Source organism: Cupressus sempervirens, chromosome 9 (assembly GCF_028749045.1).
Source record: "Cupressus sempervirens isolate cs-2001-9-10 chromosome 9, ASM2874904v1, whole genome shotgun sequence".
Classification (NCBI taxonomy): Eukaryota; Viridiplantae; Streptophyta; class Pinopsida; order Cupressales; family Cupressaceae; genus Cupressus; species Cupressus sempervirens.
Window position 1 is genome coordinate 343,993,249 of NC_143126.1, and position 72,089 is coordinate 344,065,337.

Sequence of the window (72,089 nt, forward strand, 5' to 3'; positions counted from 1 at the left end):
TTGTGCCCTCTTACCAAACAATACTCACCAAACCAACAAAATCTCTCCTTGCTCAAGTTCATTGACCCAGCCTTCAACTTCATTCACAACAACAATTCTCCTATCACCAACCTTATGTGAAAACTCAAAAGATCTATGACCTTCTTCACATATTTGTAGAGAGTACCCTTAAATTCACCTCTACCTATTCTCTTCCTATGTTCAATAGGTTTTGGTTCACCTTTTGCTCTCAATTTATCCTTTGCTAAGTGATCTTGCTTCTCTTTCCCACAGGAACTACCTTGATTTATTCTCTTTAACATATCTTCAACCTTTAGAGCATACTAATAAACATCTTCAATAGAAGCATTATTCATCATACTAATCTCATCCTAAATATTGAATCTCAAACCATTAATGTAATGAGCCACCTTTTCCTTAGATAGTTCTCTATGCTCGGACCAAATAATCAACTTGTAGAATTCCTTGGTATAATCCTTCATAGACAAATCCTTTTGCTTCAAATTCTACAACTTCTTAAATAATTCAAATTCACAATCAATAAGGTATGAACTTAGCCTTCAATTTTGTCACCATCAACCTCCAACAAGTGATCTTCATCTCACCTTCTTCTTCTCTAGCTCTATGTAACTCTTTCCACCAAAGAGTAGCATGTCCTTTCAACTTAGTTTGTGTCAACCTTACTTTGAGAGGATCTCCAATAACCTCTAAGTAAAAGTAGTCTTCCAATTCACCAATCCAATCAATCAAGTCTCCAAGATTTAAAGTACCTAAGAAATTAGAAACATCCATCTTGTGCTTCAGCTTTAATCGAGTGTCAAATCTATCTGACTGACCAACTTCATCTTCAATAGATCTCTCCACACGATTGGTTCTATCTTCACCACTTGATCCAACAACTTCAAAGTCTTTTGAAAACTTTCTCATAACCATCTTCAAGACTCACATGCCGAAGTACAACAACTAAAGCTCTCATGATCCAATTCTTCATCAACTTTATCTTAGATCTGAAATATATTTTGACCTTCTCTGAGATCCTCGCTTCCATAACATCACAAAGATCTTCAATTGCCCTAGGGTCTAATCATCTTGGAGGCATCTTCCAAGATCTTCACAAACCCTCTACACTAAATCCACAAGATCAATGAGATCCAACCTCGCTTTAGTAATGTTCACCCTAGGTTTGAGTGAAAATTGCCTCAACTTTGATGATTTGTCTACACACTTAGGAAAACTTTCTTTGATATCACCTAATGTAGTGCAAGGTAGGAGAATCCAAAAAGGAGACATCCCAACCCCCAACAAACAATCACACAGTGGAATATAAAAATTAAGACAAAGACTTAGATCCAGAATAACACCAATTCACATAATATAATCGTAATTTTTTCATCCAACATGTTGTAAGGCCTTTTGGGTTATGACCAAATACATAAGAAATTACAAAGTAATTCTACAAGATCTCACAAGATCCAACTCCTAGCTTGTCCAGATCCATAATCTGATTGAAAGCCCCAAGAAGAATCTAAACTTGTGCTCAAAAGCCACCAAACAACCTTCTTATTTTCCCAAGCCTAGAATTAGCTACTAGCTCTGCTCAAACTTTTCTCCTCTTAGTTACTCCTTCTTCTCCATGTTGAATGAAAAATGAATCAAGACTCTATAAGACCCTCTAATTATACCCAACTAAGCCACATGTCGACCTATCAAGTTACAAATTAAATAAACCCTTATATTAAATACATAATTAAGCCACAAGTCAGTCTACAATATACTTTAAATACCAAATATCTTTGAAGCCTTACAAAACCTATTAAATAAACCTAAGACAAATAAACAATACCTAAATAGGTCTACACAATCTCTCATGAGCACCCCACATCACAATCACATACCTCGCGCATTAAATGCACCAAGACGATTGATCAAATCTACAAGAACTTTGTTTGGCAAGTCCAAACTACCAAGCACCAACAACCACCAACCAAGCATGACCGAGTTCCCTCAATCATCATTGACCTCCTTCAGTTGTCAAGCAACAACATACGCCAAGCAATAGTATATGTTGAGCAACAATGTAGATGTCAAGCAAGCCTTCAACGATCTAGCTCCTCAACCAATACAACACCTAAGAATTGCCAATAATGATCGAGTACCAGTCCTTTTACGACCGAGTCCTCCAACTCCAAGATCCAAACACTTCACCACATAGGATTTCCAACTACCCTAGGATGCTCTTGCATCATGATGAAATCGAGTTGAACAATATGTTATATGATAGATCTGATAAGGCTAAATAATACACTATTTTGCAATGCGATAAAGAAAGTTTCTAAGCTAAAAAATGGAAAACCTTAGAAATAGAAGTAAAAAAGAGACTAGTTTTGAATACTCACTAGTGTAGCATAATCTCGAGGCCTACTATACATTCTACTCAGCTCAAAATGATGATCTCGCATTGGTAATTGCATTTTTTGAAATGGACAAATGATTTGAAAATGACCCTTTTGTGCCCCTTATAGAACAATTTTGACCTAACTTTTAATAGTCTCATATTTCAGCAAAAAATGCACCCTAACCTAATTTGTATGCCCTAGATTTATTTTTAGGATCACAATTGAAATTTGAATTCATCTTGCTACTCAATAAGAATTTTAAATTTTCCTTCTTGTTGGCACAATCGCCTAACCTTCTAAGGCTAATCTTTCATATCTTTTGAGGCAAACACCATTGACATTTCCTTATCATTCCAACTTCTTCATCATCATTTCCATCTCATTTCTCTACTTGATCTAATTTCAATGCCTCATCTATATTCAATAAAACTAGGGCACATTCTCATCGCTTGATGGTAAAACTCGGTTCTTTGCTTTTTGAATCGATAACCAATCATCTCAAACTTTTTTATTTTAATTTGATCAATCTATCTTATTTTTGCATCTCCATTATAACATTTTGATTTCAATTGTGAGGGGGAAAGAATAATCTATCATTTTTCTTTCCTAGATGCAAATTGATTATGTTATGCTATCATCGCTAGGGGCACTTTAGCTACATCACTTCACATCAAGTTGGGATTCTTCAAAACTTTATGAACTTGGAGCATATGATCGTGGAAAAATTAGTTCACATTACACCACATTAGTTCTAGTATTGCCTTATCAACCTCCTCCTTATATTTTGTTTTATCTCTTCACGTCAAATTGTACATGTAAGATTATCTCTCCGCTTCTAGTCCAATCAAGTCTAGAATCAATCTTGTTAATCTTCATTCGATCATATTCAAAGTTAGTTATCCCACCGTACATTTTTCGATCAAGTTCAAAGATAGAACTCTTATTTTCTACTCAACATCATCATTCTTTGACTCAATGTGTGCACTTGCACACTGACTTAAAGAGGTGCACTTTTAATCACCCAATTTTGGTCTAGTAAACTATAAGCCCACCTTCTAAGTATTTAAACCCATATTCTAGACCACATTATGTGCTTAACCAATTTTGCATAATTAGTTTAACCAAAAATCCTTGATCAAATCATCAACTAATCATTTAATTGATTCTATCCTATGGTTTGACCACTTTATCCTAAGTCTATTTAGTTAGAAGAATTTGCACCCTTTTAATTAAATAAACATCCCATTTATTCTATGTGCCCATGAAAAATAAATTTCTAATTTAAAAATAAAATAAAAAATAAATTATCTACATCTTGAAAGTGCAATTTCCAAGGTGTGTGGAATCTTTTTTCTCTTTCAAAAAGGTTTTTGCCTCTTTATCTCCACTACTCATTGTTTTGTCTCTTAATCTCATCCACTCCTTTTGCCTCTTCAAGACATGAGCACATGGATCAACCAATATTTTACCTCCACCATTGGTCATGCTTTTGCCTCTTCATCTTAATCATTCAAATCTCTTTAAAAAGAGGCTCTCTCTCCACTCTTTAGGAATCTCTAGAGTTTGTGTTATTGTTATGTTGTCATTTTGATTCTTGAGCACTTGAGCAATTTCACACTCCTGCATCTCATATATCTTAGTGTTCAATTTGTTGTATTCTAGCTCATTATATCTAGTTTAGCTTATCATGGAGTGGATTTGTTATCTTGTTTAGCTTAGCTTATTTTCTTGTGGTGTATCTCATTTTAAATTAATCTTGCACATCATCTTAGACTACTCCTGCATTTCATGTAGATTAGTTTACATTTGCATTTACTCGAAGATCTTGGATACTTGCACTTGCATTGCTTGTTATCTTTGAATCTCTCATTTTGTGGTGTACTTTGATTTTGGTATAAAGGTGGTGGAGGTGCTTTCATCCCCTCGCCCCATGAGCACCATCAACATCAAAATATTACATCACATGATAGGCATTTCATATGCCCAATACAATCTAATATCTCTTAATAGACCTCAATTTTCTCCACTAAGATATCACATTTTCCCTTGTAGGTAGGTCATGATCCTTGTGCCCACCAGCTCCTGCATCTCTAGAAACTCACATCTAAAAAACAAAATATCAACATATATTGAGCATATCAAAATCTTGCAACCCTTGAGGGCTTTATGGTGCCCTTTCAAGGACCAAGCTACCTTGGAAGGACTATGACACTATTCAAGGACTTTGGAACCCCAAAAGGACTTGGTTGCCTATAAGGGACCATGGAACCTTTGTAGGGAACCCTCAAGGGACTACAATGCTTTATAGGGACTGATGCCCAAGATATAACACACATTTGACCTAGCGTGGTATACAACAAATAATCAAAACAACAAAATATGAAAAGTGAAATAAATAATGGAAACTCCTACCTCATCCAATATTGCTCCATCCTCAACAACCTATTTCGATTTTGTTCTCCTTTTAAGCATGATTGATCATCTTCTCAACATCTTCTTAGACCTCTACCTTGAAAGAAATGATAAATGGTGGTTTTGTCACTATTTAAGAGGTAGGTTTTCTAAACACTACTCTTTATTCAACTTTTTTAATCATTCATATCTTGAGCTAACAAGCTCCAATTTTCACACCATTTGTTATTTTGAAATCATGATTCAATTTATTATCTTTCCAAATGTTTTATTAGTTATTTTGGGATTGATCTTAAAACTCACTGATGGAATTTGTCTATAAAGTTGCATTTACAATTTGATGCAGCAAACATGATACTTTTTTTCACATTCTTAATTAGCAAGCCAAAATAGGGGGCATACAACTACTCTTGAATTTTATCACTCAGTAAGATCTAGATGGTTTATGATTTTCCCCTGATAAAGTGGTTGTGTAGGATGTAATCTCTAACTTTTTATTGTAGGTATCACCGTGCTAGGGGCTTTATTTGATGACAAAATATCATTTTTATGCACTTCTCCTATATTTAAGCTTGGATATACGTGTAGGGTAATATACTACTAAAGTAAGGGGTAAATGTAGCATCATAAATTGTAAGCACGTCATTGCTATATACAAATCAATGCTTGTTTAATACTCATCGTAGTGTATTTCATTTTAGCATACATTTTAGGACTTCAAATGATAGAAAATAAACACCTAATTTAAAATAGAAGTCCTCACTTAATTCAGTTTCATCAAAAACCCATGTGGCCCCTTATTTCTAGGTGATCCCTTTAATTATTTCATTTTGTTGAATATATAGGTCCTATGCTTGACTTATCCCAACCTAGTTTGATTTATTCCATTTTCCTTAATCACACAATGAATAACTTAGTATTATTTAATAACTTAAATACTATGTTAGATCTTATGATAAACATCAAAAACCAACTCCGCTTACATTACCAAAAATAGAATCTAACTCTGTTGGTGCTCATACCTTATTACAATTAGTAAATTTAGAAGAAAGTCTATAAATCTACTCAAGAAAAAGGTGTTGCACTCTTTATACCCATTAGCACAAGAAATTGCTTCTCCTAATGCCTCCAAAATTCCCTAAACCCACTTGTTAGCCTACAAAACTTTCATAAATAGGCTTACAATCTCTTTATGCTAGATTAACTTAAGAAAGAGACATCACATATAATTACAATATTAGACTTAGTAATCATTTATAACTATTTATATTAAGTTAAATAAGCAACTTTCTCTTCAACCATTTTACTAGTTTGAAATTGCACATCTTATGATTCTTAACTTAAGAAAGAGACATCACATATAACTACAATATTAGACTTAGTAATCATTTATAACTATTTATATTAAATTAAATAAGCAACTTTCTCTTCAACCATTTTACTAGTTTGAAATTGCACATCTTATGATTCTTAACTTAAGAAAGAGACATCACATATAATTACAATATTAGACTTAGTAATCATTTATAACTATTTATATTAAATTAAATAAGCAACTTTCTCTTCAACCATTTTACTAGTTTGAAATTGCACATCTTATGATTCTTGGTCTATAAATTTTACATGTTTTACAAACATACAATAGTATTTTTAATTAATTGTTTAAAACATTTTCATTTTAGAAAAATAAAAATAAAATCTTGATTCAACTCAAGTTGCTTTAAATTATATTTTATAGACATATTTTTCATCAATTTTATAAAATATTAGTAGACCAATACTATCGACTATTTAATTATATTCGTAATTTCAATTAAGAGTAACTTTGCACCTTTCGGCACTTATTACTAAGCTCACTCCATGGAAGTAACATAGGACGGAACGCAAAAAATGAAGTATGCGGCGAGCAAAAATTGATGATTTTGGCGTGGGTGGACAAGGCTCCACCTCTCGTTGGTGGTTTTATTTTGAGGAGGCGAGGGAAAGGGAGAGACAGAATGGCATCAATTCTGAACACGGGGATCGCTCACAGAGGAAGCTGCATTGGTGAGAGGGGACAATGGAAGGCAGGGAATCCAGCAGGGAAGAAGAAGAAGAAGACGATGATGATGACGGTGAAATGCGGTGGGGAGATGGAGATAGTGGGGCAGCTGCAGCAGAGATGGGCAGAGATAGCGGAAGAGCAACGGTGGGTGGTGGCAGGGAGCTTGTGTGTCGGGTGGCTCTACGGCACTGCTCGACCCGGCGTGATCATGGGAGCTGTGGACGCTTACGTCTTCGCTCCCTTGCAATTACTCTTTGATACTCTTTTACAGCGTCGCAATTTGAAGAGGACAGATTTCGCCCTTGGGGAGCGACTGGGCGAAGGCTCCTTCGGAATTGTGTTCGCAGGCGCCATGCTCCCTTCCGATGTCAAGGAGGACCAGCAACTGGGCTCTCGCTCCAAGCGCATTAACGAGTACCAGGGCTTTCAAAACTTCAACAAGGTCATTTTGAAGAAGGTACCCACTACCCCCTTCTCACTACGCGAAGGTGCAAAGTAAATTGGCAAGTGAGAAATTTAAAACTCATTGCATAGTGGATTGAGCTATACTCGGACCAATTTATCTCATATGCGGAAGAATTAGAAATCTAAGCTAATAAACGCATGCCAAGATAGCTGTTCCCTGGAGCACCATTCCCATGCATAGCGCACCGACTAATTAAGCTCCACCGGTCTTTAATATGTTTATCTTCTATTGCTTCTCTATTGAAATGCTCAGCGAGTCCTTCAACCACCCAACATTAGTCCTTATTGATTCTCGTAGGCACATAAAAATAAAGATAGATAGATAGATAGATAAAATTTTAACGTCCACGAGGCTAAAAATAGCCTATGGGACAGCAAGACAGCTCAAGCAGACTTAAGTAACAATGTTCGTTGCTTGTGTAGGATGATGATGAGTCCACCCAATTGCTCAATGTACTTTTCGTTGAATAGGTTATGCCAAGAACTGTCACATATAGTGTCCGCAAATTTATCTCTACTACTCTTGTAGGCTTCACATTCTAAAATAAAGTACTGTTCAGTTTCCACTTTCCCAGAATTGCAGAATCTGCAAATTCTTTCTTCCTAAGCCTCCTTTGGCCTCTTCCAACGTCCGGTCTCACAACGAAGTTGGTGAGAGTTGGTTCTTAGCTGAGCAATAAGAATTTTAGCCCTCCAAAAAATGTTGGCTCCTATGTATGCTTTTTGGAGTTGATCACAAGCGGGGTTGAACTCATTTATATAATATAATTTCTTCCTTCCGATCTCGCTTTTCCAATTTCTCTTGTAGAATTTCTCCATGACAAAGACCTTTATTTCTTTATTATTTGTGGGGCACATATTGAATTGAATATTCCATTTACTCATCCATTTGATGTTTTGTTGCATCCATGTCCTTTTTCGCTGACATAGTGTGTCACCAAAGACCACTTTAGGCCATCTATCCTTTTTCATTTTTTCGATTCTTTTTAGATAACTTAGAAGGCGAACCATAGCAAGTGCCTCAATAGGAGCAGCCCCCATTTCACTTAGCATGATATCATATGGAACAGTGCTTTTGATTTTAAACTTGCTTGTGATCAAGCGCTTTTGGATTCCTTCGATTTGTTTCCATTGTGCTATAGTAGTGTTGCTGGCCCATAATTCACACCCGTAAAGAACAACTGGCAGCACAAGAAGACCGAACAAGGTTTGAATAGTTTTTCAATCCTACAACTCTACTTCACGGCACCTATTCTGAAGAGCATAAAAAGCCTTCCACCCACCTAATATCCTTTTATACCTGCAGCTAGACCAGCTTAGTTTTTTGTTGAAATCAATGCCAAGGTATTTATACTCTGCAACTTCTTCAAGAACACTTCCATTGTAATAAAATTCATGTTGGTGTTGTTTTTTATTATTAGAGAAAATCATAACCTTAGTCTTGCTGATATTGACCTGCATCCCCACCATTTCGCAAAAGCGCTCAAGAGAAGATAGATGATCTTGCAAACCATAGGCAGATTTGGCAATTAAAATGAGATCGTCCGCATATAGGAGCAGCTTTATAACAAATTCACCTAGTTGAATGCCTTCACCCTTTTGCATGTTTAACCACTTTTCCAGTTTGTCAATATATAAACCAAACAAAGTAGGAGATAAAGGGCAGCCCTGTTTGACCCCGATATCGCTCCTAAAACATTCTGAAATGCCATCTGAAGTTCTGATTTTAACTTTCACCTCTTCGTACATCCTATGAACAGCAGCTCTGAGATGCATAGGAATTCCCAATTCTTCCCTCCTAAACCAAAGCTTGTCTCTCGGGACGGTGTCAAAAGCCTTTTTAAAGTCGACAAAGCAACAAAATAAATTGAACAAATTATCCATGAAATGCAAGACATTGATATCGTTCATCCTAGTCAAAGAACATTTTCTTCTCTTTTGGGCGTTGATTCTCAAGAAGGATGACGTTGGTGCTTTTGTTTGGATAACAAACGACTCAATAAGCTCTCCATCAAAGATAAGTTTCTTGATGGCTGTGAGAGGAGTTAATCCTTTACCAAACTAGAATCAGGATATCCGATATAACCAAACTAGAATTAACGATGAGAATATTTTAAAATTGCCTTTTGAAAACACGAGTGCAATGATTTATTTCTATTGACGATGTCTGGTATCACAAATTCGCTTTGTACATTTTAGAGATTGACGAACTACATATCGGAACCATTTTGTTTGGGCTTGTATTAATATAATTTGATGACATTTACATTAAAAAATTGAGGAACATCTTCTCCATGTGGATCAAGTTGTATAACTATAGAACCAACGAATGGAAAACGTTCAAAGTGTTATTTTGGACTTTAGGAATTGGATTGCATTTGTCACATTGTCTCGCATGAAAGCATATGAAGGTTGCTCCCAACAAGATCAAGGCAATGATAGATTGATAGATTCTTAACATTCTCAAGAACCTGAGGATTGTTAGTACTTATAGGATACTCTCGCAGATTCTTAAAGAACTATGGCAACATAGAAGTTCCACTAGCAACACTACCAAATATGGATGCATTGCTGTGGAATGAAGAAGAAAAAAGAGCCTTTGTGTGGCTTAAAGAGGTTAAGTGCACTACTATAGTTTTAGCTATTATAGATTTCTGAAAACATTCATTGGTGAATGTGTCGCTTTGGACCATGGCTATGGTGCAATTCTAGGGTAAGATTGCAAAACTCAAGTTTCAAAAATTGTCAAGCTCAAACTTAAGAAGCTTCCCAAGACCTTATGAGAAGCTTTTATTTGAAATTCTGATTGTGGTCAAGCAATGGCACCATGTGAAAGTAGATTATGATGGTCTGAAATACTTCTTGGAGCAAAGGCTATGACTAGAGAAGCAATAAAAGTGTTTTTCAAAGAGTGGGGGATATAGTTTCTTTTTAAGATTTCTATTTGGGCCTTCTCCCTTAAAATATATGGCAGTACTTTAAAAAGAAATGTTAATAGAAATAACATTTTTTGAGATAACAACAATGAAAAACCAGCTAACAAACTATAGCTATCATCACCTACACTTTTTAATATGTCCCCTAGTGAGACATTCCACTCACAATCACATCCTGTCCATCCCACTCCTATAAGATGACTTCCCCCATACCCTATTGAGCTTAACCCACCATTGAACCAGAACAGGAATCCCCCAATTCTTTAAATTTGACTCCACGAAAGACCTCGTGTTGAAACTTACTGAAAGATAGAAAAAGAAGTGTAAAGTTAAATAATTGCAAAGAATAGAATAATTTGACTTATATACTTCCAAGTGTTCAATTATGCATGCAAATCACAAATAACTACACATTCAATGCAAACTAGCCTTATGCTGACTTATATCAATCAAACAGAAGGGAAATTGGAGCATGTATCATAAAATTGGAAATTCTTATGGTAATGGAAAATCAATGTTTGCACCTGGAAATTGTTGGATGTAAATGCAGAAATTGATTGGAAATGACTCTAATTGCCTACCACAGAAATCAAGAAACTCTTTGATAAGTTTAATAGAAAAAGTAGTAGGCCTGCAGCATTGAAGGACCAGAATTTTTCATAGGGGTGAGTGTCTTGATATCTGACGATTCTGAAATTCGCAAGAAGCTCTATCTTCAATCGAAAACTATGTTCCATTCTGCAACTGGTCTTTGTTTATTTCAAATTAATGCAACAAGCTGTGTTGTACGGGAGACTACCTTGGTTAGTTCCCTAGTATCTTAGTAAGTATATTCCAATTTTGACCCACAAAATCGCTGTAAAAATTTGTAAAGCATGTTCACCTATGTGAGGGAGAATAGAATTGGAGACTACCTTGGTTAGTTCCCTAGTAAGTATATTCCAATTTTGGTCCATAAAATTGCTATGAAAAATTGGAAAGCATGTTCACCCATGTGAGGGTCAATAGTATGGGAGACTACCTTGGTTAGTTCCCTAGTAAGTATATTCCAATTTTGATCCATAAAAGCGCTATAAAAAATTGGAAAGCATGTTCACCTATTTGAGGGTGAACAAAATGGTTCAATCACGCTATTTTGAACTGTTGAAAATAAAATTAGATTTTGAATGCTTTTATATTATCCATTTAGATCAAATACTTTAAAAAAAGATTACAACATCTCTTGTCTATTTCCAAGCAAAATAGGACAATTCCACCTGGACAACATTACTGCTTCTGATGTGTGCTGAGGTGTATGCAAGAATACACCTTAGGGGGAATTTAAAACAATGTGATATTTGTTTTAGAGTAAGGAAAAACAGGTTTTGAAGGGACCCAAAACCCTTTAACAAAAGAAAAAGATCAGCATTAAGAACTACCAAGTTTTATAAGGACTTGAAACTTAGAGTAAAGCAAAAAGAACAAAAAACAAGGTTTTAAAAGGACTTGAAACCACAAGTTTAAACCAAACACATCTAGGTTTTACAAGGACTTGAAACCTATAGTTTTAAACAAAAGCTAGAAAATAAAAAATAGAACTAGCAATACCACTCAGACTAGCAACCAGCACACCAACAACCACGATCGACACCTACAACAGCGCCTTGATGATCTTCTCCACCTCCTTGCCTGCTTTTGTAGCACTCTGGATAATATCCACCGTGGTAGAAAGAAGAACCTCAGGAGCATCAACGATCTTTTTCCTCATACTTTGCTTCGTTCACTTGCTAGGCTCTCCTAGACTCCTCACCCCAATAGTGTTTGGAGACATGATCTCCTCGTTGCTTTTCTTGCCCAAATTGGCCACTGTGGTGCACAAACTGGAAGTAACCTACTCCATTCTTTGCTCACTATCCTTAATAAGTTGATAGAGTTCTAGCTCATAATCGTTTAGTTTGTCAGGGATGTCGCTAACTTGTTTCTCTAGGTGAGCTCTCATAGCGCATTCATGGTCCAACTCTTTCTAAATGGCTCCAACTCTTTTCTTGAGCACCATGCTTTCATTGTATCGCGACGAGTCCGCTTGCAGGGATGCCTCTGCTTTTAGCTTGGTAGTATGAAGAAAAGAAAGCTTCGCATTGTGATGCTCATCCTTGCTACCTTCTTCAATCCTAATCGCAGTGTCAATGGTAGTGTTATTGACTTGGATGTCAGTGTTAGCATCCTGCTTCTTCTTGAACTCCTCTTCCTTCTCCTTACTCGGACTATGCTCTTTCATGACAAGGACATTACCCTCATTGTTCTTTTCTGTGCCAACGTCCATTTTCTCCTCACTGGATTTGGTATTAGGAGGAGAACAGTGAACACTTTGTTTCCCCTCATCATCCTTTAAAGCTTCAGATCCTACATTTGATTTAGTTTTTCTATCTTACTTTCCTCCACATGGTCCTTACCAGTTGACATGCCCTTGCTCCCAGAATAACCTTCCAAGTTCGAGCTAAGGTCTGCCATTTTGGTTTAAAATGATCAATAATGATGACAACAAATGTGGCAACACAAGAGAAGGGAAAAACTAGGAGGAAGAAGGATCTAAGGGGATCACTCAATGAAAGACAAAGATGGATGGGTGTAATAGGTCAATAGAGGAAACCACATTTTAGTAGAGGCTGATAAGATAGGTTAGGATATTGCTCATGATGGTAACTAGTATGAGATTGTCACCCACATGATAAGGCCAAACTAGGGCAAAAAATGATCAATAATGATAACAGTTATGTCACAAGTTGGTTACCATCAATGAAGGCTAGACTAGGCCAAAGGTAAAGTTAGTAAATACTAAAAAGCGACCATTCCACCCGAAAAAAAGTTAAAATGGGGGACACCATTTAAAAAGGAAAAAATCTTGATGTTAGAGGATATGGGGCTAAGTCACAAGGTTCGAATTTGAATTCGAGTTCGGCAACTATAAAATTCGAATGAAGTTTGGGAAGAGTAAAAATTCAGGGAAAAGTTAGAATAAAATCCGCCTTACACAATTTTAATTATTTTCTAGATGTATGTAATATATCTTATCAATTATCAAAATAGTAAAAATTGCTAAATAGATCTCACAACTTATAAGCTTGACGAGACATTTATTAAGTACAAAACATAAAAAACATGTGAAATCACAATAACAAAGATATGTTTTTATTGCAAAGGTACAATCAAAAGTCAAGACTTCATAGCTTCAAGAGAGCTCAAAGTCATCAAGAGCACTTGGCTCAGATGATGTAGCATCATCATCAGTATCACTACCCAACTCTTCCTCAAAAAAGTCAAGCTCATTTGCATCTAGTACTACTATGTCTTCTAAAGTCTGTTGTTGTGAAGATGACTCATTTGTCGATTTGTTCATAAGCAATTTTAAATTGCTGCGAACATAGACAAGATCTCCCAACTTTCCAAACAACAACTTGTTCCTCTTTTTGGAATGGATGTGGTCAAAGCAACTTCAATTTCTCTCACAAGCTGATGAACTTGCTTCTTGATTCAAAAATCGAATGGAAAATCACTGAAGTTCAGGAGTTTCTGCCCCATAGTTCATCCACCATCTATAACCAGGTACCTCATCTCGTGTCATATCATATTTGGCTGCTCCTATTCTAAACATCCTTTCCACTTTTCTGTATTTCCAACATTGTTCTTTAATTAGAGATGTAATTGTTGGATCTGGTTCAAATCTACTAATGGCTTCATAAAACTCTGCCATAATTTCAGCATCACCTTGTCTATCAATGTGAAATAGTTTAGGCTCCAAATAGCAAGCTGCTGCATGTAAAGGAGTGTGCATCATTTTCCATCTTGAATCAACAGTCTCCCATATCTCTATGTACTCTGATTCCACATTATTAAGTGCTCTTTGGATAGCTTCCTTGCAACGGTCCATGCTTTCATAAAGCATTCCAAGGCAAGGAGTGTCACCATCAACCATGCGGAGCACGTCGACAATTGGACTGCATATATTTAGGACCTTTGCCCCACTTTCCCAAAAGCTACTATTTAAAACAATTTTCTCTATGATCTTACCCTTACCACTTTTTGAGAGAGTTGAATTTTCCCACTCATTGGAACAAATTATAGATCTTAAAGCTTCTTTCTCTTCAACCACTCTTCTCAAAGTGATATAAAACGAAGCAAATCTTGCATCACAAGGCCTCAACAACTCTCTAGATGCATGTTGTCTGTAAAGGCTCAATGTGAGACGATGATTTCGTATGAAATTCGCAACTTCTCTTCCTCTATGAATTACTTCATGTATCCAAGGGAATTTTGCCAAATCATGAAGCAACAAATCCAAACAATGAGCTGCACATGGACTCCAATAAATTTCTAGGTACTTCTCTACAATCAGCTTGCCAGCTCCCACACAATTTGCTGGACTATTAGTAACCACTTGAACCACATTTGCAACCCCTAATTCAAGAATTGCTTCCTCTAATATCTGAAATATATATTCCAATTTATTTTTATGATTCATAGTGTCAATAACCTTCAAGAATGCAACACCTTTAGGACAAGCCACTAAAACATTAATCAATGGTCTTTGACATATATCCAACCATCCATCACTCAATATAGTGCACCTTGTTGCCTTCCAAGAGGCTTTGACCACAGCTAATTTACGAGTCACTCTATCTTTTGACTTCTCTAAGAGAGTTGTTCTCAAAGCCTCAAAAGAAGGAGGTATGCACCGTGTGCCAAACTCTCCAGCCTTTTGAAATACAACACGATAAAGTGGATGTCTAGCTACATTGAATGGAATTGCACTAGCATAGAATAAATCAGCTAGTAAATCATCAACTTGTTGTTTCTCACTTGGTTTCCAAAAGCTATTCAGAGTTCCACTCTCTTTTGTTGCCTTTACAACCTAAGGTAGACATGAAGATGAAGGTATAGTGGATGTGAATCTAGAGACATCTTCAATTCTTTGTTTCTTTTGTGTCTTCTTCATCTTTTCAGCAATAGAAGATGAATGCTCTTTCTCTAAAATCGCTCTAAGCTCTTGGGTCACACTTGGACATGCAGTAACACCACCACTTTTACCCACCATAATACCAAGCAAGTGATCCATGACCCTAGTTAAATTTCTAGTAATAAGTTTTGGACACAAGTTACACTGAGCTTTATTAGCACCATTTCGAGTCACATGTTTCCATGCCTTAGAAGTTGATTTGTTGGGAGCCATATTACAATTTGTAGAATTAAAAACAAAATAATATATTATTATTTCAAACTTTAAAACAAAATAATTCAATAAATAATTTAAAAATGTAAATTTAAAATTAAACATGTTAAAGTTCAACTTTTTACACTAATAATTATATTATTTAAAAATTGAAATATACATGTATTAAACATAATATAATATATCTATTTATTTATTAAATTATAATAAAAATTATAAAATTATAAAGAAAAATAAAGTAAACATATCAATATATATCTAATTGACTCTAAACTTTAATATTTTAAAAATTTAAGAACTATGTTAATTAAAAATTAATATATGTAATGGACACCTAGGAATGCCCAAAAGCTGAACCAAAAATTATATTAATGCTGCGAATGCTGCAATCAATTATAAGAGATGTATTCCAAAGGCCAAACCCTAAGGGAATGACGTCTAGAATGTTACAACAGAGAATGAACGTCCTCTATTGCCAAAAAAATGAGTGTGATTCACATATCCAAGCTCTTATCAAATGCAAATCATAACCATCCCATAATCAGCAATGAAACTTTCAGCCCTATTTATCCTTTTCTTCATCCTTTTGGAAGGAACTAAAACATTAATTAATTGCAAGAGCTAGAAGCTTCCTCCCAATAATTAATGCATTCTCTAGAAATTCCTCCCTGGCAATAATTAATTAAATCACGAGAGGCTTCTGTCCTTCCAATAATTAATACATACCTTAGAAGCTACTCCCTTGTAATTAATAATTAAATTAATTAAATACAAAGTCACCTTTTAATTTTTAATTGAATGACTTTATAAGAAATTAATTTAATTTCTTCTTATCCTCCACTTAGACTTTGGAGAACATGAAGGCCAAAAGATGGGATCATTACAAATCCACCCTCCTTGAAATTGCTTGTCCTCAAGCAATTAAGTAACATAATGGACTCCAACCTCCACTTGGATCCCAATATGTGATATTCATATGGAAGTTAAACCAACTGCAAACCCGCATCATCAGGACCAACCCCTGTAGCCTAACATTCAAAACTTGTGCTGATGAAGTCAGAATGTCACCATAAGGCAACTCCATAGAAGATTTATGAAATGTCTTCTTCCCTGTATCCATCCACATAATATATATTGGACTAGAATGCATATTATCACCATCATGCATTGAAAAAGATGTAGCTGCAGGTGAACCATATGTACTCATGCTAACTGTATCAACAATAGGTGTTGCTGCATCGAAATATATGGACATAGGAACAACATTAACTGCAACAACAGAAAACTGAACCGAATTTGTAGTTGATGAAAACTCATAATCATCAACATGTGTGGCTTCATTAGAAAATACATCAACCACTGCATTTATACCATTAAACTCTTCATTGGATGGTTCACCTGACACAGAAGTGGCTGCTGATATGATAGTATCCTCATGTTCTCCTAATCCCACTATTACTGCAGCACCATCTCCCGACAAAGCTTCATATGTTGTCTCCTGACTTTGCACACATATTTCTACTGATTCCACTAAAACACCCATATCACCAACATCATAGATGGGTGGCTCTATACGTGTCTCGATCTCACCTGAGGAAGCAACTACCTCCTGCACTGGAGCAACATACAAATCTTCAATATTGATGCCCACCTGTCTAGCCATAAGTTGCAACATCATATCCATTCGCATATTTATTCGCCTATTATGTTCCTGTTGCATCCGCTGCCCCTCCTCTAATCAACTCAGTAACCTAAACATTGCATTTTCTTGATCTGGACCGGTACTCCTATCATCTCGGTCACCCATATTGTTGTCTTGTTCAAAGAATGTCTCCTCTGTGTCTGTATGACTAGATTGTATGTCCCTTTGCATGGATGAACTATCTCGTTCGTTATGTGAGTCCGAACTCCTACTTTGCCTTGCTTTGGTATTGCAAAAAATTATAAAGCCTTTGTCGCATGCTTAAACATAGATGTTGAAGATCTCCACAGGATGGCAGGACTTATAGCTCTGATACCACTCTAATGGACACCCAGGAATGCCCAAAAGCTGAACCAAGGCTGAAATTATATTAATGTTGCGAATGCTGCAATCAATTACAAAGAGATGTATTCCAAAGGCCAAACCCTAAGGGAATGACGTCTAGAATGTTACAACAGAGAATGAATGTCCTCTATTGCCAAAAAAAAGGAGTGTGATTCACACATCCAAGCTCTTATTAAATGCAAGTCATAACCATCCCATAATTAGCAATGAAACTTTCAGCCCTATTTATCCTTTTCTTCATCCTTCTGGAAGGAACTAAAACATTAATTAATTGCAAGAGCTAGAAGCTTCCTCCTTCCAATAATTAATGCATTCTCTAGAAATTCCTCCCTGACAATAATTAATTAAATCACGAGAGGCTTCCGTCCTTCCAATAATTGATACATACCCTAGAAGCTACTCTCTTGTAATTAATAATTAAATTAATTAAATACAAAGTCACCTTTTAATTTTTAATTGAATGACTTTATAAGAAATTAATTTAATTTCTTCTTATCCTCCACTTAGACTTTGGAGAACGTGATGGCCAAAAGATGGGATCGTTACAATATATCACTATTTTAAATCAATCTTAAAAAATAAATTAAATATTAAATTAACTATTACAAAATAGATTACAAAGAATCAAAAGGAATTAAATTGATTACAAAAACTATATGAAATGAAATAATTTTTTTATACAAATTATATAAAAAAGTAAAAAAACTATATAAAAAGCAAAATAAAATATAAAATTAATAACTATATCAAAATTCTATACAAACTATACAAATAAAAAAAACTCCTCACACAGGTGTGCACGAAAAAGAGTTGAGAGAGGGGAAACAGTCGAGGAAGGGAAAATGACTGAGGAAGACGCTCAACATGAGAGAGGATGAATTGCAAATTTCTTAGAAAAATTGCTGGCTCAAACTTTGCTGATTCGCATTTGACTCTTTGAGGGGTTCCAATGACATTTTATAGATTTTTCTGCTCGAGAGAACCCTACAAACCCCTGTATATGGCAATTTCTAAATTTCTTTGACTCTGAATAGGAAGTCCGTTTTTGGCGACCGAATCAACAGCGGATTTTTTTGGCAAGTTTCACATTCAACAATATCTAAATATCAAGCTTGATATTTGCCGAACCTTGTGACACAGATATGGGGTAGCCATCTAGTCTAGATAAAATGGGCTAGGCTAGGCCCAAAATAAATTGACAATTTTGTTATGGCAATAGCTTAATGTTTGGTACCTTCTTTGGATAAAAGGGGCTAAGCTAGGCCCAAAATGAGGTAAATAATGATGTCTAAGGCTATAAGGCAGTCAATCAACTTGGGAAGGGGGTTAAGCAAAGCCCAAATGCTAATGATGGTGTATATGATGTACAAGATATTCCCCTCAAATTGATTGACTCAAGAACAAAGCCAATTGGTTAAAGGTAGATGACAAGGGGATAATAGAGGAAATAGGTGTTGAACAAGTCGGATAATTGAGAAGGGCGGCAGGGGGTAGTGGGATGAATTAGTTATTCTACACCTATTAAAACTTTTCCTACTGCAGGTAAGAACTTAACATACATCCACTGCTACTTAAGAACTTTTGGTTAAAGCACATAAATACACCATCAAAAGATAAGCATTAAAGACTAGGTACACAGGCACAATGAACACCATATTTTACGTGGAAAATCAAACTTGGGAAAAACCATTGAGAAGCTAATTTTCATGAAATGATAACACCACTAGTTGAGGTGTCGCCGATTATGTGATTTAGTACAATGCTAATTGCCTGAACTAGGGGTAGTGCCAGGAGGCTAACTGCTTGAGTAGCTACACCTTGAATACATAAAGGTTCACTGTCGATTCAAAGGCCCACTTTCAACAGAATGAGAAGTGTGAATAAAATAGAGTATAGTGGCAGGCCTCTGCAATTTCAGTTAAGAACTGACTACACCTACCCGATCAACTATTTGAGTTGTTTGCACATTCATTACACAAAAGGATAATTGACATGAGAAGTTGAAGTCACAATTTAATGGGCCGTACAAGGTGTTGAGGAAGATTGGTGAGGTACCTTATGAGCTGGAGCTTCCAGCTAATAGAAGAATTCATAATATATTCCATGTTTGGTGTCTCAAGGAGGCCCTTGGACAGAAGATCACCCCTTCCCCAGATTTACCACCACTTGATGATGAAGACAGATTGATCCAAGAACTTGAAACCATTTTGGATATGAGAGAAAAAGGATTGAGAAACAAAGTCATTCCTTATCATTTGGTGAAATGGGATGTTATTCCCCTTGAAAATGCAATGTGGGAGGAGGTTGAGATTTTTGCAAGGTTATTTGGAGATGGGGAGACTTGGAAACTTCTGGAACTGGTACGGCTATTTGTAAAACTACGAGACAGTAGTTTTTAGATGGCAATTTGTTTCTAATATAATTTAATGATTTCTATGAAATACCATAGATTCGTAATTGTAAGAAATTGGTATAGCTTTGATACCATGTAAGAATTTGCCTAAGGCAAGAATGAAATGCCAAGATGTAGAAGCTTAAGAGATAGCACAAGAGAGACAAGATATGATCAAATGAGAATGGATTAATCAGATACTTGGATGAATACATTATAGAAGTGCCTTATATATAAAGGCAACTGATATGACTAGGAGTCAATAAAGAGATAATCATACAACTAAGCACATGTCCACCAAGAGTGGATTATCTTCCATTGTGCATGAATATACGTTCAACAATGAGAGGATAAGAATACAAAGGTGTATCTCATAAAGAGATGTAGTAGACAACATGTGCTCAATTGGAGTGCAAACTACTGTGTTGTCAACATGACAACTCATATGAATCTACAAACTCCTAGGTGTCTACATGACATCTAATATGCTAATGCATTAACCTAAATAAACTTAAGTAAAGTGCAATTAGTAAATACTTAATTACACCAACAGTAACATAGTACTTTGAAAACAAGAACAATAGAAATTTATAAGTATGAACATTGAACATTAAAAGTTTAATGAGTCAGACTAATATTAAATAGTAATGTCATATTAAGATAAGAGTCAAAAAGTTTAAAACTCATATTGCGTATCTCAGTCATATCTGATTTTTGAATATTGCATATGATCATCATCATATCAGATTAATAATCGCTGAGATTGTTATTACATATTTAAATTTGAAATTCAAAAATATATAGTTTGATGCTAAATCGCTGATATGCAAACCAAAAACTCAGAACTGTAAACAAAAATTAGAAATCTATCTAGCATCATCTACTCCACAAGGGCGTAATCATTAAAATGAGGGTCAAAATCATAAAATGACTTAATGTTGTATCTTAAATTTGTTTTTTAATCAGGAGACGGGTGAGATACTTTCTTTTTTTGGAACTGAAGACTTGGAATCTTCATGAAACTTCCCCATGAAGTTGCCGGCCTTTTTTTGTAGATTCTAGAGATGCGTCTAGAGGAGGGGGATGGGTCTCCGGGTAACACTGGATTTTTGAATATCGTAATTTGAAATTGCTTGAAAGGAAGCAATTATGTGATGGGAGTACTCTGATGAACCTGATTTAGGGGTTGATCAGCCGGTCTAACACTTGGGCGGTGCTAGATAACACCCAGTTGATTTGCTAATATTATTTAATATAAATAAAAGTTATAAATTAATAATAATTAAGTATAATCTTAATATAAACTAGTCTTTCTGCTGACCTAGTTACCAATTATAATTATTTAATAATTTTGAATAATTACTTTGTGTCTGAGCTCCCTTTTGCATTCATTTAATGTGCGAAATTAACTAGTGTAAGACATTTGGCTTAATGCGTCCAACATACAAATCTGAATTTTTTTGGTGTAATATATTAAATAACTGCCTTGATATTGTGGGCACTTTGCTCAATCTTGCTGTTGCTCTACATGACTATTTGTTTCTAAAGGGTTTCCATCTCTAAGCAATCAAGCTGGTGAGCTTGAAGGTCTTTGTCTCCAAGTACCAAAACTACTATAGGCAGCATCACTAACCCAGGAAAGGAACTGAGTTTTTGGTTGCTAATTAGCAAAAGCTTCTTTTTTAATCTAGTGTTGCTTGTATTCCATATTTTACGTGAGCCTAAATTATAGGCGATCACACCTTAATCAGTGGCAGCCAACTAGATTGTTCATCCCAATCAATGGTGTTAATAGAAAGATGCTGAAAGACTTTGACATATATTGAAAGACAACTATTGCCTAATTGAAAGCTACAAGACTCAGCCACATTATTTCATAAAGAAACATGAACTAAATGGAATTATAACATTGCCTATCTTGTTGCTACTCCTATGCTGCTAGCATGCTCACTCAGCTAGCCACCCTATTCCACTTTTTATTTAAAAATGCTTATAGTCCTATCACTGTTAAAAGTAAATTCTACAGATTAGAAAGTGGACATTATACTTTCCAATGTTTCCCAACCTTGTCCAACCTCCTAGCTATTACACAGGTAATTTGGTAAAATATTGGATAATTATTAACAAAGAACGAATTGTTCTTATAGAGTTTACAATTGAGATGTTTCTAAAAATAAACATACAAATGATAGACAGATTCCATTATACAGGATATTTACAATATCTAGAAATAAAATAGAAATAGAATAACATAGGACAATCTTTACCCTCTATTATATGTGTTCGCAATAATGGAGGATTGAACAATATTTTAATATTAAAGAGGAGAAGGGGGGCATGCAGACTTGATTCCCTCCTCTTCTGATTGGTTTTTAGTGGATGAATTGGATTGTGGCATAAAGAATTACCAGCAAAAAATTCTCTGAATCTTTCAAGAATGTTGAAGCCACTTTTTTACTGATTGATAAGAAACACATGCTCTTTTCCACCATGTTGCTTGTTGAATGGGGGTTTCCAGATTTGCATTCTAATACAGCATGACCCACTCTAGAACATCTTCTGCAATAAAATGAAATATCCTCATAATCCAGCATTTGCTTCCATATTCTCTCCACTTTTAGTCAAATTTTGACAAGTAAACTCTTTGATGTATCTAGCTGCACTTGCATTGTTAATGAAGTTGAATGAATGAACCTATCCATTTCCAGATTCAAAGCTAGAAGTTTGCCTACTGTATTCCTAATTCCTTTTAGGTATGCATGCATCTAGAACTGCAATGGCAGATATGCAAGCCTTATCTAGATTGGCATTACGGAAAATGACTGTGTTATCAGACAAAAACCAGGTGACTGCAGGTAATTGTGGCTTGACCAATAAAAATTTCTTATCCCAATACCTCTCAAATAATTTTTTTTTTCCTAACGTGACAGAGAAGTACAAAACAACCTTGGCTAATAGGATATATCTCAATAAAAGCTTTCATTTTTGAGAGCTCCAAGATTTAAAAATCCATGCGTGTGAACCTGCAAGACTAGGCTGTAGATTACTACACTTGCAGATTAAATATTTTCTTGAGAATTTATTCTCCCCATTTAGCACGTTCTTGTTAACTCCAAGTAATTAGATGGGATGTTCACCTATAGAATGGATGATTCCTGTATCCTGCATCAAACAGGTCTGCCTTCACTTTCCCAGCACATTCAGGGCTAATCAAATCTTCCAATAATTGTTTTACCTTTGAGTGCTAATGACCAACCTATACAATCTTCCTGACATCTTCATGGATACTCCCCCCGAATCTGTTGCCAAGGTGTAACTGGGGCCACTGGTGCCTTAAACCCAGATACTGAGGGGACCAGATCTGACTCATCTTTTGCCAACCCTCTCAATGCCACGTTTCACACCACCACCTGCAAACCTGATACCTCCAGGCATGTACCTACCATGGGGCAAACGCATTGAGATTCACTACATTAGAGTTTGCAGAAGAGAGGGTGAGAAACATTTTGAATTGTAGCCACTATTCTATTGGCGGGATAGGGGGGGGTGAGAAAGGAGGGACTCGTTATTATATTACTAAACTTTATACCCCAGTAGTATCTTCTTTGACTTATTTGATGTTCTCAAGTTGTTATTTTTTAATTTTTTTTATTGGGTGGAACGAAAAATATAGCCAATACAGGAATATCATCTGTTAAAATTTCTTCCTGACGCTTAGTTCTGTGCCTATGGTTTGCAGGTCAAAGTTGGCGTTGCAGGAGCTGAAGAATGTGGAGACATGGAGGAATGGTTTAATTATAGGCTTTCCAGAGCAGCGCCTGATGTCTGTGCTAAATTTCTGGGAAGTTTTATATCTGATACAACTCGTGGGCAATTTATAGAAGGTGGCAAGTGGTTGGTGTGGACGTTTGAGGTTGGTCCAATTCCGGACATATCTGATATTCACAAATACAAATTACTAGCTCTCAGGAAAGTTGTTAAGGATGAAAGGATATTTTGATGTATTTGACTTTTCTGTTATAATTGTTTTTCTAAACCAAACTTAGAATACCTAAAATGAAGTTTGATGCTTTTAATCTATGTAGGGAGACTCGACTCTGGCAGACTTTATGAAAGATCGTAACTTCCCTGTGAATTTAGAGCAGATAATGTTCAGGCGAAGCTTGAAAGGCTTAGATCCCCTTGGAAGAAATTCTCTTATCATTAAGCAAATTATGCGACAGATCATTACATCATTGAAGAAAATTCATGACACGGGTATTGTACATCGTGATATCAAACCTGCCAACTTGGTTGTGACAAAGAAAGGGAAAGTGAAGCTGATAGATTTTGGTGCTGCAACTGATCTCCGTGTTGGGAAGAACTACATACCTGATCGTGGAATGCTTGACCCTGATTATTGCCCCCCCGAGCTTTATGTTCTTCCAGAGGAGACCCCTAAGCCCCCACCTGAACCCATTGCTGCCATTCTCTCACCATTCTTATGGCAGGTAGGGATTCCCAAATTGCTCTTGTAATGTTAATGAGTAGGCAGGCCCACACTTGAATATATTTGGATTGAATATAGTATGTGTTTTTTGCATTGGTTGCAGCTTAACAGTCCAGATCTATTTGACATGTACTCTGCTGGAGTGATATTCCTGCAAATGGCTTGTTCAAACCTGAGAACTCCCTCAGCCATACGGACGTTTAAATCAGAAATAAAAAATGCCCAATATGACTTGAGAAAGTGGAGACAAATTACTAGGTTAAGGCCTGATTTGGCCATACTTGACAGTGATGGTGGTAAAGGTTGGGACTTAGCTACAAAACTCATTTCTGAGAGAGGCTTCTTGAGACGTGGCCGATTATCAGCAGCAGCAGCTCTCAGACATCCTTATTTTTTATTAGCTGGGGATCAAGCTGCAGCTATGCTTTCCAAATTTTCTTTGCTTGAGTAGCATGCCAATCTCTTGTCTTCCAGTAATTATTCTCCAAGAAGCTACCGATTCCTATCATTGTATAGAATTTCAAATGTAAATCCTTTGAGTTTCAGCTCATTGATTGTTTATACAATATTTGCACAAGACCACAGCAAAGTTAAGCTCAAGTCGGTGCCTTCGACTACTATCCATCTATTCTTCTTGTAGCAGCCTATAAAAGTTACAAATGTTTCAAAACAATTATGTTGCCCTAGACTTCTCCCGACTCCCGAGCATAAAAACTAGCACAAATCAAGTATCTACAGAAAAAACATTGCAATTATACTCATTTGACAAGAAATAGCACCTCCTATATACAGTGGTGCAACAGGGAAAAAGATTAAATATCTGCTGCAATCTGCAACATCTTATTGCAAGTGGTAGTCACCTTCTCAATTAGAAGATGCCAGAATGAATGCAACAGCACTAGGAATAACTTTAGTGGTGAATGTTCGCCAAATGACAAATTTCACTCATCAGGGACCTTGAATTTGGCGAAAAAATTTGCACTTTCGTGGTGGTTATGTCGCCTGTACTTTATGAAAATGGGGTCCCATGCTTAGACCAATCGCCAATATTGATATATAATTATTTTTATTTTGGTGATGACTTCGCCAATGGAATTTAATCTTTCCACGTGGTAAATCAAATAGTTTTGCTTACAATTTCTAAGGCTTCTCTTATTCGATAGTCACATTCGCCAATATGTGGCAAATCTTTAAGTTAGTTTATATGTTAAGTACATATACTTGACATGTGTTGCTATTCCGGAGACATATCAAGTAAGTTTTTATCCTTTTAATCTTTGGCCCAAAATAGGTTTGGTTGTGGACAGGTCATTTATTTGGAGCATTCGCCAATAGAAATTAAATTATTACCCCTAAATTAATGTTGGATTCACCATGATTTTATATTTTTTTTCAAAGTGGGGTTTCTTAAAGTTATCCTTGAACAACACATATAAGATATAAAGTTTAAATGATTATCAAGTAGAACAAATATTTTGGTGCAAGAATAGCTACTTTACACGTGATTTTCTCCTCAATGAAAAGACACAAAAAACAACCCACATAAAAATTGTACAAAAGGTATCATTACAATTGAACTATTTTTGCATGTATAATTGGAACTTCTTAAACATGTACATGCTATTTTTCCAAGATGGGTGATGAAAGGATGCATATTTAAGACATTGATACTTTTCCCTTGTACCTATATGTATATACACAAGCACATACATGCTAGGAGTGCAGAAAAATAAAATTGAAGGACATTATAAATATTCAAGAATTCATTTCTTTACAGTTGCATTTCATGTAAATAATATGCACATTGTTAACCGTAAACAATGAACAATAAGCATCTACCATTAAGATTGAATATCAAGTTTGTTTATATGATTAGGGTTGGTATATTGTTTAGTGATATGGAGGTAATGTGATTGGGCTACATATTTTTCAAATGAATGTAGTTTGTGGTTTAGATATGGCCTTCTATGGGGTTGCAATTTTGCGAAAGAAAATGTTCAAAATTATTATAAGACCATTTGTGTGGGTTGAAGATTTAAGAAAGCATAGAACATCGAAAAGTTTTTGAATTTCTCAAGGCAAGGCATGGTATGTTGGGTGTGGGGGCAGGAGAAATTTTAGTCATTTGTTTTAACTAGCGTTTTCAGATATGCATTCATGTGACGCCATGGGGGTTGGATTAGAGATTCAATAATTTGTAATGTGTACTAGGGAAGAGGACCCAATATTTGAGCACCTTAACTTTATGCTAATCAAAATCCTATGTGAAAAACTCAAATCACTCGCAATTTTTTACAGCAGCGTACTTGGCAAGTTGCCTGCTTATAACTACGATTTCAAGTCCATGTCATCAATTATGATGTTTTTTACCAAGTTGTTCAAAATAACCTAAATTAAGAGTGAGATCAATGGTCATGCAAAAAGGGTACCCATACTTTCACATTTGATGTGACATCATATCATTGGTCGCTTTTTACAAATGGCTATACATTTAATTCAATTATGGTAAGTCATCATTGTACTAAAAACTATAAACAACTATTGGTACAATGTCAAGAAAATTAGACGTTAAGTCAACAAATGCGGGTATAATCAACGATTCCTATGACAACCATTGGAACGAGCTCAAGTTCTAGGTCCTTTTCCCTATTGCCTATTTCATGGTAACAAATTCAATATGTCTGTTATTCACAATGTGCCTCTAAAACCAACATGTTTTTAAGATGGATTTCTACTTTAAACTTTGCTTTCAAGAATATCAAAAGATGAGGGTAAGAAGACATTTTAAGCAAAAAACTGAAAATCAAATCCTATTGGACATCAACCATCAATGATTCAACTTGCACATTTTTTTTATGGAGGTTCATGAAATATTTGTAGCAACCCAATGCGAGAGTATGAGCCTTTCAGTTGAACATCTTTGGCTAAGAGCCAAGGACTAAGGGGTGTCCATTTCACCAAATTCACCCAGTGCACAATCTTGACATCATCCATTTTCAATGTTGAAGCCACGTACTCAATGATACTTGATCCCTAGTGAGCTCTTTAAGAACCTTTATGTTAGAAAGTAAAGTCCACCAAGATAACTCAAGGTGGGGGGTGAATCAGTTATCCAATTAAAACAACTTTTATCAACCTTATTAAATCTAAAATATGTAATCAATAAGTGCAACAACCATAGCAAGATCACCATACACAAGAACATTATATTTGTTAACTAGGGAAACCCTTAATTAGAGAGAAAACTCCAGTGGAGATTGTACCCACAAAATGATCTACTAATAAATAAGTTTCTTGCAAGAGGATGAACTCTGTTAAGGGTCAATGGAATACATCCATTACATATTAGTCTCTATTAGGAGATTTTGAATCGCTATGAGGAGATTCCAACCCTGTTAGGAGTTGTGCCAACCTTCCTAGGAGTAGTGGAAGGTAGAAGGACCCATTGTCGAAACAGCTTCAGGGACAAGATCACCGAACTCATTGTCCAACTGATCTTATTACTATCCTTTGTAGAATAATACAAATAAATTACTATCCACAACAACCTCTTTGCCAAATACAATCTCTATGTTAGCTCGACATGCCTTATCCATGCCAAACACTTCTCTGATCTCAAGATATTCAATAGCAGGTTCATTGTATCTCACATCCAAGTTTGCATACTTGCATTACACAATCATATACTTAATTCACACTTCCCTCACTCATTACCACAAGGAAAAATAACTTTCCTTTATACCAAGTCCTTAAAATAATTATTGAGTCAGCCTTGAGGCTTTCTCAATTTACAATTACAATATAGAACCACACTAAGATAATACAATACATGTTACATTACAACTTTACATCTTTCCTTGATTTCATAACACTATCGGCTCACAATCTTCACATTTATTCACACATGCAACATTGAGATTGCGTGTTTGACCACTGCATCTTTGTCATGTCATCCACCTCTGTACAATTGCACTTAACTAGATTCTATCTCTATTAGGAGATATAATCAAAACATCAGTAACTGCTTCTTAGGAACTTTGTCAGAATGATGCCTTTAATAAATCTCAAATAACTACCGTCTCCATATTTCTGCATGCACGCTTAGCCACAACATTTGGACACTCTGTAGAACATGTCCTTAACAGCTCATATCCTCATCTTTAATCCTGGAACCATGCAACCTCAATCTCTGTCTATTGCTTTGTCAAGCTTCTATAGAATAACATGTATGTTGACATCAATGACACACAATGTCATGAATGCAACATATGATCATTGTATCATCTCTCCACCAATGTTAGGATACTCCCCCATAGGCATACCATTAGCATTCATGCTAACAATCTCCCCCTTTGGCATTGATGGAAAAATAGATGAAAAACATCTAAGTTCTATGAATACCAAAAACTCACTACTGCAACTGCTCACTATAATCATCTTCTTTTCAATCCTCTTCATCAATCAAATCTGAATCTCAGGAACATCTCCCCCCCATTGATATCAATATCATATACCAATCTCTCTCCCAATGTACTATGAGATGTTTTTCATGTACAACTCTCCCCCATCGATATCAATGACAAATGCATCATATGTCAACTCTACTACATAAGATCTTCAATAAGCTCAAGTGTCCAAAGACACTATTTAATACCAGTTACCAAGAGTCCTTCATGACTCAACTCAAACACAAATACTCCCCCATAGAGGAAGCATCATGCATCCAGTCCAGATAAAGAACAGTTCTCTGTACCACTAGACTCATGCAATCTATGCATCAACTACTAAGAAGTAGGCATGAGCATAACCCCAAGCATACCTCTCAAGTACTCAAACGTATCCTTCGACATTGTCTTTGTAAATATGTTTTCTATTTGCTCCTTCATACTAATATACTCTAATATGATATCTTTCTCTGCAACTCTCTCTCCAAACATGATACTTAATAGATATGTGCTTTATTTTTTAATGTAGCACATGATTCTTAGACATACTCACTATAGTCGTGTTATCACAATGTATGATAACAAGCTCTATAAACTCGACTCCAATGTCCTTCAACATATGTTTCATCCACATGATCAGATTACAATTATTTGTTGTTGCTACATATTCTGCTTCTATTGTGCTCTATGAAATATAGTCATGTTTTTTTCTTATCCAAGGAACTAATCTTCCTCCTAAGAAAAATGCTCCATCACTTGTACTCTTTCCAACATCCATACTGTCTATCTAATCCACATCAATATATGCACATAAGGTAAAGTCATTTGATTTGTCATACCATAACCCAAAATTTGATGTACCATCAAATATCTGAAAATCCTATCTACTGCTACATAATATGATTCTTTAGGATCAACTTGAAATCTCATCACAATGCTAACTGCATTAGATATATCCTATCTTATGTGAGTTAAATATTGCAAACCTCCAATCATAGATCTATACTTCTTATGTTCAATAGTAGGTGCCTCATCTTTGCTAGATAACTTGTGACCAATTATCATAGGCGTACCATTCCAAACCAAATATTTTTGGTAGATCTTTAAAATACTTAGTGTGTGATAGAAAAATATCATCATTATTCTTAAGAATATGCAATCCCAAGAAATACTTCATCTCACCAATCATGCTCATCTCAAACTTCCTCATTTCACCAAAAAATGCTTCAATTGCTTCATCATCAATTAATAAATCATTCTCAATCTCCTTCAAATACAAATTTCTATCTGCAGTACCTTTAGCAAACTTGAAATTTGTCAAATACTTGTCCAATCTTGCATACCATGCTCTAGATGCATGTTTCATTCCATACAATTCTTTCTTCAACTTGCAAAACATATCTCCTTTTGTCAAAGGAAAACCTTCAGGTTGCTCAATGTAAACTTCTTTCTCAAGTTCTCCATTCAAAAATGTTGATTTGACATCCATCTGTTGCACTTTAAATTTCTTGTTAGTTGCATATGCCAAAAATATGCTAACTACTTCTATTCTAGCAACAGGTGCAAATGTTTCCTCACAATTTATAACTTCTTGTTGTGAATAACATCTGCATACCAGTCTTGCTTTGTTTCTCTCAACCTCACCTTGTTCATTCATCTCATTTCCGAAAACCCACTTAGTTCCAATTACATTCATGTCCTTAGGTCTAGGAACCAATTCTCATGTATCATTCTTCTTAATCTGATCTGATTATTCTCTCATAGATTTAATCCATAAATCATCTTTACTAGCCTCATCGACACTTTTAGGTTCAACTTGTGAAATCAAACATAATTCTTTTATTTGTACCTTGTTTCTTGTCATCACTCCTTTGTCCTTGCTATGAATAATTTGACCAGTAGGACAATTCTTTACCAAATTCTTATTAGGTGCCACTGTCTCAACTCTAACTTCAGCTCTAGGTTCACTCCTTGGTTCTTCTCTATGTTCTACAATCTGTATGTTATTCTGAAAAATTTGTGTCAATCTCATAAAACACCTCAACATTTTCTTAGTTAGCCTTTGGATTAATCTCTTCATCAAAATTATAGTCAAACATTCTTTCTTGAATTCCAAATTTTTCATCAACTTTAACATTTTTCCTCTCAACAATAGTCTTACTTCTCTGATTAAAATATTTGTAAGATTTTTTTTTTCAATGAATAACCAAGAAACATACCTTCATCAATTCTTGCATCAAACTCACTGATACAATCTTCTCTCTTAATGTAACACTTACTTCCAAAGATTTTGAAATACTTAACTGAGGGTGCATGTCCAAACCAAAGCTCATAAGGGGTCTTACTAGTACCTTGTCTAATTTTGTACACTGTTCATGGTGTATACCATTATATTAATCGCTTCCCTCCAGAATATTTTTGAAACATTATACTCAAACATCATAGCTCTTGCTACCTTTGTTACTGATATGTTTCTCCTTTCTGCTATACCATTATGCTTAGGTGTTTAAGGGGTTGAAAGTTGTCTTTTAATGTCAGTCACTTCACAAAAACTATTAAACTCATTTGGAGTAAGCTCTCCACCTCTATCAGATCTTAGACATTTAATCTTCAAACCAGATTCATTTTCAACTCTATTTTTAAACACCTTAAACTTCTCAAATGCTTCATATTTCTCTCTAAAAAATGCTATCCACATCATCCTAGTAAAATCATCAACAAGTATCATAATATACCTTTCATCATAGAAGGATCTTTTCTTTGTTCAACCACTTAAATTTGTGTGTACTATCTCCAACTTCGATGATGTAGTAAACTTCTTGCTCAGAAAATAACTTTTCTTCTGCTTTTCCATAGCACATTCCTTGCATACCATATTAGTAGACTTCATAATTTTAGGCAAATCTCTAAAAACAAGCATAGTACTAATCTTCACAATATTAGCAAAGTTTTTGTGACAGAGCCTCTTGTAACCAATTGTTTAACTTTAGCAACTAAAGATGTCATCTCAATAGGATTCAACTAAAAAACATTACCTCTTCTTATACCAATACCAATCATTTTACCATCTTTATCCTTGATAATACATGTGGGTATGTGCACCAAGTTGTGGTGCCAAAAAGGTGACACCTTTTTTTTTTTTCAATTTCAATGGCGCATAGGCGCTATAGTGTGTACGTACTTTTAAAAAAGTAAAATATTATAAATGGGCTGCATACCCGCAACCCATTCATTTTCACTTCTTTTTCTTACCTCTCCTCGTAGCAGTGCGTACACAAATTGCAAGAAATCAAACTTTTCACCACCTGCCTTGCCAATATGTCTCCTCACCAGCAAAGTTCGAGATCATGAGCATGTCGTATGTTATCTAAATTTCTTTTTGCATTGTTTGATATGTTTTTTATATTGGTTTATAGTGTTTTTACAAATTTTCTTTAGATTTATTTATTTATTTAGATTTCAATTGATTTCTTATTAGGAAATATCAATAATGAACTGACAAATCTCCAAGAAGCTCAAAACCCTCAAGAAAATCAAAACCAAAACCCTCCACAAGAAGAACAACAAATTTCGCAGCCTGAACCAATTGCAAGACCTCTGCCCAGCACACAAGAAAATATAATAAATGAAATAGAAAGAGGCAAAACTGAATTAGAAGGACTCATTGGTCAGTTGAAAGAATGTGGACAAACCAATCCAATGAGAGCTCAATTGGCATCATCCCTCAAAGCCATTAAGACATAGATAGCTTCTGTTAGTGGTCAGTTAGATGTTTGGCAAGTTAAGAGGGATGAACAAAAAAGATTTTATGCAAATAAATTGTCATATCAAGATGTTAAAAAAAATGAAATACCAAAAGGTAAAATATGTGCATTATTTAGAAAACCTGGTGCACAAAATACTGTTAGAGAGGGTACTAAATGGTTCCCCATCCATTGGTGCATACACAATGCTATTAGAAATAATTTTTTGGATAGATGGTGGATGGTTTTTGATACCCCTCCTTGCAACAATCACGAGGTCCCCATGCATTTTTTAAAGAAATTGTATTGTGAGTTTGTCCTTGGGGAGATCCCCAATTATTTTGATATATTAGACTCCCAGGGTAGAGGTGGGGGGTTATCATTTGAGAGGTCGAGGGCACGTCATGCCCCAAATATAGTGAGGGTGAGCATGTGACTATTCCTTCAGTTGTGAAGGAACATGTAGAGGCCAGTGCTCTAGGGACCATTAATGCTTTGACGTAGACCCTCATCCATTGCACGAGTCCATTAGTTGAGGGGGAGCCTTCTATGCATCACAGTCACATGTGCACATCATGTGAATCCTTATGCACATTTGACACTCATGCTGGAGATGGTGCAAATGATGGGCTTGTCACTAATCAGTTCTTGAATGACACATTTGGCATTGACACATAGGTAAATTACAATTATAATTTACTAATTTGATCACATTTCATATGTATAGTGAATGATTAATTAATTAGCATCTATTGCCATTGTTCAAAATTCAGGGTCAGAGTGTTAGTGGGCTTAGTAGCGATCCCCTAGCCCCATTTTTTGCCTCGTCCACGAGTCTAGAGGTATGTATCGATTTAATCATTTAAATTAATACATATATTTATTAAGTAATCATATTAATGATTGACAAAAAAAATTATGCATGTGTATCAATTCTCTATAGGATCGTCGACATTTACTACGGACTTGGAGCATAGACATCATATGAGCTTCGTAGAGGTACATTTGTTTCATGTTAATTTAATTAATTTGATTATATTTGTTTCATGTTTCATGTTACATGTAACGTGTATTGTATGACATGTAGCTCATGACATCAGACACTCCTCCTCATCTCCGACAATTCGTCGATCGTGGAGTGGTTGCAACTATGGCTAGTTCAGAGCCATTGGCTGAGGTATGAAAGAATTTTCTTGGTTTTAGTTGTTGTTTATAATAGTTAGTATCAAAATTTCTAATGTTATTAATAAGTGATTATATTGATTGAATTGTTGTAGGGTCTCATTACACTTGATCATCCACGAGCCTTCAAGGTGGACTTGTAGAGCGATTGTTTGATGGCGGAAAGAAAATAATTAACTTTGTGTGTACATATATTTGATTTCAATGTACAATAATTATTGATTCATATCTACTTTGTATTAGCTCAAGTTAGAGAAAAGCCTCAACAAGAGAACGAGCAAGCGTGTGAGGAAGACCCCATCATCACCACCGTCTCCTCCACATGACGATAGAAGACCTTGAGAGATTTGTTTCCTTCTCCTCGTGGGAAGGAGAAGATATAGTTGATAGACATGTATATGTATAGGCATCAGTGGACATATATGTTGGATTTTATATTAGTGGACATATTCGATATACATTTGATGTATATATGACATTCATTTGATGCATGACATTATTAGACTTATGACATTATTGGTTAATATATGATATGTTTGCTCATGTATGACATTATTGGTTATCATAATATATTAAATGTGTTCGTTAATGTACATTACATTATTGGTTATCATTTATTATCATATGTTTGTTCATGTATGACATTAAATTAGATATGTTCGTGTATGACATTAAATTAGATATGTTCATGTATGACATTAAATTAGATATGTTCATGTATGACATTAAATTCAATACCTAATTAGTTTGAAACTTTGATGGAATATTGATTAACAATAAACTTGATCATTGTTTAAGCATAAGTTTATCATTTCCAATATGTCATCATCATATGATTTATGATCTTGTTCATGTTTAAAGTTTTCCTTCTTTGCCATTTTTTTATCAAGTTTAATTCAATACCTAAATAGTTTGAATTTTTGATACAATATTGATCAACAATAAACTTTATTAGTGTTAAAATAGCTATTTTATCCCCTTGCTTATGTTTGAACTTGGTGTGGGGCATAGTTTTATCTCCTAGCTTAGGGGAGTGAGGCAATAAGGTTCCATGGTTGGTTGGAAAGTCTTTTATCCATTGAGTATTTTTCCAAAGTTTTTCAAGAGCCTTGGATGATCTTTCTTCACACATTCCAATTTTGCATCTTTTTTTGTGTGTGACTAGATGTTGCAACATCATATTTTTATATCATGACTATGATATAATACTTATGTATCCATTTTGTATAGAGATCATGTTGGAGGAGAAAAATGTTAGAAGTATATGAAAACATGATATATAATGATTACTTGCTCCTTGGAATATGTATATGTACACATGCTTAGTTGCAATAAAGAAGAATGGGTATATCAAGATGATTGTCCTTGGTATGCTTATGTGATTTTTACGCTATCTAATTGTAATAATGGATTCAATTATTTATAATGAAATCTTGTTCATATATTTATGATGGTTTTTACTTATGGGAACTTATGTATGCATTTCTAGTAGTGATGTTTGGGAACCTATAAGAACTTGGTTGTTGAGTTAATATAGAATATTCATATATTTAATCAATGAGATATATCAAAATATTTAATGTTAGAAGAATTGAAAATGAAATGTATGTGCTTCAATTTTGTGTTAAAAATAGAATAAAATTTATTCCACTTTTACCCTTATTAGTTATGTGATCTCTTAGGTTCCTTGCCAAGGGGATACAAGGAAGAATTACTCTCTAGATTTCTTAGATTACTAGATGGATTTCTTGTAATATTGTGGCTATTGAAATTGAGACTTGTGATGCCTTTGATTCTTTAGGTGTAGATAGGCCACAAAACTTACAAGCAAGTTAAATTTACTACTAGTCTATTTTACTTTTTAAATAACTTATATATATATATATATATATATATATATATATATATATATATATATATATATGGTGCAGGGTACTCAAGGCACTCAAGGTCTTCATAAAGCATTTTCAAGGACTCTACATCATACCACCTTTCTAGGTGTCTCTTCAACAAGTTGATAAGGTTTTTAGGTATTAGGAATAAGATCATGTCATAACAAGCCCATTTGTAAAGGCTCAAGGTTCATTTGATGTTCATATAAACCATGAATCCTTGGAGACCTATAAGGGAAAAAATAGGTTTAGAATAAGAAATATACTCCAAAGAAGGTTGAAAAGACCTTAGAATAGGTTTATTTAAGTCTTAGGTAGGTTTGAAAGTCTTAGGACTTCTTGGTTTGAAAATTGCAAAAATGCAACAAAAGTTGCTAAGCAATTTTTTGTCAAAAGTTGCTAATTAGGGAGGAAGAATTTTGAACCAATTCCAACTGTTTCTATGGTAGTTAATCAATCAAGAAAGCACATAAATGTAACACCCAACCTTCCCAAAATAATAGGTTGGTTTGATGTACGGATTTTTGCAAGTTTTAATAAAATTTACTAGTTTTTTGGCTCAGAATTGCTGCATTCTCGCTTCCACACATGTTGTATGGATTGGGATAGGAGGTTGAATGTTCAAAGAAGAAACTTTATTGAGTCCTCTATCCTATTCACTTGATTTGAGGTTTATTGGTGATTTCTAAGCAAAGTTAGAGCATTTTTTCTAAAATTAGTCTAGAAACCCTAAGTTCAAGAGGGTTTTGCGCAAATGGACCTATAGCTTTAAATTGAACAATTCAAATGGCACAAAACCCAATGGAAATGAAAGCCCTAGGAGTGATCTTATAGATTCAAAAAGTTGGAGTTGAAAAAACAAGGGAAGGTAATTTTACTTGCAAGCCCTAGGCCAAATATTTGCATGTATTTGGTCCTAAATTCTAGGAATTTGAGTTGTTAAAGTAGGTTAAGGAAATCAACTAAGTAAAGGTGTATTTGGTGTTTAAATAGTCCCTAGAAGAGATCCTAAGCCCTGCACCTGATTCATGAGCCCATTCTTTTGGTCCTCCTTTGTAAACCAAGCCTTTTAGGGCCTGATTAGGTATGTGTACTTTGGTGGATCCTTGGAGTGTTGGAGTGGATCAAGTTTTGGTCTTGGAATATGTTGTTAGGGGTATTAAATCTCACCAAAATCCACTATACCTTCAGTGATTTCATAGATTGTTCAAGTGAAAACCTTAAAATTTCATGTTTTGCCTAGTAGCCCTATTTTTGCAAAGTTGTTGTTTGGTTACGATTCTAAATTGTGGGTTGTGTTGAAAGGATTGGTTTGAGGTCCTAGAGTTTGGGAGAAGCCCTAGAAAACACCTCTAAGTGTTAGAACTCTTGGTGAGTCTTTAAGGAGACTGTTGTTGATTTAAACCTAGTTGCCTAAAGGGTAAAGGAATTGTATCCTTCCACTATGCCACTCTGCATCAATATATATATTAGAAATAATCCTACTTCAAGAGTCAAAACAAAATTTCAATTCAAAACATAAATGATTACATATAGCCAAAAATTTATCATTTGCAATTTATGTCATTGTCATATTGATTTATGATCTTCTTGTTCATGTTTAAAGCCTAGCTTCTATGTTATGCATCTAAACATTTATCATAAATTATTACTACAAACATATAACAAATCTGAAACTAAAAAAAATACATTACATTAATTCCAAGGTTTAGTTATGATGTAGACCAGAATAGGATTCTCAAGGTTTAGTTATGATGTAGAGCCTAATAGGATTCTCAAGGTTTCATTAATTCCATATATTAGATCTTCCATCATAGAATACCAATTGTAATGGGCACTCACATGTATTCCAATGTATATATTTTCTTATATGCACAATTGGTCAATGTTGTACCTTATAAAAGATAGAATTTTATAGGTAGAATTACTCAATCTTGTAGTACACTAGATAAGATGTTCTCTATTATGCATAATTTTTAGCTCTGCCATTGTTTATAAGAGTGTTTCAAGGTTGGGAACCACTTCAACGTCCTTTGCATGGCTTAGAGGTAATCTCATTTTGGCAAAGGATTATGCAATTGAATGAGCCTCGTGATTTTGGCATTTACACAAAAGAAAAACTTGCTTCTTCAACTCCTTACACTCAACTCTTCATTGAATTTAATCTTATAGTACTGAGAATAGCTGCTACAAATTCTTGTAAGACAAAGGACCCTGAACCTATGCTACATTTTCTAGATACATAGTAGAAGTTACTATATGCTTCAATACTTCATAACATTTTGGATCATATAGTGATGCCCAAATTAATAATAGTAGATACTTGGGATCCTCAGTACTTCATAATGTTTGAGCACTCAACGGGATGGGAAGAGGTTGGGGCTAGTGTTTACCTAGCCACTCAAAGCTAACAAAATAGATAGTTCGATCCCAGGAGGAAAGGTGAGAGAGATTTGGTAGTTGGCAACTTTGTATTGGCCAACGCTACAAGTTTCAGCATCACCTAAGATGGCGTTGCAAAATAAAAATGGAGTAAGATCTACAAAAAGTGAGTGAGGTTACTGTAGGTCTCTACAACATAGTCCTATAAGAACTAGAATTGTGTCCATACCTCGCATGAGCTTCGAGATATGCCCTGTCAAAGATCGCAGCCCTATGGCATTTAGTGACCCTTAGGGACGTTCTGGTTGGGCATGCACGAGAACATTCGAGTGTTGAATGAGACATGATGAGGTTGGGGATAGGGTTTACTTAGCCACCCGAAGCTAACAAAGTAGACAATTCGATCCCACGACGAAAGGTGAGAGAGATTTGGCAGTTGGCAACTTTGTACTGGCCAACACTACAAGTTTCAACATCACCCGAGATGGCGTCACAAAATAAAAACAAAGTAAGATCTCCAAAAAGAGAGAGAGGTTACTGTAGGTCTCAGCAACACAGTCCTATAGGAATTGGAATTGCATCCATACCTTGCACAAGCTCTAAGATATGCACCATCAAAGATCAGAGGCCTATGGCATTTAGTGGCCCTTAGGGATGTTCTAGTTGGGTGTGCCCGAGAATGTTCAAGTACTGGACAAGATGGGATGAGGTTGGGGATAGGGTTTACCTAGCCACCTAGAGCTAACAAAGTAGATAGTTCAATCCCATGACGAAAGGCGAGAGAGATTTGGCAGTTGGCAACTTTGTGTTGGCCAACACTACAAGTTTCAACATCACCCAAGATGGTGTCGTAAAATAAAAATAGAGTAAGATCTCCAAAGAGCGAGAGAGGTTATTGTAGGTCTTCATAACATGGTCCTATAGGAACTAGAATCACATCCATACCTTGCATGAGCTTTGAGATATGCCCTATCAAAGATCACAACTCTATGGCATTTAGTGACCCTTAGGGACATTTTGGTTGGGCATGCCCAAGAACGTTCAAGTGCTGAACAGGATAGGACGAGGTTGGGGATAGGGTTTACTTGACCACTCAGAGCCAACGAAGTAGACAGTTTGATCCCACGACGAAAGGTGAGAGAGATTTGGCAGTTGGCAACTTTGTGCTGGCCAACACTACAAGTTTCAACATCACCTAAGATGGCATTGCAAAATCAAAACGAAGTGTGATCTCCAAAAAGTGAGAGAGGTTATTGTAGGTCTTGGCAACATAGTCTTATATGAACTAGAATCACATCCATACCTTGCACGAGCTCTGAGATATGCCTTGTCAAAGATCACAACCCTATGGCATTTAGTGACCCTTAGGGACGTTCCAGTTGGGTGTGTCTGAGAATGTTTGAGCATTGAACGGGATGAGATGAGGTTGGGGATAGGGTTTACCTAGCCACTCGAAGCTAATAGAGAAAACAGTGCGATCCCACGATGAAAGGTGAGAGAGATTTGGCAGTTGGCAACTTTGTAGTGGCCAACACTACAAGTTTTAGCATCACCCGAGATGGCATCGCAAAATCAAAATGGAGTGTGATCTCCAAAAAGTGAGAAAGGTTATTGTAGGTCTCTGCAACACGGTCCTATAGGAACTAGAATCACATCCATACCTCACATGACCTCTGAGATATGCTCTATCAAAGATCGCAGCCCTATGGCATTTAGTGACCCTTAGGGACATTTTGGTTTAGTGTGCTCGAGAACGTTCGAGCACTAAAAGGGATAGGACGAGGTTGAGGATAGGGTTTACTTGGCCACCCAAAGCTAAAAGAGAAGATAGTTTGATCCCACAAACCTTTTTCCACTAAGTTGCAAATTTGAGCAACTTTTACAACTTTCAACAATGCAACTTTGCACAAAAGGTGCAATTTTTACATTTTTCATTTGATTTCAATGCTTCTTGTTGCTGTTTAGTATAGGGGCATGAAGTGGACACACAAAACTACAAGGTACACCAGGACCTATGATGTAGAGCCCTCCATTTTCACCTTAAGTAGGCTAACTAGTTTAGAACATGCAACAAAAGCACAAAATGCTCTTCCAACCTCCAAACAACAACTTGACTTCCTTTCTGTTGGAGTCGATGAAAGTCAACTCCGAAGATGCCCAAGATCACTTGCATGTGAGAACCTATGAAAGAGAAGCCAAGGAAAGGAAGAGCATGGAGCTAGGAAAAAACCATAAATGGATGTGAGAGACCACAAGTATGCAAACACAATGAAAATGTATTTACAATATACAATATGTGATAATGTGATGTGTTATGAAAATACAATGAGAGAGAGGTCACTTATAAAGACCTCAAGGAAGCTTGTAGAACAAGCTAGAAGGTGGTAGAAGATAAGCTTGACAACTTAGCACATATCCACAAAAGATGGAACATGCTAGAAGGGAACAAACTCTCGTGTTGTCAATAACTAACCACTACATGCATTAAATACAAAATATTAAATAAATGCATTTACCTAAGTAAGCTTAAGTAATATAATAAATAATAAATAATAAATTATTTACTCTAACACCCCCCCTTAAGTGCAACTTAGGGAAATGCCTTAAGCTCACAAAACTAAGATGAATGCAAAATGGGTCTCAGCAACGAGGCCATGTTAGGTACCCATGAACAATGCAACAAAATGTAACCTCTGAAAATGGGGAAAGAGAGAAAACCACGTGGGAAAAACCCTCCCCCAAAAAGATGTAAGAACCTAGTGAAGAACTGAAGAAGCCTTCAACTAGGGAAATGTCCCCTAAAATAGGAACAAGGAGTGATCATGAAGAAGCATCACTGAAGCATAAAGAGGCCACAAATCTATCAAACTGTTGATCTGAAGAACCTCCATGGAAGAAGAAGATACGAACTGAGCATGTCTATATGGTAGATGATCCATCTTACCGAAATGCATAGGTAGCCAGCCACTACAATCGCCTTGTATATAGGATCAACCACTGAATACATAGTTCACACTATTGAACCATCGAACCACAGATGCATTAGAACAACAATATAACCCCCCCTCAATGCAGACGAGGTGTGATGACAGGCAACTGAGAAGGTGGGCCAAAGTCTCTTGCAAACGAACCAAGAACGACGAGAGAGGAAAGAGGTACAGACACCTATAAAGACATGGTAAACTGACTCTGCATGGGGCTAATGTCGTGGAAGGGACACTCACTTGACAAAGGAAGAATGCCTAAAACAGAAAAAAACAATCCCCCCATGGTGCTTTATGAAAATAGTGCATTACAACTGACTCAAAACAATGTTCATGATTCTCGAAATTCAAAAGTGGCACTTTATCTCAGTGCGATACATAAAAATGCTTCAAAATGATAGCTACAATGATCAAAACTAAAAAGAAGCTGATACAAAAGAAAGTACAGCCTAAAACAAGAGAAACCATGCCAGGAAAATGAGCCTAGGGCTTAAACACTCAAAATATCCACCATATAGCTAAAATGCCAAAACTATGATAGAAAGAGCATGGGCCAAAAACTCAAAAAAAGGACCACATTTTTGAAAAGATGACAGAACCAGCTTTCCAAAAATATAAAGTTTTCAAAAAACTGACATGGGACACAAAAGATATGCATGTCGGAGTCAAAAATAGGACTTCGAACTTCAACTGAAAAAATGGGCAATAAAAAAGCATCAAAACCTAAAAATACCTACACCAATGTCTCTGTCTCAAAATCAGCTTTTCGACACTTCTTTTGAATCAAAAAACTACCTCCGTATGCAAAAGTTATGGCCAAAAAATACAAGTAGGTCCAAAATGACCCTAGGAGAGGTGCAAGAGGCTTGATGTAGATGACGTTATGCTAATGTCAGCAGTCCGCTGCATTAAAATTGACGGCCTGTGGCCCGTCACAGCAAAAAAGGAGGCCACATGGTAGCCATGTGGCAGTGCGACGTGGATGCCATGTGGTGGTCGGCTGATGTAGTAGGGGCCATGTGGCAATGTGCCACATAGCGGTCCGGCCACGTGTCGCACGGCGAGTGGAGGTGACTCAATAAAAAATGTTGACAAAGCAGCCATTGATGTGGTAGAAAATTTGCATCAACTGACTATGTTGGTGCTGAGCTGGCACTAAGTTGGCACGGGTGGAGCTGCGCTGAGCGGAGACTGAGCATCGAAAGGTGAACAGCCGGTAGAGCGGCGCCGCGGCAGTCAGTGGGCAGCGGCTGGGGTGGACACTGCTATGATGGTGGTACTGTTGCCGGGCAGTGCTTGCTGATGGGCGGGTGGGCGGACGGTGGTGTCAGGGTGGCTGCCGAGTGGCGCTTTGGCATTGCTACAGCGGTCGCCCTTTTTTTAAAATAATTTTATTATCTTTTTTGTCCGTACAGTCCATACGACAACGACCTGGAGGCTTCAAAAAATCTTCAAAAATGCCTTGTGTCTAAAATCAAAAAGTTTTATATGAATCTTGATTTCAAACGGCCTTTTGGATCCAATGGTGATGTCCGTTTGGGTTGAAAATGCTCCAAAAAATTTCTCTACCCCTGATTTGAAGAAAAAATGCACAAACAAACTAGGGTTTGTGACTCCAAATTACGGCTTCAAAATTCTTCAACCAAGCAGTAGCAGGAAGGCTCTGATACCATGTTGGAGTTGATGAAAACCAACTTCAAAGACGCCCAAGATCACCTGCATGCGAGAACCTGTGAAATAGAAGCCAAGGAAAGGAAGAGCATGGAGCTAGGGAAAAACCCTAAACGGACATGAGAGATCACAAGTATGCAAACACAATAAAAATGTATTTACAATATACAATATGTGATAATGTGATGTGTTATGAAAATACAATGAGAGAGAGGTCGCTTATAAAGACCTTAAGGAAGCTTGTAGAACAAGCTAGAAGGTGGTAGAAGATAAGCTTGACAACTCAACACATATCCACAAAAGATGGAACATGCTAGAAGGGAACAAACTCTCGTGTTGTCAACAACTAACCACTACATGCATTAAATACAAAATATTAAATAAATGCATTTACCTATGTAAGCTTAAGTAATAGAATAAATAATTAATAACTAATTATTTACTCTAACACTTTCAAGGTAAATGACTGATCCAATGGGCTCCTAACATAGGTAGACTCTACCCTGCAAGTGGACTCCACTCTACAAGCCCAACCCTCAAACCTAGGGTACTCAAATAACTTAGATCAAAAACACCCTTAGGGTCTCCCTATCACTAGTAGGCCTAATATGGAAAATTATTCTTAGATTGATTAAGACTCAACTTCTTTGTCAGAAAATGGTTTCTATAGACTCAACTCAATAAGAAACTCCAAACTTTGAAGTTTCCCACAATCAAATTTGCAAAACTGTTACCAAAACTTCTACTAGGAAAAATCCTAGGTTACTTAGTCAAACTCCCAAACAATAAAAAGGACCACCCAATGTTTTTACAACTTTAAACACCCTTCAATCACTCCTAAGCACCAACTTATGCCCACTTTGTGTCACAGTCCTAATTGGCCAGATTAGGCTAGGTTACAAGGAAAACATGAGTAAATGGGTTCATAGACTTGGTTCAATCCCTTGGATCTCATCTACACCTTCAATTTATCCTTCTACACCCTTCACTTGGGTCAAATCAATCAACTTGGGAGCCTAATCCTTCTTTTTCCTTCAAAACTAGACTAGACATAAGACTATGTTCAGTCTAGGGCGTGCTAGTAAAAATAGGTGCCCTACTCCTACAACCCTAAAGCTTTTCCATCTCAAAGAACCCTATCCTAACTTGCATTCCACAAAGTGGCATTGAAATCCCACTGTGGATTTGCAAGTTAGGAGGCCATCTTGCTGAAACCCTTAGATTTAGGGTAAATCCAAGTAACCTTCACAAAAACTGCTATAACTTTTGTTCTAAATAAGATAAAGTCTTGAAACCAATTGCAATAAAACAATAACTCAATCCTCTATCTAACCATATGAAACTTGTACCACTACCAATCTATACAGGGCATATAGAATTGAAAAAATAGAGAAAAAGGAAAAAATTATGATTTTTATTCACTAAATGTTGTTCACCTGTCTGTACAATGACTTTCTCCACTTGTGCAGACCTTAAATAAATATCTTCCAAAGGTTACAACTTCTATTTGAATAGTTGGAAGACTGTACAACTTCTTTTTCAGTTTGAAAACCAATATTGCAAAAATTGTTTAGCAACTTTTTGCATTTTTGAATATTTTTTTTAACTCAATTGCCCCCTAATGCTTTTAAAACATTCCAAATGACAAATATGATCAAATGGTGGCTGTTCAAAATATGCACAAATGGTGGCTATATAGAATATGCAAAAATGGGTTGGCATCTTCATGTGACAACTCTATTGCATTATGAAACTTGGTGATTTGCATGCATTGGGGTTTGAACTAGTGAGTGAAACTCAGGAATCCACCTTCCCTTGTCCTAATCTAACTTCTTGATGCTTTGGTTTGGTCCTTTACATTAGATTTTTGGTATTTCCTTCATTAAGGTGATCTAATTGAAGAAATTAGACCTATAGAACAGTCCAGTTTTGGGAGGCTTAAATATTGTTTTAGCACTTGTCCTTTTGAGAATCTAACAAACTCAATAAAGGGTATTTAGAATACTAATTGGTTTGGGAGGCCCTATGGAATGTTTGATACTTATTGCACATTTTGCATTGGGACATGCTAGTAGCCTTAATTGTTGCATTATCAGAACAGTGCCAAGAAACCCGTATTTTAGTATGTTGTTTGGCCTTGATCATTTGGTTTTACTATCATGTTGAACCACTTATCATGCTGAGAATTCTAGTTTGTGAAAATCCACCATTCTTGGGTGTGAAGTCAAGTTGCCAAGTGTAAAGGTGTATGGATTTATGATGATCCATTAAGTGTCATTGATGATCCATCATCTGAATTGAACTTATTAATTAAGGATTCCATTTTTATTTAGAAGATATCTATTTGTATATCTATTTAGTTAGGGTTTGGTATCTTTTTCCTGAAAGAAAAGAGGAAACTTGATATATTATTTGTTGCTAAGAGAAGATGAGGCTTGGCATCATGATTGTCTCTTGAATGAGCGAGGGGGTGGGGTTGGAGAAAGAAGATGTTGAAATCCATAATATATATGTTTCCAATTTTATTTAATGATATACATTTCCATGTAATGGCTCTTTAAAGATTTATTTTCAACAATATAACCAACTTGCTATAATAACTTCCTAACTAATATTTTGTTTATTTTCCCTTAAAATTAATCTATTAATTTAAAAAATTCACCCCTGGTGCAGGAGCACCCCATCAAACCAAGGAGTCATAAGGTCTTCTTCTAGGAAAAATAATGGTTCTCAGGTCTTCTAGGCCTTTTCAAACTTAATTTTAGCATTTTTGCTTATTTCTTGCAATCTGACCCTATTGTGTGAACCCTTGACAAGTTTGGTATTCCTATAAATTGGTTCATTCATGAGGTCACATGGGTCTAGTAGTCTCCTAGGGTCTTATTGGATGTCATAGGAGGTGTTAGAATCCTTATAAGTCTTAATAAAGTCATAAAATGCAAATAAGTTGCATAACTAGAGCAATAATGCAACTTTTATGCAATAATTATGGTTTTTGTTTGTAAAGGTTCCCTCCAATGGTCACAACCTTTAAAAATTGGTTGGAACATTTGGAGGAAAGTCTTCATAAGCCCTTATAGTTGGGTGGAAAACATAGATGTACATTTGGCTTTGAAATCAATAAAGAAAACTATCATTTTCCTGCAAAAAGACCATTTTTCCATACATTGTATAGACTTTACAAATTAGAGGGCTTGGAAAGTTGGATTTTATTGTAGGTTGCTGAATCACCTTTCAAATGAGCCTACTCTAAGCTCTTGAAACATTGGGAGGCTAAAGTTATAAGGTTTTTAGTGAAAGTTGTTTGCAAACCCTCACTACATAGGGTTTTGTACAAAAATGTTGATTTCTTCCATTTCCATTGTTGGAAAATTCTGATTTTTTGTGGAATGGGAGGTTGTCCAATGTACTTTAAGATTTTTGTGGTTTCTAAGCTGGAGATGATGATGGTTGTACAGAATATGCACAAAGAGTTGGCTTCTTCATGTGATAGCTCTACTGCATGATGAAGTTCATGGATTTGTATGCATTGGGGTTTCAACTAGTAAGTAAAACTTTGGAATCTCCCTTCCCTTGTCTTCATCTAACTGTTGGACGTATTTATTTGGTTCCTCTAACTTGGTTTTTGGTACTTCCTTCATAAATGTGACCTAATTAAAGGAATTAGGCCTGTAGAACAATTCAGTTTTGAGAGGCTTGTAGTTGGTTCCAACACTTGTCCTTTTGAAGGTTTGACAAACTCTATAAAGGGTATTTAGAATTTCAATTGGTTGGGGAGGTCCTTTGGAAGTTTTTATAATTATTGCACTTTTTGTCTTGGGACAGGCTAGTAGCCTTAATTGTTGCATTCTCAATAGTGCCATGAAACCCATGTTTAACATGTTGTTTAATCTTGATTCTTGGATTTTACTGACATAGTGAATCCCTTATCATGTTGTTCAACTCTGTTTGTGAGGATCCACCATTTTTGGGGAGTTGAGTCAAGTTTGAAGTTGCATGGATTAATGCTAAGTGCTACATTATTTGGATAGAACTATGAAATCTGAGTTTTGTTTGTTGTTGGGCCTTGATTACTAGGTTTTGGTGTTATTTTGAACCCCCTTAACATGCTAAGAGTCCTAGTTTGGGAAAATCCATCATCCATGGGTGTTGGTTCAAGTTGCTAAGTGTCTAGTTGTATGAATTAATGCTGATCCATTAGCATTGTATTGTATCACAGTGTAGAAGTTGGGTGTATGGTCTATCCTTGTGGATTGAAACCAGCATTTTTCTTATTCCTACCTAACCTCTGCATCACACCCCCCCCCCAATAATACATTAAATAATAATAAAAGTATAACTTGTAAGGGTTATTGACCCAAATCTTTGAAGAATTTTATGAAGTTCCTTCATCAATCCTCCTTTCTCTCTCAATAAATATTGAACTAATCACATGAGTAGATCTCTTGATAGTAAAATCTAAAGTTTCTTTTACAATATGAAGTTAATTTGAGTCCAAGAGGTTTTTAGGTACCAAAGCCCCAAATTGTGCCCTCTTTCCACTTCCCAATAGGCCTAAAAGGAAAATTCTTCCTAAATGGGTTTAGAACTCAACTTTCCTGATAGAAAAGGTTTCTATGAACCTAATCCAACAAGAAACTCCAAACTTTGAAGTTCTCCAACACCCAACAGCTGATTTGCATAATGGTTACCAACATTCCTAATAGGGTTAATCCTAGCTTTCTCGATCAAACTCCCAAACCTTGCAAAGGACTGAACTATCTTTTCACTTTTTTAGATACCATTCAACCACCTCTTAGGGATTCTAAAAGATCAAACTCAGACTTTGTTCCAGCACCAATTTACACCCACTTTGAGTCACAGACCTAATTGGCTAGATTAGGCTAGGTGTGGGAGGATCATGGTGTGGTGGCTACCTCTGCTGCAACTAAGCTCCCTATAGAAAATATTGTTATGGCTTCCTCTATCAAGATTCCTAGGCCCCCTCCTACTTTGGTTGCTACTAGATCTGATGTTGTTCCTACTGTGGTTACCTCTCCTACCATTTCTTGTGTGGTTGGAGGTTGATCTACTATCTCTTATGCAAATGTGGTAGCTTTTGAAGTTAGTATTGCTTCACCCCCCAGTTATTGATCTCATTTAGTAGAATCTTGTAGTTTTCTCTCGACTACACAACTACATGTCTACTATGGTCAATATATCTACACTTAACAATTCTTGTTTTTTCTATGAGAAGATTTGGTATTTGAATCTCTATTTTGTACCTCTTTTTTAATATCATTTTATTGCTTAACTGAATGGTCACCTCAAAATCATAGTATGGAATAATTTCAGAAAATTTGACATGGAGATATTTAATGTGCACAATCTAAGAAACCTCTTTAAATGTAATTTTCATTGACTATTTTTAGGGATCTAGACATGCTTAAACAAAACTACTAAGTTCCACTCATAATATTTGGTTTCATCAAGTGTTGACATTATTGCAAACAACATCCCAAAAATATCAAAATATCAAAAGTCTTTTGGTTCTCTCAATTTTTACATCAGTTGATCAACATTATCCTTAGAGAGAACTATATCTGTAACTACCCCATTATCATCAGATCAAGACATGTTTTCCTTCTTACTGATGCAAGAGCATCTAGAGGTGCAAGGGCAATCCTGTGTCACCCAAAAAAATATACTTAGACTTGGTTTCTATTTCATGTGTTTTCATTTTTGGATACCCATTTGGGTCAATTAAAGGTTCCAACTCTCACAGTTCCACTATCAGTGTTTGTTTAAATCTTGAAAAATAGGATTATGTAATTGAGCCATTATTTTGGTGAACTAGGAGGTGTAAATTGGCTAGATGAATGTAACTGTAATTTAGAGCATTCCAAAAAAAGAATCAAGTCAAAAGGCCCCATGGTTTGAAAGTTATTGCAGTTTTTTGGGTTGTGGAGACCTCCTAAGAATGCTTCAAAGTTAGGTTAGGGGAATTAAATGGCCTCAAAAAAGGCCAAAAAATGGTGGATAAGCGAAGCTGGTCCACAGGGCTATAGAGCACTTTGAGAGCTTTTTAGAAATGTAAACAGTTCGTCAATTGGAGCTACGGTTCAAAAGTTATGCCTCCCAAAAGTTCGATTACCGTTTTTGGATTCTCTTAGATTTGCACTGACTTCTAATGTAGCTTCTGGAGCCTTCTATTTAGTCAGTGGATGCCTACTAGCACTTTCTAGAATGTATTCCTAGTCCTTAACCCTCCAGGATCTATTTAAGGAGATTCCTGGCATTGTAAAAGGCAGTTTGGAGTGGAGTTTGAGAGGAGGTACTAAAAGGAGAAATTATCTCCAGATTTATGCTATTGTAAGCCCTTAGGGCATGTTTTGAAGTTTATTTTCTCTGTACTAAACGTACTAGCTTATTTTTAAGTTAATACAATTTCCCTTTTCTATTGTGTCCATTCTGTTCTTGGGTTGTGTCCCCATCAAGTGGTATCAGAGCTGATTTTCCTAAGTGTGTAGATAGAGCGCTGACTATGAGGCAGTTTGCACCAGGACTGTGTGGTTGTGGGTTTGAGTTAAGAAGATGCCTCCACAAAGAGAGCTTGGTGGAAGGGCCAAAGCTATTAATCCTAAGGAGGTTAGAGCCCTCCAATGGTAGGTACAAGCATTGTAGGAGGAGCTCTGTAGAGGAACAATTGTGGCCGCAGGTGATGAAAGTGAAGATGACAACGAAGAAGACGAAATTGGACCAGAAGGGGAATTTGACAGGGAAGTTCTAAATCATGCAGAGGAAAGGCTTTTTAGGGCCATTACTAAGTTTGGGAAAAGAACTACAATTGAAGTGGGTGTATTTTCAGGAAATCTGAAACTAGATGAGTTGATCGATTGGATCAATGAACTGGAAGAATACTTTGAGTATGAGGATATCAAGGACCCAGATAGGGTTAAGTTTGCAAAGGCCAAACTAAAAGGCCATGCCAAAATCTGGTGGCAAGAGGTCCAATTGGAAAGAAACAAAAGAAGAAAGGAGAAAATCACAAGATGGGATCGCATGGTGGACAAATTGAAGAAGCAGTTCATTCCTATGGACTACGAGCTTGATTTGTTTAAGAAGATGCATGCATTAAAGCAAGTAGGAAGATCAGTCCAAGAATATACAGAGGAGTTTTACCGACTCTTGATTAGAGCAGGGCATGAAGAAGCAAATAAGGAGAAGGTTGCTCATTATATCAGTGGATTGTGACCTAGCATCCAAGAGGAATTAAGTCTAGTAAGAATGACCGGCATTGAAGAATCATACCAGTTTGCCCTATGAGTTGAAGAGAAGTTGAATAAAAGGTTTGAAGGAAGACAAAGAGGGCGCGGTTAAAGAGGAAGGGGAAGCAGTAGGTCATCTAGAGGCTGCAATGAAACCCAAAAGAAAAATGAAGATGAGGGTACTAGCAGGAACTAGAGGAATGAGGGTTTCAACCGCTCCTGTGACTAAGACTTTATAAATCAGAGAGGAAGAGGTAGAGGACGTGGACAAGGAAGAGGAGGCTTCCATGGTACTTGTTTCCATTGCAATGAAGATGGTCATCGTGCCTTGAATGCCCTCAATGACAAGAAAGGATAGATAGGAGAGCTGAGGGCCAAGCTAGGGTTGCTCATGTGGATGAGGATGCACAATCATCACATTCAGAGGATGCAGAAAGAGGAGAGACCTTGGTAAATGAAAGAGTCCTACTAAGTGGTGAGATTGAACCAGGACAAAGGAGGAGTTTGTTCCATACCAGATGCAAGTGTGAGGATAAATGTTGTGACATGATCATTGATGGTGGTAGCACTGATAACTTGGTATCAGAAGAGATGGTCTCTAAGCTAAAGCTCAAGACGGAGAAACATCCCTAGCCCTATCAGATTGCTTGGGTAAAAGATGATCATAAGGTCCTGGTAAGTGAACAATGTTTAGTGAAATTCAAAATTGGGAGTTACCATGATGAAGTTCTCTGTGATGTTATTTCGATGGATGTTTGCCATCTATTGTTGGGTAGACCATGGCAGTTTGATAGACATGCAGTACATGATGGGCATGCAAACACATACTCTCTGACAAAGGATGGAGTTCACCACAAATTGAAGCCCATGAAAAAGGAAGGTGAAAAGGTATGTAGCAGTGCTAGAATTTGTCTTGTTGATGAAAGGAATTTTTTAGATGGCATGAAACATCAGCATATGTGCTATGCTTTGATTCCTAGGAAAGATAAAGAAGGTAGTAGTGAAATACCACTTGAAGTTTCAGATTTACTAGGGGAGTTTGGAGATATTATCTCTAATAATGTTCCAGATGGATTGCCACCAGTAAGGCAAATCAGTCATCAGATAGATTTGATTCCAAGAGCTAGTTTGCCTAACAAGGCTGCTCATAGGATGACTCCTACTGAAATAGAGGAGCTAAATAGATAGGTTCAAGAGCTATTGAGGAAGGGCTTGATTCGAGAGAGCCTGAGTCCATGTGCAGTACCTGCAGTACTTGCACCAAAGAAGGATGGAGAGTGGATGATGTGTACAGATTCTCAAGCTATAAATAGGATAACCATCAAGTACCGGTTTCCTTTTCCAAGGATGGATGATCTTATGGACTGCTTGAGTGGAGCTTAGTACTTCACAAAGATAGATCTCAAGAGTGGTTATCACCAGATATGGATTCGAGAAGGAGATGAGTGGAAAATAGCCTTCAAGACCAAGGAGGGTCTTTATGAGTGGTTAGTCATGCCCTTTGGAAAAACAAATTGAAGAAGTAGTTCATTCCTATGGACTATGAGCTGGATTTGTTTAAGAAGATGCATGGCTTAAAGCAAGCAGGAAGATCAATCCAAGAATATATAGAGGAATTTTACCAACTCTTGATTAGAGTGGGGCATGCAGAAGAAAATAAGGAGAAGGTTGCTCGTTATATCAGTGGGTTGCGACCTAGCATCCAGGAGGAATTAAGTCTGGTAAGAATGACCAGCATTGAAGAGGCATACCAGTTTGCCCTATGAGTTGAAGAGAAGCTGAATAAAAGGTTTGAAGGAAGACAAAGAGGGTGTGGTCAAGGAGGAAGGGGAAGCGGTAGATCATCCAGAGGCCGCAATGAAACCCAAAAGAAAAATGAAGATGTGGGTACTAGCAGGAACCAGAGGAATGAGGGTTTCAACCACTCCCATGATCAAGACTTTGGAAATCAAAGAGGAAGAGGTAGAGGACGTGGACAAGGAAGAGGTGGCTTTCATGGTACTTGTTTACATTGCAATGAAGAAGGTCATCATGCCTTTGAATGCCCTCAACGACAAGGAAGGATGGATAGGAGAGCTGAGGGCCAAGCTAGGGTTGCTCATGTGGATGAGGATGCACAATCATCACATTCAGAGGATGCAAAAAGAGGAGAGACCTTGGTAAATGAAAGAGTCCTACTAAGTTGCGAGATTGAACCAGGACAACGAAGGAGTTTGTTCCATACTAGATGCAAGTGTGAGGATAAATGTTGTGACGTGATCATTGATGGTGGTAGTACTGATAACTTGGTATCAGAAGAGATGGTCTCTAAGCTGAAGCTCAAGAGGGAGAAACATCCCCAGCCCTATCGAATTTCTTGGGTAAAAGATGATCATAAGGTCCTGGTAAGTGAACAATGTTGATTGAAATTCAAAATTGGGAGTTACCATGATGAAGTTCTTTATGATGTTATTTCGATGGATGTGTGCCATCTATTGTTGGGTAGACCATGGTAGTTTGATAGACATGCAGTACATGATGGACATGCAAACACATACTCTCTGACAAAGGATGGAGTTCACCACAAATTGAAGCCCATGAAAAAGGAAGGTGAAAAGGTATGTAGCAGTGCTAGGATTTGTCTTGTTGATGAAAAGAAGTTTTTAGATGGCATAAAACATCAGCATATGTGCTATGCTTTGATTCCTAGGAAACATAAAGAAGGTAGTAGTGAAATACCACTTGAAGTTTCAGATTTACTAGGGGAATTTGGAGATATTATCTCTGATAATGTTCCAGATGGATTGCCACCAGTAAGGCAAATCAATCATCAGATAGATCTGATTCCAGGAGCTAGTTTGCCTAACAAAGCTGCTCACAGGATGACTCCTACTGAAATAGAGGAGCTAAATAGATAGGTTCAGGAGCTGTTGAGGAAGGGCTTGATTTGAGAGAGCTTGAGTCCAGGTGCAGTACCTACAGTACTCACACCAAAGAAGGATGGAGAGTGGAGGATGTGTACAGATTCTCAAGCTATAAATAGGATAACCATTAAGTACCGATTTCCTTTGCCAAGGATGGATGATCTTATGAACTGCTCTAGTGGAGCTTAGTATTTCACAAAGATAGATCTCAAGAGTGGCTATCATCAGATACAGATTCGAGAAGGAGATGAGTGGAAAACAAACTTCAAGACCAAGGAGGGTCTTTATGAGTGGTTAGTCATGCCCTTTGGATTGATGAACGCCCCAAGCACCTTCATGTGGCTCATGAATGAGGTACTTAAGAAGTTTTTGTGAAAATGTGTTATTGTCTATTTGGATGATATTTTAATTTTCAGCAAGACTTTGGAAGAACATTTACTGCATATTCGTAGTGTCCTTGAAAGGCTAAGGGAAGAGAAACTGTTGATTAATTTGAAGAAGTGTATCTTTGCAAAAAGGGAGTTAGTCTATTTGGGGTTTGTTATATCACTCGAAGGTCTCAAAATAGATCTAGAGAAGGTAAAAGCCATCTTGGAATGGCCTACTCCAAGGTCTACTATTGAGGTAAGATCATTTCATGATCTAGTTAGTTTTTATAGAAAATTTATTAAGAATTTCAGTGGAATATGTGCACCCCTAACTGATACAATAAGAGGGGATAGAAAAGAGTTCAAATGGACTGCAATAGCTGTGAGAAGTTTTGAATTGCTAAAGAAGAAGGTAACATAAGAACTTGTTTTGGCACTTCCAGATTTTAGAAAGGTTTTCCAGGTGGATTGTGATGCCAGTGGCAGTGCTATTGGGGTTGTATTAAGCCAAGAAGGTAAGCCTATTGCATATTTTAGTGAAAAATTGAATGATGCAAAGAAGAAGTATTATGTTTATGATCAAGAGTTCTATGCAATAGTTTAGGCCTCAAAGAAATGGAGGCATTATTTATTGCCAAAGGAATTTGTTTTGTATACTGATCATCAAGCATTACAGTACCTAAATAGCCAAGGCAAATTGAATCAGAGGCATATGAAGTGGGTAGAGTTCTTGCAGAGTTATACATTTGTGATAAAGCATAGAAGTGGAAAATCTAATAGGGTTGCAGATGCACTCAGTAGGAGACAATTTTTGCTTACAGTAATGCAGGTTGAAGTAGTTGGGTTTGATGAACTCAGGAATTTGTACCCCGAGGATCCTGATTTTGCTGAAGCATGGAAAGCTTGTAAATAACCTATTGCTGTAGATAGAACCAAGTGGTTAGACTATTTGATTCAAGATGACATGTTGTTCAAAGGTAGTCAATTGTGCATTCCAAGGAGTTCCATGAGGGAAAATTTGATTAAAGAGAAACACAGTGGAGGGATGGCAAGACATTTTGGTCGAGATAAAACCATTGCCATTCTTAGAGAACATTATTTTTGGCATCAAATTTCATAGGATGTGAAGAAGTTTGTATAGAGTTGCCAGGTTTTTCAAGTTGCCAAGGGGTTTAGTAACAATACTGGCCTATATCAGCCATTTCCTGTTCCATCAAGGCCATGGGAGGACATAAGTATGGATTTTGTTCTTGGATTGCCAAGGACACAAAGGGGTAATGACTCAATATTCGTGGTGGTAATGACACATTTCATTCCATGCCACAAAACTCATGATGCTGTCCATATTGCAGACTTGTTTTTCAAAGAGGTGATAAGACTACATGGACTTCCAAGGAGTATAGTTTCTGACAGAGATACTAAATTTGTGGGGTATTTCTTGAGGACATTATGGAAGAAGTTGAGAACAAACTTGAAATTCAGTTCCACGCATCACCCACAAACTGACGGCCAAACAAAAGTGGTAAACAAAAGTTTGGGCAATTTGCTGAGATGTTTAGTTGGGGATAAGCCCAAGGGATGGGATTTGATTCTACCACAAGCAGAGTTTTCTTACAATAACTCTATAAATAGGAGTACTGAAAAATCACCATTCCAAATTGTATATGGGAATAGCCCAAGGACTACACCAGAATTGAGGAAGATAGAGCAAGGGGAGAGGACAAGTGTTGAAGCGGAAGAATTGGCTAAACATATCAAGCATCTACATGAGGAGGTTTAGGCACACATTACCAAGATGAATCAAGAGTATAAACCTAGCTGATCAAAGGAGAAGACATAAGGAATTCCAAGTAGGGGATCTAGTCATGGTGCACTTACAAAAAGAAAGATTTCCAGCCGGTACTTACAATAAGCTGAAAATGAAGAAATTTGGCCCCTGCAAAATTTTGAAGAAACATGACTCAGGAAATGCATATGAGGTGGAGCTGCCAAATGGTATTCACATTTCTCCCATTTTCAACATTGCAGATTTAACAGAGTATCATGATGATGGTGCAGATGAGGAGCTGGTGTTAGAGCCATGTCTGATTCCTACTTCTAAGAAGGAGGAGATAGAAGACATTCTAAATCATCGTGTGGGTAGGAATACCAAAAATAGGCAGTATGAAGAGTATTTGGTCAAATGGAAAGGAAAACTGATTGAGGACTCAACTTGGATTTTAGCAGCTAAGGTTTCCCATTTGGGATTTCCTCTACCATTCATAAAGTGATAGGGTCACTTTTCAATCTACCCTGGGTGTCTGATGCAGGAGCATCTAGAGATACAAGGGAAATCTTGTGTCACCCAAAAAAATATACTTAGACTTGGTTTCTGTTTCATGTGTTTTCATTTTTGGATACCCATTTGGGTCAAATAAAGGTTCCAACTCTCACAGTTCCACTATCAGTGTTCGTGTAAATCCTAAAAAAATAGGAGTATGTAATTGAGCCATCATTTTGGTGAACTAGGAGGTGTAAATTGGCTAGATGAATGTAATTTTAATTTAGAGCATTCTAGAAAAAGAATCAAGTCAAAAGGCCCCACGGTTTGAAAGTTATTGCAGTTTTTTGGATTGTGGAGACCTCTTAAGAATGCTTCAAAGTCAAGTTAGGGGCATTAAATAACCTCGAAAAGGGCCAAAAAATGGGGGACGAGCAAAGCTGGTTCATAGGGCTATAGAGTACTTTGAGAGCTTTCCAAAAATGTAAACAGTTTGTCAATCGGAGCTACGGTTCAAAAGTTATGCCTCCTAGAAGTTCGATTACCATTTCTGAATTCTTCTAGATTTGCGTCGACTTCTAACGCAACTTCTAGAAGCTTCTATTTGGTCGGTGGATGCCTACTAGCACTTTCTAGAATGTACTCCTAGTCCTTAACCCTCTGGGGTCTATTTAAGGAGATTTTTGGCATTGTAAAAGTCAGTTCGGAGTGGAGTTTGAGAGGAGGTACTGACAAGAGAAATTATCTCTAGATTTATGCTATTGTAAGCCCTTAGGGCATGTTTTGAAGTTTATTTTCTCTGTACTATTTGTACTAGCTTATTTTCTCAGTTAATATAATTTCCCCTTTTCTGTTGTGTCCATTATGTTTTGGGTTGAGTCCCCATCACTTACTTTTTGATGATTGTGATCCTCTACAATTCCAGGCATAAGATGATTAACACACAATGGTACTTGAACAAAAAGCACTAATAATGATTGATGATGTGAATTGATATTATCATTTTGTAGATGATTTTGGCATCTCACCCTTTATCACTAGTGCTTTGACTTTATTAGCCCTCTTCTTTGGTGACTTGCAAATGAGGAATTAGCATAGTAAAAAATCTAAGATAAGATTAATCCACTAAAATTTGAGAATGACAAAAATTGATTCTAGCTTGTCATTAAGAATTATCCATTTGTACAAATCCTTGCTTTCTGAGTTGTATGATAACCTTTGCTTGATGAGTATTGAAAACTTCTCCCATTGTATCCTTGCTTTTGCTAGTTTGAAGTTTCTAGTTACATGCACACAATCATGACTTTACATCACAAAGAATTCACATTCTAACAATTTTCATGTTCTTTCATTACATTTTGATCTAAACGAAAAATTCTAAACTTTTACTTATTCAAACAACTAATCTAAAAATGGGTCCTATTAAAGAATCTAATATAAATTCAAATAATGTATCTAGATCCTAAACAAATCAAAATATAAAATCTATGATTTAAACTTATCTCATCACTTACACATAATAACAATACCCACCTTGTCATGTGGACAGTCTTGGGGGAGAGGCTGCAACATCGTATTTGGATCCTAGAATTGATCACTCTTTCTCTCTCTCTCTCCCTCTCTCCCTATTCAATCTAATGAGCCAATTGGATCTACTCTACATTTTAATGTCTCAAGTATTGCCTCATGGTCTGACTCACGAACTTTCCAAAGAATCTTATTATGTGGTTTTCCACCATATTTTATCAAGTGGACATTTGATGTGACAACAAGGTTTGAATAATGAATAATCTTCCTCTCCTTTTGCCAATCCTTAAATTCCCACAAGTTAGGGTTCTTCATAGAATATCATCTAAGCCATGTGTCAGTTACAACCGCTGCACTGACATGGTACTCTAAACTGTCATCATCTATAATCGAGTGATCCAATTTTTGTTTGGCTTGGACACAATGACACAAATAATAATATGTCCCTTCTTTATTGTCTTTAGGTGCAATAACAACAAAAACATGGCCTGCAATGACAAATGTACAAAATGCAATCATTAATTCATAAAATACTAATGTAAAAGTTATAAAGTTACATATTGAAATTACAAAGATATATAAATATATATATATTACTAGGTTGCACTAGATCAAACAAGTGATCAAATTCAATAGACAAATCCATCTCTACCATTTCCAGTGCTTGTGGGGGATGATAGGTGTCAATTGGGTCCAAAACCTATACATCCCATTTGTCCACCCATTCAGTTGACTCACAATCATCCCAATTTTCCTTTGCACATAATGGACAATAGCATGCCATTTTTTTGTGTAGAAACTCCATGAACCTGCATCAAAGCTTCTAAAAGAGTGCAACTCACTAGATCCTGTTAGTGCACAACAATCCTGATATGGTGTAATGTTAGTATTATCTATCAACCAAAACAATCTATGAACCGTAGACTCACCTTCCTTACCTGAACCCATTGTAGCATTACACCACTGGACGATGGATTTTGCATCTATCAATATTACTCCATCTTTGTACTTTAGTTCTTCATGAGCCAGGGCTCTTTTGATGCATGCGCCTGCACCATCGTGCTCTCCCTTTCCATGATCAGCCTCTGTGAAATTTCACATATATTGAATTCTACACAAAGTGTGCATCCTACTCAACCAATAGAACATCTATGCACTCTTGAATTGAGATGCACAATTTTCTGACCAAATAATATGTTGACGATATGTTATGCCCCTGTTAGCCAAATCTCCATAAAATAGTTGAAAATAACCATGTACGAATTTTGTAGAATGAGATTGATCATCGCTGATGTAAAAATGGTACTCCCTCAAAATATTTCTATCATCCTCTATACTTATAGGTGAATGCATGAATGTTATGTGAACAAATATGAAAACCTGTTGAGAAATATAATACTTTGCTTGCACCTCATTTTGTGGCTATAGTGTGTAGTTCTCTACGAAATCTACAACTAAAACAATGGTATCCAGTAGAAATGTATCCTTGCACAACTTGAATTGCAAATCCAACCATCGAGCTCTATGTGTATGCCTTGCATACTTGTAAATAATCTTTATACAAAAAATCTTTATGAACTCATACACTAAAATTTTTTCAATGACTAAATCACATCTTTTACCCTATTTCTCATCTTTTAGAGCATATGTCACTATCTTAAATTTTTTGTAATCTACTATTTCATTAACAATTGCATGTGTATTATCCATGACAAGTTGAGTAAAATTTGCAAAGAATCACAAAATAAGCACGTACCATCCAAGCATGATGTCTTGTAAAATTGTTGGTCGTCCTTTATTTCACATAAAATGTTGGATATGAATTATTCTGATGATCTTGGTGGCTCATTCATGTCACAATCCTGCAAAACAAACTCAGAATGCAAAAATACACATATATGCCTAAAAACATCAAAATGGTTAGAAAATTCAATATGTATCCTACAACAACAAGTTGTGCATGTGTGATTTATCTTCACATAAAAAGGTTTACCCATCTCAAAAAATCTTTGACTTATTCAAATTTGAGGATACATACCAATAAATTTTGCAAAAAATTGTGTCTGAGTTGAGTCCAAAAAATGTTTCACATGTGGGTCACGATTTTGGATACCAATCCTCCTTCTTACAACATCTCTTTGATTAGGGAAAACACGTGTTATTTTTCCAAAAATCTTTGATCAATGATTTCAAAGCTTCACTAATTTTTTTATCCTTTTGTGATAGTCTAATGCTAAATGTCCATAACTCATTTTTGTTGGATCTTCCAATCTCTCATGCCTTAGCATGGCTCTCCTTAGAATACCTCTACCAATTTTTAATATTTTTCTTGTCTTTCTCATGAGTTGAGCTTTCTTCATTTGGATACTTACAATTGTTGATGTAAGTATTCATCTTGTGATATTACTATCTTTAAAGAGCATGATTTAGAACCCACTTTCTCATAAGCACTCATTAGATTCTTTACGATGCTTTTTTCATTTGAATCATCCATCGCTCTTAGCCCAAGAATCTTCATGATAGGCTTAAATTTCAAATTCCTCATCATTTCAAAACATAATTGGCATTGACCTATAATATTTAATTCTTCAAAAAATAATCTCCACATACGATTAACTTTTCTTTGACAAGTACGCTTGCTAATCTTGTTAGGCATTGATTTCAAAATGTTAGTATCAATATCAATCAAATATTTTTGTCTTCTAAAATGAATTCTAGAAGGTGTTATAATCTCTTCCATTCTCTCAACATTTTGAACATCAAGATAAGGTTGAGTGTATTGCGTACCTTGAACCGAAGATGATGTGCCTTGGCAATAAGATACAAAATATGAAATATCACCTACTTGATGTGTTGATATTGTGCCTTCAACATGACATGATGGAGTGTGTACATCGTTGGATCTAAAAATTAGTGTCTCTTCAACATGAGAGGATGATATGACTCCAACATTGGAAGATGGTGTAGCTTCATAATTCAATTGTCTTCTTGAGCATAACAGTCTCATTCATTCTCTTTGTCTTTCCAATTCTTCCTCTTTGTTTCTTTGTACCAGTGGTTCTTGATCCTCTTTGAAAGTCAATTCTTCATTATTGCTTTGCAATTTTTTTTGTTCACATAGTAGTTTCATATTATCTCTTTTAATTGCCAAATCTCTCTCCCTATCATCATTTGTTTGAGTTTTTGGTTTCTTCCTTGGCATGATGATGATTTCTACATGTCAAACTATTCAAATATTTGAATTACTTACAATGTGTAAATTACAAATTATTCAAATACATATAAAAATTACAATTATTTGAATGAATACACAATATATATCAAACAACTTGTCAAATTTCTAACCATTTCGAAATAACATTTCATTCAAACATATTTTTTTTAATGAATTCACTATATATCAAATAACATGTCAAATTATAATCAAATTTGTATCTATATATCAACAAACAATATTTAAAAAGGATTGCACTAACCTTTTCTATACCAGGAATGTTCAAAAAGTCTTCAAATCGTGTATCCACTGATTGAATTTGGTGTTTGCTACCTTCCAAAAGTCTTCATATAGTGTTTTCTATGTTGAAACCTGTGATTTATGTTAGAATAACAAAATACACAATAGACCAAAAGCAGATAATGGATGAAATGGGCCCCAAAGTTTCTTTTTGACCATTTTTGGGTGATTTCACATAGTGTGTATGCACTATAGCATGTATGCACTACAAAGCACATACACACTATGTAAAAACACATCCCTCTCTATCCCACCAACTCTCTCTCCCTACTCTCTCTCTCCTCTCCCATCCCCTACTCTCTCTCTCACTCTCCTTCTCCTACTCCCTCTCCCATTGCCTACTCTCTCCCATACCCTACTCTCTCTCTCTCTCTCCCTACTCTCTCTCCCCTCTCGCATCCCCTACTCTCTCTCCCCTCTCCCATCCCCTACTCTCTCTCTTGCTCTCCCTCTCCTATTGCCTACTCTCTCTCTCTCTCACCCTCTCTCCTCTCCCATCCCCTACTCTCTTGATCTCTCACACACACTCCCATCCTCCCTCTCCCACTTCCTACTATCTCTCTCTCTCCCCCATCCCCCTACTCTCTCTCACACTCTCTCCCATCCCCTACTCTTTCTCTCTCTCTCTCTCTCACATCCTGTTCTCTCTCTCCCATCCCCTACTCTCTCTTACACACACTCTTGTCCCCCCTCTCTCTCCCTCTCCTACTCCCTCTCCCACCACCTAGTCTCTCTCTCCCATCTGCTATTCTCTCTCTCTCCTAGGCTACTCTCTCTCTCCCCTCTCCCATCCCCTAAACTATCTTTTATAGATACAAACTCCCATCCCCCCCTCTCTCCTCTCCCATCCCCTATTCTCTAGATCTCTCACACACACTCCCATCCCCCCTCTCTCTCCTCCTCTCCCACTCCCTCTCCCACCACCTACTATCTCTCTCTCTCTCTCTCTCTCTCTCAAGTTCTCTCTCTCTCTCTCCCTCTCTACTCTCTCTCTCCCATCCCCTACTCTTACTCTCTCTCACACTCTCTCCCATCCCTTACTCTCTCTCTCACACTCTCTCCCATCCTTTCACTCTACCTCTCCCATCCCATACTCTCTCTCTGCCACCCCCTACTCTCTCTCACACTCTCACACTCTCTCCCATCCCCTACTCTCTCTCTCTCTCTCTCTTTCATAGACACATACACACTCCCATCCTCCCTCTCTCTCTTCTATCCTATCCCCTACTCTCTAGATCTGTCACACACACTCCCATCCCCCTCTCTCTATCTCCCTCTCCCTACTCTCTCTCACACTCTCTCCCATCCCCTAATCTCTCTCACACTCTCTCCCATCCTCTACTCTCATTCTCTCTCCCCCATCCCATTCTCTCTCTCTGCCACCTCCTACTCTCTCTCACACTCTCTCCCATTTTCTACTCTCTCTCTCCCCTCTCCCATCCCCTAAACTCTCTCTTTTATAGATACACACTCCCACCCCCCCTCTCTCTCTCCTCTCCCATCCCCTACTCTTTAGATCTCTCACACACACTCCCATCCCCCCTCTCTCCTCCTCTCCCACTCCCTCTCCCACTACCTACTATCTCTCTCTACCTCTCTACTCTCTCTCCCATCCCCAACTCTCTCTCACACTCTCTCCCATCCCCTACTCTCTCTCACACTCTCCCATCCTTTCACTCTATCTCTCCCATCTCATACTCTCTCTCTGACACCCCCTACTCTCTCTCACACTCTCTCCCATCCTTTCACTCTATCTCTCCCATCTCATACTCTCTCTCTACCACCCCCTACTCTCTCTCACACTCTCACACTCTCTCCAATCCCCTACTCTCTCTCTTTCACAAACACACACACACTCCCATCCCCCTCTCTCTCTTCTCTCCCATCCCCTACTCTCTAGGTCTGTCACACACACTCCCATCCCCCTCTCTCTATCTCCCTCTCCCTACTCTCTCTCTCACACTCTCTCCCATCCCTTACTCTCACTCTCTCCCTCTCCCACCACTTACTCTCTATCCTCCATCCCCTACTCTCTCTCTCCCCTCTCCCATACCCTACTCTCTCTCTTTCACAGACACACACTCTCTTGTCCCCCCACTCTCTTCTCTCCCATCCCCTACTCTCTAGATCTATCATACACATTCCCATCCCCCCATCTTTCTCCCTCTCCCTCTCCCACTCCCTCTCCTACCATCTACTATCTCTCAATCTCAAGCTCTCTCTCCCTCTCTACTTTCTCTCTCCCATCCCTTACTATAACTCTCTCTCTCCCATCCCCTACTCTCTCTCTCACACTCTCCCATCCCCTACTCTCACTCTGTCTCTCCCATCTTGTATGAGCTCTCTCTTCAACCACCTACTCTCTCTCACACTCTCACACTCCCTCACATCCCCTACTCTCTCTCTCTTACACACATTCCCATTCCCCCTCTCTCTGTCCCTCTCCCACTCCCTCTCCCACTGCCTACTCTCTCTCTCCCCTCTCCCATCCCCTACTCTCTAAGTTTTTCACACACACTCCCATCCCCCCTCTCTCTCTCTCTCTCAAGTACTCTCTCCCTCTCCCACTCCCTCTTGCACTGCCTACTTTCTCTCTCAAGTACTCTCTCCCTCTCTACTTTCTCTTCCCATCCCCTACTCTCACTCTCTCTCTTCCATCCCTACTCTCTCTCACACTCTCTCCCATCACCTTCTCTCACACTCTCTTCCCATCCCATAATCTCACTCTCTCTCTTTCACAAACACACACACACTCCCATCCCCCTCTCTCTCTTCTCTCCCATCCCCTACTCTCTCTCACACTCTCTCCCATCCCCTACTTTCTCTAAGTTTTTCACACACACTCCCATCCCCCCTCTCTCTCTCTCTCTCAAGTACTCTCTCCCTCTCCCACTCCCTCTTGCATTGCCTACTTTCTCTCTCAAGTACTCTCTCCCTCTCTACTTTCTCTTCCCATCCCCTACTCTCACTCTCTCTCTTCCATCCCTACTCTCTCTCACACTCTCTCTCACACTCTCTCCCATCACCTTCTCTCACACTCTCTTCCCATCCCCTAATCTCACTCTCTCTCTTCCATCCCCTACTCTCTCTCACACTCTCTCCCATCCCCTACTTTCTCTAAGTTTTTCACACACACTCCCATCCCCCCCCTCTCTCTCTCTCAAGTACTCTCTCCCTCTCCCACTCCCTCTTGCACTGCCTACTTTCTCTCTCAAGTACTCTCTCCCTCTCTACTTTCTCTTCCCATCCCCTACTCTCACTCTCTCTCTTCCATCCCCTACTCTCTCTCACACTCTCTCCCATCACCTTCTCTCTCTCTCTCTCTCTCTCTCTCTCTCTCTCTCTCTCTCTCTCCCATCTTGTATGAGCTCTCTCTGCCACCCCCTACTCTCTTTCACACTCTCTCCTATCTCCTACTATGTCTCTCTTACACACATTCCCATTGCCCCCCCCTCTCTCTCTCGCACTCCCTCTCCCACTACCTACTCTCTCCCATCCCCTACTCTATCTCTCTTACACACTCTCCCATTCCCCCTCTCTCTCCTTCCCACTGTCTACTATCTCTCTCTCTCACTCTCTCCCTCTCTACTCTCTCTCTCCCATCCCCTACTCTCACTCTCTCTCTGCCACCCCCACTCTCTCTCACACTCTCTCCCATCCCCTACTCTCTCTCTTACACACAGTCCCATCCCCCTCTCTCTCCATCTCCCACTCCCTCTCCCATTGCCTACTCTCTTTCTCTCCCATCCCCTACTCTCTCTATCTCTCTCCCCTCTCCCATTCCCTACTCTTTTTCTTTCACACACACACCCATCCCCCCTCTGTCCTCTCCCACCCCCTACTTTGTCTCTCACTTTCTTTCCCTCTCCCACTCCCTCTCCCACTGCCTACTCTCTCTCTCACTCCCACTCTCACTCTCTCCCTCTCTACTCTCTCTCTACTACCCCTTATTCTCTCTCACATTTTCACACTCTCTTATCCCCTAATATCTCTTTTACACACATTTCCATCCCCCCTCTCTCTCCCTCTCCCACTCCCTCTCCCATTTCCTACTCTCTCTCCCATCCCCTACTCTCTCTTGAGCTATCTCTCTCACCCCTCTACCATTCCCTACTCTCTCTCTTTCACACACATGGACTCCCATCCTCCTCTCTCTCACTCTCTCTCTCTCCCACTCCATCTCCCACCACCTACTCTCTCTCTCTCCCCCATCCCCTACTCTCAACCTCTCTCTCCCACCCTATACTCTCTCTCTGCCACCCCTACTCTCTCTCACACTTCCCCTCTCTCCCATCCCCTACTTTCAATCTCTCTCCCCCATCCCATACTCTCTCTTTGCCACCCCTACTCTCTCTCACACTTCCTCTTTCTCCCATACCATACTCTCTCTGCCACCCCTACTCTTTCTCACTTCCTCTCTCTCCCATCCTGTACTCTCTCTGCCACCCCTACTCTTTCTCACTTCCTCTCTCTCCCATACCCTACTCTCTTCCCTCTCCCATCCCCTACTTTTTCTCTCTATCTCTCTCTCTCTCTCTCACACACACAACCATCCCCCCACTCTCTCTTGCTCTTGCTTTGCATCTCTTCTTCCTTCTCTATGCACTATTTAGGTCTCAATAGTGTGTGCACACTATAGCACGCATGCACTATTGAGACCAAGATTCAAATGCTTTAAATAGAATGTGCATGCTATAGGGTGTACGCTCTATTCAAAGCTTTGCATTAAAACCAAGCCTAAGGCTTGGTTTTGCCTTGGAGATGCAACCCAAAGGTTTGGAGTTTATAAATAGGTCTGAGATGTGTTTTTCTACAAACATACAAAAAATGATTAATTTTTCTTGTGTACTCTCCTTCAAGATTCGTCGTGGTTGGGCATAAATAAGATCAGGTTACATGACATTGTAGATCTTTGTGTTAGCTATATAACCATATAATTTATTTTTAATTTGAACTATTTCAAGCCTTTCATCTATAATTTCTTTTGAATGTATATTCATTTTTTGTCAAAAACCACCATGTACTAATTGGGCTATAGATTTTAGCTCGTTCATCAAATTTTGCAATAACTTAGTTTTTTTAGAAACTAGACTCCATTCTACACACTTAGAATTTTTTTTTTTTTTTTTTAGATTAGTTTTCAATTATTTCTAGGGGGAGCACATAGATATTTCACATTTTTGGGATGTGTCTCGTTAAAAATTCATTAAAAAAAATACACATTATAAAATTAACCGAAAAATTTGGGATAAACTACATAGTGTTAAGTAACTTTTGACTAGAGCAATTAAAGAATTTTAAAAAAAAATTAAAATTTTAGGCGGGCCACACTTTGTACTATGTTATGGTTTTTGGAATAAACAATACCACTTTCTATGGCCCCCTTTTTTTAGGACCTAAAACTAAACCATTTTGAAAAAAAATTAGTAGTTTAGAAACTAGATTCAAAGGACTATGACTTTTTTTTTTGTCATATCTTAAAATTTTGATTGTAACTATCTTCAAATTCTTGTTGAAGTTCAAAAATTGCTGATTTCAAGAAAAAAGTGTCCACTTATACCTCCCTTTTGGCACTAGTGTCCACTTCTAACCCCCCTTTTGGCACCACAACTTGGTGCACTTACCCATGTATTCTCTATGAATTGCAACTGATATCCCTTATCACCTAACTATCCAATACTCAAAAGATTATGTTTCAAACCATCAACAAAATAAACATCATTAGCATTAGTTTTCCCATCAAGAGTAATAGATCCTATTTCTTTTAGCTAACATGTTGTATTGTTTCCAACTCTAACATTTCATCCATTACAATTGTTGAATTCAATGAACTTGTTCATATCTCTAGTCATATGATGTGAAAACCACTATCTATGATCAAATCATATTTCTTCTTTTCCACATGTGATACTAGGGATCTTTCTTCTCTAAATTCTTCTTTTTCAAGACTTTTCTCCTTAATAGCAACAAATCATATATCATCATCACTTTTACTCAAAAATCTTTCCACACTAGCTTCTAGATCTTCATCATTTGCATAAAGGCATTCTCTAGGATTCATAAGCTTGAAATTCCTTCTATACTTCTTACTCTCTTAAGGGAACTTAGAAGCATAATGACCATATTCATTACAATTCCAGCATTAAAGTATTTTCTTACCTTTAGGTTCTCTTCTCACAAGTAGGGAAATTCATTCTTTAATCTTCTTGTCTTCTTTTGATTTTCCTCTATTGGTGCTAGCATAATCTCCACTAGTAGTGCAAGAGCACCTAAATTAAAAGAACACAAGGAGGTTAAGATTCCTTAGATGAGATATTAAAATTCATTTGAGTCATTTATGGTGTATTTGAGTTCATTAAGTCAAGATGTAAAGGTTAGAGAAGCCATTTGTAACAAGTTGTTAAAATTGTGCGAGGAGGTCTTATGTCAAAATGATTATTTTATATGTGAATGGACCTATTTATATCTATATTAACTCATTTGAGTCATAGGTTTGGTCTAGGTTGGGTTTATACATAAGTTGTGATGGAAAAGACCATAAAATGCTTAAAATATTGTCAAAACAAAAGCATAATGATGTAAAAAGGTTAAAAGAATGTAAGGAGTTGCTTCAAAAGGTAACTGGGAAGTTTTAAATCCCCAAAGAGTCTACAAAAACTGATGTATGGTCAAACCAAAGTATAATGGAAGGAAAGAGATATATTTTAAACAAATTTGGTTTAATTTTAAGTGGTTATTTTTATTGATGTTTTAGCTTAATTCTTGTTTTGAGGTCTTGTACAGATTTGTATGGCTTGTAAACTATGTAAAAATGATGTGAATATATATTATTTTGAATAATACTCCTTTTGGATTTGGTTTAAGTTGATTTCATAAAGAAATGGTCAAGTTATGATAGTTTTGGTAAAAGTTGTTATTTGCATATGTGAGAGTGCCCAACTACAGTCAGATTGAAAAGTTTGGTATAGAAAATATTGAAATTCATTTGAGACATTTATGGTGTATTTGAGTCCATTAAGTCAAGAGATGTAAAGGTTAGAGAATCCGTTTGTAATAAGTTGTTAAAATTGTGCAAGGAGATCTTAATGTCAAAATGATTATTTTATATGTGAACAAACCTATGTATATCTATATAAACTCATTTGAGTCATAGGTTTGGTCTAGGTTGGGTTTATACATAAGTTGTAATGGAAAAGATCATAAAATGCTTAAAATATTGTCAGAACAAAAGTATAATGATGTAAAGGGTTAAAATAATGTAAGGAGTTGCTTCAAAAGGTAGTTGGGAAGTTTTAAATCACCAAGGAGTCTATAAAAACTAATGTATGGTCAAACCAAAATATAATGGAAGGAAAGAGATATATTTTTAAAAAAATTGGTTAATTTTAAGTGGTTATTTTTATTGATGTTTTAGCTTAATTCTTGTTTTGAGGTCTTGTACATATTTGTATGGCCTGTAAACTATGTAAAAATGATGTGAATATATATTATTTTGAATAATACTCCTTTTGAATTTGGTTTGGGTTGATTTCATAAAAAAATGGTCAAGTTATGACAATTTTGGTAAAAGTTGTTATTTGCATATCTGCAAGTGTCTGACTACAATTAGATTGAAACATTTGGTATAGAAATTTTTTGTAGAATTATAACATCTAATTATACTCAATGGAAAGATATGTGAACTAACTTTCATTACCTTTTATTTTGACTCATTTTTATTCATATTTGTGAAAGTTATGATTCATTTAGTAAAATCTAGTTTTTGAATGCATTCAATTGAGTTGTAGGCATAGATTTATTCTTGTATAAAGATTTATGCTTAGGAAGAATTTATGGATTACATAGTTTGAAACTAGATAAAAAAATAATTCATTTAAAATTGGTTTGGGATCATTTGGATTTAACTTGAGAAAGATATTGGATTCCCTAGGCAAGGTTGCAAATTTTATTTCTAGTTTGAAAATATGTGTCTCAATGCAGAGACCATAAGGAATAATTTTACACAATTTTGTCAAAGGGTTTGGTAAGAAACTATCAGGAAAAAAAGTTATGAATGATATACTAAGGAATAGAAATCACACTATGTAAATGGTGAAGTATTGTAGAAACATGTTTTGTTTTGCCTCATGAATGCCTCTAATTAATGAATATATTTAATGGATGTTGAAGGGATCAACAAGTATCTCATTTATTGGTTGGTTTGTAGGATTCTCTATATCTTATTGGTATCAGATCTTGAATATCTTGAGTGTGTGGGTAGAATGCCGAAGGAGACAATCCACACTAGGAACTTGAAGATTTGGTTTTGATTTGTTGATGAGTTTTTCATTGCAAGTGTTTGTCCAATTATCTACAAGAAAAAGTTTTGAGATTGTGAGTGTGGAAAAACAAAGAGTCTATCATGACCATTCTCCAATGAAGATGAATCTTGGTAGAAAGTGCAATATAAAAATAAAGAGGCATCTTCTAGGATCTTCTTTCGGGTGAGATGGATGATCTGTTGATGTGGTGAAGCAAAGAGAGGTGGATTGTTGATTGATAAAGCACTTGGATTTGTAACAATTGAAATGATCCACTAATAGGAATATTTGAGAAGATAATTTTAAGGATGTTCATGTGCCAATGATAAAGGCATGAAGAGGTAAAGGAAAATGAAGATAAAGATGAAGATTTTTAGTCTAATTATTTTCTTGCAGGTTATTGGTTCCATGTTTCTAAGAGACTTCGAAACTTTTCAAGGTTGGGAATATAGTGTAGGAGCACCTAAAGTACAAGAAAAAAAGGAATTTAAGATTCCTTGTATGAGATATTAACATTCATTTGAGCTTTTTATAATATACTTGAGTCCATTAAGTCAATATGTAAAGGCTAGAGAAGCCAATCGTAACAAGTTATTAAAATTGTTTAAGGAGGTCTTATTGTGGTCAATAATGTCAAAATAATTATTTTCTATGTGAATGAACCTATTTATATCCATAAAAATTCATTTGATTCATAGGTTGGGTCTAGGGTAGGTTTATACATAAGTTGTAATGCAAAAGAGCATACAGTGCTTAAAATGTTGTCAAAACAAAAACATAATGATATAAAGAGTTAAAAGAATGTAAGGAGTTGGTTCAAAAGGTAGTTGGGAAGTTTTAAACCACCAAAGAGTATATATAATCTGATTTATGGTCAAACCAAAGAATAATGCAAGGAAAGAGATACATTTTAAACAAATTTTGTGTAATTCTAAGTGGTCATTTTGATTGATGTTTTAGTTTTATTCTTGTTTCTAGGTCTTGTACAAACTTTTATAGCATGGAAACTATGGAAAAATTATGTAAATAGATATTATTTTGAATAATACTCATTTTTGGTTTGGTTTGGGTTGATTTCATAAAGAAATGGTGAAGTTATGGTAGTTTTGGTAAAAGTTGTTATTTGTAGATGTGAGAATGCCTGACTATAGTCAGATTGAAATACTTGGTGCAGAAAGATTTTGAAGAACTATAACATATAATTATACTTAATGGAAATATATGTGAACTAACTTTGATTACCTTTTATTTTGAGTTATTTTCGTGTATATTTGTGAAAGTTATGATTCATTTTGTAAAACCTGGTTTTTGGATGCATTCAATTGAGTTGCAAGCATAGATTTATGCTTGTATAATGATTTATGCATTGGAAAAATTTATGGATTAGATATTATGAAACTATAATAAAAAATAATTCATTTAATATTTTTTTGGGATCATTTGGATTTATCTTGAGAAAGATATTGGATTCCCTAGGTAGGGTTACATATTTTATTTCTTTTTTATGATAGAAAATATGGGTCTGCAAAAACCATAACTTCTAAATGATTTATTGGATTGGTCTAATATTTGGATATGTTTTATAAGAGAAATTTTTACATAATTTTCCCAAAATGGTTTGGCAAGAAACTATTGGGAACAAAAGTTATGAATGATATACTAAGGAATAGAAACCAGACTATGTAAATGGTGAAGTATTGCAAAACATGTTTTGTTTTGCCTCGTGAGATGCCTCTAATTAATGAATTTATTTAATGGATTTTGAAGGGATCAAAAAGTATCCCATTTATTAGTTGGTTTGTAGGATTCTCTACATCAACTAGTACTTGCACTTCTTGTCAATGTAGGTCAAACACTCAATGCGCTAAAAGTTGTCTCCATTCTAGGCAGATCTCCATTTTGTCTCAAATTAATCTTAGTTGATTCCAATATTTGAAGAAGAGTGTCTCTTGTCAGATTATTTGTGCATGTTATAACCTATTCAATCTTCTATGTTGTATGCTTATATGCCAGTGTCAAAGTTTTCAAGATCTTCCATACAATTTCATCTTCATCCTTCTTTCCATCATACACCTTTATTCCTGCAATAATATCTGATATTCTACCAAAATAGATTCTTATAGATTCATCTTCCATAATTTTAGCTTATAAAATAAACATATCCAATTTTGCAATCTAACCTTTGTAGCATGATTATCACCTTAAAAAGTAGATTCCAAAGCTTTCCAAATCTCATGTGCCAAGTTTAAAGATTTTACCTGATTGTACTTATTTTCAAGAAGAGATGTCAAAAGTACTTCTTTGGAAAGCACATTGCACTTAAATACTTCTCTTTGACCCTCTATACATTCCTCAAGCTTATCTTCTCCAACCACTTCTTTCTTGCTCTTAGTTATTAACCAATATCCTAGGCTCATGCATAGAAAATGTGTCTTCATCTTCTCTTTCCAATTGTCATAGTTAACTCCATCAAACTTAAAACTTTCTTTCTTGAAATTATTTGACATAGATCTCCTTAAAGTTTTAAAATTTTCCTTCAAGGACTTGATGTTCTAACACCAGTTATTAGAAAGTAATGTCCACCAAGATATCTGAGAGTAGGGGGGGTGTGTGAAATAGTTATCTAAAGAAAAAAACTTTTATCAACCTTGTTAAATCTTAAACATGTAATCAATAAGTGCAAAAACTATAGAAAGATCATCATATATAATAGCACTAGAATTGTTAACTAGGGAAACTATTGATCGGTGAGAAGTACCCACAAAATGATGTACTAATATATAAGTTCCTTTCAAAAGGATGGACTCTGTTAGGAGTCAATAAAATGTATTTACTACATATTAGTCATTGTTAGAAGACTTTGAATATCTATGAGGATATTGCAATCCTATTAGGAGTTGTGGAATGTAGAAAGACCCACTATCCAAACAACTTTAGGGGCAAGATCATCAAACTCAGTATCCAATTGATCTTAGTACTACCCTGTATAGAATAACACAAATAAATACTTGTCCACAACAACCTCTTTTCCAAATATAGTCTCTCTATAAGCTTGTCATGTCTTATTTGCACCAAACACTTCTCTAATATCAAGATATTCAATATTAGGTTCCCTGGATCTCACATCCAAGTTTCCATACTCACATTACACAATCATATACTTAATTCACACTTCACTCACTCATTACGACAAGGGAAAAATAACTTTCCTTTATACTAGGTCATTAAATTAATTACTAAGTCATCCTTGAGGCTTTCTCAATTTACAATTATAATATATGATC

The 72,089-nt window shown here is 36.5% G+C and overlaps 1 protein-coding gene across 1 annotated transcript; it reads left to right on the forward strand.

Annotated features, from left to right (window-relative positions):
• Positions 1-6,670: 6,670 nt before the first annotated feature.
• Positions 6,671-25,531, forward strand: STN8 (Protein kinase superfamily protein). The gene is made up of 4 exons (XM_089800064.1): positions 6,671-7,309; positions 23,638-23,811; positions 23,984-24,388; positions 24,491-25,531. Exons 1-4 carry the CDS (start codon positions 6,725-6,727, stop codon positions 24,836-24,838), a joined length of 1,512 nt encoding a protein of 503 aa, XP_089656190.1. The 5' UTR covers positions 6,671-6,724; the 3' UTR covers positions 24,839-25,531.
• Positions 25,532-72,089: the final 46,558 nt, after the last annotated feature.

What these genes read in the sequence shown, in the direction of transcription:
- STN8 (XM_089800064.1), top strand. Translation starts at nt 6,725, where the DNA reads ATGATTTTGGCGTGGGTGGACAAGGCTCCACCTCTCGTTGGTGGTTTT. An exon ending in ACAAGGTCATTTTGAAGAAG is followed by an intron (nt 7,310 to 23,637) that starts GTACCCACTACC and finishes TATGGTTTGCAG; the next exon opens with GTCAAAGTTGGCGTTGCAGG. An exon ending in GGTTGGTGTGGACGTTTGAG is followed by an intron (nt 23,812 to 23,983) that starts GTTGGTCCAATT and finishes TAATCTATGTAG; the next exon opens with GGAGACTCGACTCTGGCAGA.